General features: G+C 43.4%; 2 protein-coding genes across 3 annotated transcripts; one reads left to right on the top strand and one right to left on the bottom strand.

Moving 5' to 3' along the window:
- Window positions 1–23,207: 23,207 nt before the first annotated feature.
- SLC2A12 (solute carrier family 2 member 12) lies at window positions 23,208–51,832 on the top strand. Of its 2 annotated transcripts, XM_075145853.1 has the most exons (5): window positions 23,208–23,495; window positions 31,265–32,587; window positions 46,793–46,915; window positions 49,083–49,215; window positions 51,549–51,832. In XM_075145853.1, exons 1-5 carry the CDS (start codon window positions 23,363–23,365, stop codon window positions 51,643–51,645), a joined length of 1,809 nt encoding a protein of 602 aa, XP_075001954.1. In that variant the 5' UTR covers window positions 23,208–23,362; the 3' UTR covers window positions 51,646–51,832. The 2 variants fall into 2 exon arrangements, with proteins under 2 accessions (XP_075001954.1, XP_075001953.1); XM_075145852.1 differs by lacking the exons at window positions 23,208–23,495; window positions 49,083–49,215; window positions 51,549–51,832 and adding an exon at window positions 48,491–48,612 and having other exon boundaries at window positions 30,942–32,587.
- Window positions 51,833–57,842: 6,010 nt separating this feature from the next.
- On the bottom strand, window positions 57,843–70,691 carry TBPL1 (TATA-box binding protein like 1). The gene is made up of 7 exons (XM_075145854.1): window positions 70,490–70,691; window positions 65,263–65,449; window positions 64,556–64,638; window positions 63,579–63,642; window positions 61,734–61,837; window positions 61,538–61,632; window positions 57,843–59,091 (listed from the first exon to the last, which is right to left on the bottom strand). Exons 2-7 carry the CDS (start codon window positions 65,395–65,397, stop codon window positions 59,021–59,023), a joined length of 552 nt encoding a protein of 183 aa, XP_075001955.1. The 5' UTR covers window positions 65,398–65,449; window positions 70,490–70,691; the 3' UTR covers window positions 57,843–59,020.
- Between the last annotated feature and the right edge of the window lie 748 nt (window positions 70,692–71,439).

The raw sequence follows: 71,439 nt of genomic DNA, 5'->3' as shown, positions 1-71,439 counted from the left end.
GAGAGTTATACTAAATCACGTAAACCTGTAAACCATTTTTTCCTACAACATGAGAGTATCATTAGTGAAGCCATTCCGCTAGCATGAATCAAACCAAACATTTGATGAGGGCCTATTACCATATGGGTCAAAAATAATTCACCAACTGTTCATGCTAAAATACCGTGGTTAGTCGCTCTGAGTCAGATTATAGAGCCTTCCAACACACAACACGCACAATGTATTCACTCCAGTTCTCCCTTTGGTTTCAGTGGGACTATTTACATGAATAAAAATTAACGCCGGTGAGTATTTACTCTGCCACTGCATGTACTCTAGCTCTTGCTGATGCATTGAGATGGACGTTTTTTCATGTGATTTTCCTTTACTCCACTCCAACTATGCAACTTTTGTTGCAACAGATAGGCCAGATGTACAATGTCTGTTGGTTTCTACGTGACCTTGCTTGGAGCAGCCTGGTAAGGACCGGTGATGACAGAGCTTGTGAGTAACCTCGCTTTAATCAACCCTTGCCCATCAGCTGAGGTGCCTACTGTCCTTGCTAGAGGCTGCAAAGTAAAACTTACAGGGTTAAGCTACCTAAGGACTGTTTTACTCTGCAGCTGGGTCAGTCCAATAGTGCTGATGTGTTTTCACAGACAACTGAGCCAAAATAGCACTTCACTTAACCAAAATGGGAGGGTCCCATAACTCCGCTCCCTTCTGTCCTACTCTGCAGTTGGCACAGTATAAGGGTCCAGCGCAGAGGTGAGGACCAGAAGCTGTGAGGGGGAGCAGGACCCCACCACTCTGGCAAAAGTGAGACTTTAATTTGGCTCAGTACTCTCATGGTCGTGTCAGAGCCACTTGATGGTCAGTCAGCCAGGCTATGGAAAATTGGTCCCTTGGAGTCGTGCGATTGTGACTGGAGCTTATAGGTGGTGACTGGAGGCTGCAGGTGGGTTGTTAGCTGTGGGCAACAGGACTTTCGTTGTTGTTTTGCCTGTGTATAACCCCACGTATCAGGGCCCAGGGCTATGGACCACAACAGCAATGTTCCAGCACGCACTTGCAATGTTCATGAACTGTGCAACATTTTTAAAAGGTTCCTATGTTTCAACTATAGTGTTCACACGAAGGCTCTGAGAGAAGCAGTGTCATCTTCCAGATAAGCATAAACTGAATCTTCTTTTACGTATGTTCACGCATCTGGGTCTTTCTTCTTCCAGTTACGTACCCAGGTCTCCTGGATTTTCCTTGGAAATCCAGGAATGCTCAACTTAAGTGTCTGAATGCAGTTCATGCATTTTAACTTGATAAATTTGATAAATATAATTTGCTAAAATTATTTTGGAAAGATCACTGATTGTGAAGTAAGAAAAAACAGAGTGAGCTTGATTCTCACCTCTCTCTCAGTTTGATTCTGGCACAGCAAGGTTGACTCTGCTGAAATTAGTTTGACCTTCTGCTGTGCAATTGAAGAAAAATTAGTCCCACAACTGTTTTAAAATTACAAGCAGGTTTTTATAGTGAGAATAATTTTTGACAATATGGATATATTGTCAAAAATTACCTTTTTCTGCTGGGGACTGTTTTATATGACACTTCTAAATGAGACAAATCGCAAATATCTACAAAGTGTGAGGAATTGCAAACAGGTTATTTGCATCTATCCTCTGGCATTTTATGGGTGCACATGAACCAAGCAGTGGATATTTTTCCCACTTGTAGCCAAGTATATGGTCTCTATTCAGTGCTTCCATTTCAGCTAAGCTCTTTCATCTGTTGCAGCAAATACACCTTTATATTATCACGTCATCCTGTTAAGTCCTCTTCAAGTAAAAAAATAAAAACATTGCACGGGTCCCAGAATTGCCTTTTTGAAGAGACCATTTAAAAATAGAAATCAATACTCTTCCCTGGACAAGAATTCAAGAATTCAATTTTCAATGCTCTTGTACTCCTGGCACGGTTCTCATACACTTAGGTATACTGTATTAGTCATACAGACACATGCAGTATACAAGCCCATTACACGTGGAGATAAAATACACATTGCTTATAGTTTAAAATCCAGCAGCTATCTATCTAACGACCTATTAAAAATAGGATCTATTATACCTCTCTATTTGTTCATCACTGAGTAGCAAATTGTAATTGCAATTTGGTTTCACAAAGATGACAGCTGAAAACCCATCGTCCCAGTTGCCCATGACCCTCTCTATTTGTCGGCCCTTTGTCACACCCCTGTCTGTGTGTCGCTGTCAGATTCAGACAAGGGTATTTTCTCTGTGACCAGGAAATCTCACATCTTCTCTTTTCCAACCATAAACGGTGCCTTACTTTCCTATATGAGGCACGGAAGTGCACCTTTGACAGATTTCTTTCAGAGTCTTTTGATTCATGTATGAATCTGATCATGGCATAGCAAGCCCAAAACAGTTAACCCAACTTTTTTTTTAAATTGTAGACAACATCTCTAACAATATGCTATCATCAGATCTGAAAAATAGGGACTCACACATCTCCATGGTCATACCAGATTTTCCTGCACCGATCATCCACTTGTTATTTACAGGAAAGCTTTCATCCAACATGAGATTTTGAATTCATAGACTCACAAGATACGTGTTGCAGAATCATTAGGTTCCACATTAGTCCTGGAGGCTCTAAATCCAAACAGGAATTTGTTCCTATTTGAAAGACTGCAAACTTTGTCTCAATTGTTTTTAAACTGGCCAGTTTTCAAAAAGGGTAAAACTTAAAAATAATTAAAAAAAAAATCTGGGGAAAAATCTGCTGTTATTTATGTCAGCATAAATTACAGTAAGGCCAAAGAGTCGTATGGGTTTTCATCGTTAAAACTGAAAGTAAAATTTGGCCATCGTGGTTATTACTACTAAATAGGTGAGTCCTACTAAAGAACCAAATAGCCTGGCAGTAATCTGTTCCCACGATGCTATCCGTTTTCCTTTTTAGCTCTAAGTACGATGCTTTCCATTACCCTTCCTAAATTTAGACTGTGTGTCTTTACAGGTTTAGATTCTCCTCTTACGTTCACCATAAATAGGGAGTCTTTTGCAACAGCCCTAAATAAGGTGAGGCACTAATGCTAAATTACTTGCTAGCTAAGGACAAAAATACACTGATTACACCATCAGGTTAAAAAAAGGGTGTTAAGAAGCTTGTGAGTTCAAATGTGGTATTTCCAGGAAGCTTAGTTCTCTATAATGTGCCTTTTTTTTTCACTTACTATTGAAATCTGCACTCTGAAAAGGCAGCTGGAAAAGTGCCGTTACTAAAATGAAGAGTCACTTCAGAAGCTAGCTGATTACATCAAACGCAAAACCTACTCCCCTTCCTTCCTTTGAATATAGTATCAGCTTGCCAATATATTCCAGAGCTAGGATTATAGATCTTTCATGCTATAAATTCTTCATCAGAAAAGCATTATAATTCCATTTGTTTTAAATATTCCGTACTGATTTTCCAAAATAAGATAATTAATGACATCTCCTTAATGACTTGAATGACAAGTTAATTTACACTCTGAATATAACAAAAGGGACTTTGTAGACACACAAACCCAAACACTGATAGCAGGTGCATCTTGAAATTAGCAGAGGTATACCCTGATACTTTCTCACTCTACATATACTACTTCTATCATCTTCAGTCTTTTTACCTCAACAGCCTCGAGAGCACAATAGGTAGGTTTTCTACCCTCCGGGTAAGTGATTTAAGAAGCTCTTCCCTTTTGGATTAATCCAAAACCACATGATAAAAGTACCAGTTTGCCACGCTTACCAGTTTAGGAGGAGGCTTGGTATTGCATCTCAGAAGTAAGTAATCCCATTTCCGTAGCTCGAACCTGCCCCTGGGAGGATGCACACCCTGCAACCAGAGTGTGCCTGCATGAATCCACAGGCTTTCTTGAACTAGATTTAAGGCACCCGTAGGCTGCTCTCCCAAAGGAGCTGATGTGAACATCCCCAGCCCTATGCGGGGGGCTGCTAGCAGGGAACTTGACTGGTCAAATACATATTGTGCTTCTTAGCTGGGTTTGACAATCTGCACTCAATTCTGCCGCAGGAACATCGTTAGCTTGATCGATGCTTACCCTAGTTAACTCTTACAGCAACAGCAAGCAAGACATGACAGCTGGGCTTTCAGTCTAGGCTAAGCAGACCCATAGGGGACATACGTTGCTCACTTCAGCCCTGAGCCTTTGCAGAAAAACCACACGTGTGATGTTCTTCACTACCGCTTGTATTCAAGCTCACCAGATTAAGTTTCAACCGAGTGCATTCCCTGTCCTATCATCACACCTTCTGGTGGCAACAGACTTGCCACCTTTCCTGATATGCAAGAGAAAAGTGTCAGGTCATATGCCAAAGGTCATGTCTTGCCTGTCAGTTCTTGCTGTGGGAGGAGAGCCGTGGTGCTCGACTATTGCCACGGACTATCTCTTCTCCCAGATCTCTCTTCTATCTCTCTTCTCCTTGATGACCTAGAATTATTGTATTAAGGGGATGGTGAATGATTAATCCCTGTTCACCCTCTCTGTGCCATTTGTGATTTATAAGACATTCAGCTAGAGGAGAGCAAAAGCAATTACCAAGAGGGTGAACATCCACAATTTAGTGAAAGGCCAACTTTGTTCCATCCCAGAGTCTTACTTAAGCTATGCACGTTGTTTTTTGATCCTGAACAAGAAGGCGCAAAAGTGATGTTGGCAAGGACCAAGAGGAGAACTGGAGGAGCTTTATGCTCTTCCTAAACTACACAGACTTTGTTGCAGTGATAATGCTGCTGAGAGGCGCTAGCTGCCATGGGTTAAAGGCAACTGATGCTTGTCCAGTGCCGTGAGGAATAAAATTGTTCACATATACAGTGGCTTAACTGTTCCTTCCAAAATCGTGGTGCATAGTGAAGCACTGGAAAGAGTCTGCTTCAGTTCCTGCTCCAGCCATCCCAAATGTGAGTGGCCCAGCTAAGCCACCCCCCACTAAAGTGGGGGTTTTGCTGTCTCTGATACCTCTGATGGGGACTACGGTGGCTCCAAGTTTCATGCAGGCGGATGGCCCCTTGTCTCCTGACCTCCTTTGGTAGAGCACAGCGAAAGCGATGCCCATAGAAGGGGTGAGGTTAGGAAGGTGGGTAGACCCAACAGTGGACTGAAGAACAAGGAGATAACTGGGGTAAGGCTTTGCAAAGAGTTGGGGGCAGAACATGGAAGAGGAAAATATCTGCAAAGGTGCATATGAACTCATTAAATGGTTTACGTAAGCCATCACTCATGGAGCTGCACAATGTTTGGCAGCTGCATTTGCCATTGATATCAGCTGATTAATAAGCAATGCACGACTTTCTGGGAAGAGACTCGTTTTGTTTCCCGTTGCCTGGCCCCTGACCCGGTCCGTCAGCAAAGGTGAAGTTCTCCATGGTGTGCTAGGGGCTGTGCACCATGGCTCCAGGCTATTGTCTACCCTTATCTCCTGGAGCAGCAGGATGTGTGATGGCCCTACTGCCCTCTGGAAAAGCACACCGAGGCCTGCAATTTCATTATTCATGGAAAAATATAACCTTCCAGCAGCTGAGCCAATATACATAGCCTGTGGCTCTGCTATACGACCCGATCCTTTCGTAGGATGAGGGGTCAAGGCAAGGCCATGTTAAGACCTCGGGATAATGGGTTAAGTAAGGCTTCAACCTGACACTGCTGCAACAGGATGGAGCTCCCTTTGGGATACTCCTGTCATTAGATGTGTCAGAGACATGGGGCCAATATAACAACTGCTGCTGCCACCCCTGGCTCTGATTATCTATATGTTGCATAGCGTATCACAACAAATTTGATATTAGTCATACCACTCGCAATCAAGAGATGACAACCATTAGCTGAGTACAGCCTCCAAGCCCCATGGAAAATGCCGGGTAACTGCCAGCATGGCACTACAGCAAAAGCGGTGCCTGACTGTTTCCCTAACAAGTTAAGTTGTTGCTGCAATCACAGACTAGATCCCCACACGTCTGCAGTGAGGATGGCAGCAGAAGTGCCACGGGTAGGAGTATCTGCCAGCATACTGCAAAGTGTTACAGACTTTGGAGTAGCCATAGGGCTAGTCCCAGGTCTGGTTTAATGTATCTTGCCACAAAACCTCCTTACTGGCCACAGGAAAGAAGGAGCACAGAATCTAATTTCAAATCCTTATTTTAATTTGCTGTTGTATTAGTGAATATTCCACTTTTTAATTGTGGCCTAACTACTTCAAGATAACTGCTCAGTGTATTTATTTTGGTATGATCTAACTTTTCTAAGCTATCCTTTATGGCATGAACACTCTAGTTCAGAATTAAAATGATTTCTTTTTCAGAAAAACGCTCAGCTCCCAAAGCAGAAGTCTGTGTGAGAAGTAGTTGGGTATGAACAGTTATTCCAGAATGAGTAGCTTGCCAAATTAATCACATAGTTAAGTCCCAAGTGAATTTCTTGAACTGAAATTATCCTGCTCTTTCCCATAGTCGTCTTTGTAAAAATATTGTGCTGGTGACCTCTAGTGGAATAAAGATAGACATCTTTTATTCTTTTCAGACAGCTCAAAAAACCCCTGTTCAAAGCAGTGGATTTTTTTTTTTCCCAAACTGTATTAATCTGAACCTCCTAAAATGGGAGCTTATTTTGCTTGTCTATGCTCAGAAACCCAAATCAACAATACGAAACCTGCTTCTGTGAGCCCATAATTCCCATGCTTTTATGTTATGGTGAAGATCATGATATCTTTATTAACATAAAGGAGGTAGGTGACATCGATGTACCACATTTAACCATGGAGTCCAAGCAAAGAGGAAGAGCCCATAATGGGTAATTCCCTCCACGCCTCTCCTGAATCCCACCCGGGGTCTGGTGTTGTTCATCCCTATCACCAGAGGGTGGAGAACGTGAGGGCAGTTGGTCTCTCAAAGGCAGACCCTCAACGGACACCCAGTAAGTGGCACTAGGTATTCATAAAGTTGCCCACTGCTTTGTGCTAGGTACTTTGTTTCGGGGTGCTTGTCATCTTACTAAACTTCAACTGCTTTGGTTGAAATTAAGGAGGAAAAAAGTAAAAGCTGTAAAAAGTAAGAGCTGTCCTGAGGTGAATGTCAATAGTTGCTGCGAGTATCCACGCTGCAGCTGGCAACAGGCAGGGCTCCTTTTGACTAAATACATACTAACCTGGTTAATATATTTAACTGAAGAGTTAGGGATTGCCTTTTTCCCCTCCATTCATATGAAGCAATCTCAGTAGTTGCCCGTGGCTAAGCTAAAGAATGCTGCTTGGCTGTAACTATACAACTGCGCCTTGCTTTTTTGAGGTACTTTGAGCACTAACTAATTCCTGCCATCTTTCCTTCTAGCTGAGCATCCTGTCCTGGGCTCTCTGGTTGCCTTCCCAGGGCTTTTTCATGTTTCCTGGACAGAATGGCAGCCTAGTACAACACCCGACTTGTCCAGTCCCTGAGCTCCCTTTGCCCTGGCTCTGAAAACCTCGCCCCAGCCACAGCTGTTGTGATCAGCAGGTCCATTGCATTTAAGATCTGCTTGCAGCAAAGCTCAGTGCAAACAGTCTTCTTTCCACGAACAATGCTAGGAGAAAATTGTGCTTTTTGCCAGTGCTCAAAAATATATTTACTTTCAAAAACTTTACCATTGTAATTACTCCCACATTCTGCCTCGTACCAATCGCTTGAAATTTAGCAAGGGTAACCTTTGTGCCAAGAATGTATGCTTTCTTCTTCCTGCAAAAACCTGTCTAGGTTTGGTTAAATCAAACCTAGTTAGGACATGTACAGGCATGCTAGAGCTTAACAGCTGAAGTCTCTAAAGGTGCTATCCTCAGTGAGCGTGTCCTTCCTTCCCAGCTCTTGGTGCCCAAGAGGCTGCACCTTGCCCTTCTCCAGCAGAGCCGCCCCATCCAGCCACCCTAGGCAGCTCTGAGCTGAACAAGGCCCAAAAATGTGCCCCATCCTGGAGGTAGATGAAAGTTGAGCTCCAACCCCAGCCTGTGACACGGAGTTGGTACCTGATGCTGGGGAAGTCACTTACACCAGACTTTCCACGGTAGTTTGTTCATTTGTAGCTGTCTTGTTTCTGAAATGCATGGAAAACAATTACAGTAGGAACTCTACTTTTATTAATTAAGAATTATTAACAAATAATTGTCAAGTTGGAAGAAAATCTGCTGTCACTTCCACAGTGGTCTGAACTGGGTCTGCTTCTCATTTGTGCTTTCTGCTCTATCACTCATGTCATTAGGAGATGTGTGTATTAAATTTGTGTGGGAGACCACAAACAACACCCAGCTGGGAGGGGAGCTGCAGGCGCACGGGAGGGCAGAAGACTAACAAATCAGTGTAGTGACTTGAAAAAATGTGGGAAATAATTCAGTTAGGAAGACCACAAAGGTCTACATTTAAGTAAGGGTAGTTGATTACAAAGTTACGAAATGGTACCAGCAGGATGGATAATAGTTCTGCAGAAAAGGAACTGGGGTTGTAGCGTACCCCAAATTATTCATGAGCAATAACACTGACACTGTTGTGAAGAAATGCGAGGATCACATCTGGGACATAGAAGCAGAAAAAGTAACACATAAGAGGCATGAAGAAATTTTTCTGCCTTACTCAGCACCCCTGAGGCCTCTGCTGGTGTTTCATGTCCCATTCCAAGCAGGGTTCCCCAAAGAGAGGTGTGAGCCAGCGAGGACTCCAGGGGCCAGCAGCAGATATCCAATGTCTTCAAAGAGCAGAGGAATAAACAGTTCTTCGTGTCCCCTGTGGACAAAGCAAGGGAAGATGGACTAGTTGTGGTACAGAGGGTTTAGTCTAAACACCGGTCTAACAACAAGCATAATTAGGCACTGGAAGAGAGCTGCCTCAGAAGACAGTGAAATCTCCGTTTTTAGGGATTTTTAGGAACAGGTTAGACAGGAACAATTTAGCAATAGAGATACCCAGAGAAGACTGATATATCTGACCTTTTCTTAGGGCAGGAAAATGGACTAGATGGCCCACAGAGGATGCTGTCAGACTTATTTTTTCTCTTTGCATGATCTGAGATCCTGAAGCTTTATTTTCAGATGTGTTCAAGGCTCCCAAGTGTGAACAAAGTCAATGGTAACTGCCTTTATATGTATTAAGACTTCTTTAATACTAAATGATAAGGACAGATTCTAGATTTCTCAGACTGGGTATCTGAATTTAAGGGATGTTTTTGGACTTAAAATGATACATCCTAGTTCCTCAACCCCAATGCAGAGATAATACTACCCCCTCATCTTCTTAGCATGTTGTGAAGGTGGATTAATTCAGGCTTATGAAATTTTTATATATTACAGTACCATCTAGCATTTTATAGGGAAGCTGTTAACCATATCTCCATGAGGGATTATCTCAATTTCCAAGGTTAGGACTGTAGGCTGGAACAAACCAAACAAAATCAAAATACTGACCAGCACTGTAGGTTATAAGGGCAGCAGCAATGGCTCTGGTTGTGCAGTCTGAGCTCTGTTGTAACACAGACCTCACAATGATTATTAACTAAACATTATCTGCTCTGTGTACTGAAGAAGGTGAGGGCGTGCGAAAGAAACTGTATGCAATAAAGATATTAAACAATGTATTGTGCATATGCACAAAAGAGCTGAGTTACAGAGGCATGAATACTTTCTACTTCTGGGATTTCCCAACTTCCACGTAACTGCCTTTTGTAATAGTGTTTCTAGGTGCCCTTGTGCATGCAATAAACCTATGCGATACTCAATCATGAAGAACATATATATAAAATTCATCCAGATGAACCTGTCTTATCATCAGGAGACAGGAGAATCTGTTTGCGTCCTTTCCCTGCTCTGTTAAGGGGCCACAACACAAACTGTTGCTGAGACAGCTGTGAGTTGCTCCCCACCTTCCTCTTTCCCAGAGCGGTGCAGCCCAGGCAGGAACCATGTCTGCAGGGAGCCAGGGCGGCCCCTGGCCCAGCGGGCTGCCCAGAGGCCTCTCCTCTCTGAACAAATGGCAACCTACAGCGATCGAATCTCAGTTTGATCCGCCAGGCACTTGGAAACGAAACCGGAGGGATGGAATGATGCGGGAAGTCTCTGAAAGCAGCCACACCAAACCTAAGAGTAAATCGCTGCTGTACTGCTGCGATTGCACCTGTGCAGCTCCAGCAGGCTGCAGAGCCCATGCGTTGGGTACAAGCCCGTGCATTGCACCGGGCCAGCTGCAGTTGCCATGCAGAGCAACGCAGTACAATGTAGCTCCACTACTTTTTCTCCAAGAAGCTCCCTCCAAATCCCACTTGCCCCTCGTCACTCGTTATCTGCGAGGAAGCAGGATCTGACAAAGAAGAGGCTGAGACTGTGATGAGGAAGGTGGCTCTGCTCTTGCCCCAAGCTCCCAGCGCCTCCAAATTGACACAGGCAGGAGATCAGCTCAGGGGGACACCGCTGCAGCTGTGTCCCCCAGCCCTCTCGGCTCTGCTTGCCACCGGCACAGGTGTTACTTGGCAGAGAGGATTTCAGACGAACGAAGCGGTTTCAGGATGTGCTCAGGCCCTCCCTTCTCTCCGGTAAATTGAAAACTGGACTGTCAGAGGAGTGTTGCAAAGGCGCTGCACGTCTGGGCACTGTCCCTGGGGTGTGTGCCCACCGCTGCCCCGTCCGTGTCAATGGTGCAAGGGCTGGACTGTTCCAACTATCCTGTGGTCATAATCCTGAAGGATTTTATCCATAAAATTGCTTCTCCTCCTCAATTTTAATGTCATGTATGTTCAAGATGAAATGTTAAACGCTTCATATGCCTTTTGGAAAATCAAAATCAAAAGACTGGCTTAGAAAACATGGCTTTTAAAAATAAAAAATGCTGAGTTACTTACATCATATTCTCATTCTTGAGTTTCTATGAATGAGGTTCAACTAACTCAGGCTTTCAAGTTTTTACAACTGAGAGGGTGGGTTGTGTAGACTCCAGGAATTAGGCACTTCAGTGTGTTGCCTCTGATTTCAGAGGCACGTGTCCAAGAGTTTGAGAGCTGGCCCAAGTGCTTTTAGAATTTGCAAGGGAGCCAAACCCTACAATGATACATATGGATACACATGTCTAAATATGTTGTTAGTCACAAAAAACTCTAAACCACAGGGAGAGCTGTTTAAAAGTCAGATGTCTTGCAGAGGACTGGGACTTTCTTCAGAAGGGAACAGAAGGTCTGAGTTTCCCTCCTCGCTGCTGTAGCTGCTCTGCTCCTTGGGTGGGCTGAGGGAGAAGACACCGTCAGAGAGCCGGGACTAAGAAAGCATGAGTGTGTATGTGTGTGGTGTGAAGGCGTGTTCACCGAGTGCAAGTGAAATTTCAGAGCTGTCCATCAGGAGAGGGCAGATACCAACTGGAGAGTCACAGACAGGGAAGAAGAGACTTTTCCTTGGGTGGTGGAGTGTGTATTGGTCACTGCCTAGGAAAGGGTAAGATTTGGAGAAGAAGGTGGAGCATGAGGGAAATGTTCGAAGTTCCCTGTCTAGAGGGGGAGAAGTTGAAGGCAGTGCTCCTCACCAGCTTCCCCGAAAGTCAGCGAGATTGGTGTGATCTCTCTCTGATGAGGATGGAGAAGGAAAACGGGTCTTTCACTTTCCCAGAGAAGCCAGGAAGAGACTAGCAAGTTCCCTCACTCTCATAAAAGTAGCTGCAACTAAGCAGCAGTGCTGCTCTGGAGTATTTTGTGGTGTGAAAATAACCTTCAGCCGAGTCAGTAACTCCTGCCTATTGACTCCATATGCGCAAAAAGCTTTCTTGTGCGCTATGTCCACAGTAGGAAAGTCCATACCAAGAGCTAAACTTTATGACACCTAACTGCAAAACTGTGCTTTGCCCACATTTCTTTGACAAGACTTGCTGAAGTTAGAAGCTGTGTTGGAAGGCCAGTCACAATGGAGTGCTTTTGCCACTCATTCCCAGTTAGACTCGCTTTGGCCTCCAATACAGTTAGCTCTTGGGCTCTCCCTGTCACTCCAGAAATACAGATGGTTTCTGCCCCTGTATAGCTTGATGGCATCAGGGTACACTGTGCCTACTAGAGCCTTATACTCCTGTGGGTCTGATGTGCCAGGCCATCGAATCCACACAGTCCAGTAAACCCAGTTGCCCCTTTCCTGCCCTGGCTGGAGGCAGAGCCCCTCTAGTCCTGGTCATAGCATTCATTACTCACTTCTTGTAGATATGAGTCAGAAGTCCCTTCATTAAGATCAGAAGTAAGATCAGCCCTTCTACTCTGTCTGGGGAACTGTCCACTGGAGACTGCAGCAGCAGTTTTCCTGGAAGAACTCCCTTTTGTGATTGTTTTTGCTTGCAACTCAGGTACCCGTGCCTCTAGGGTCAAGGTGGATTTTCCATCCCACTTCCTCATGTCCTCTCCGTGGTCACACAGGTAAAACCACAGGGTGGCCCTGTGTGTACCCACCATATCCTCTCTCTTGAGCAGAGGAACATTTACTCCTAATAGCTGAGATACTGGTTCGTACAGGTGGGGAGCGGGACATATCCTCTTTGAGTTGCTGGAACTCCCGGGACAGTTTCTCGTCTAGCATGTCCGGCAATTTCTCCATATCTGAGATGCAGGCCCATAGAGAGGAGGAGAGACTTTCTTCGTATTGCTGGAGTTGGCCAGTCAATTCATTTACCGTTTGTCCCGCTCCGTCTTCCCAGGTCATTACTGCCAATGAGTTGGTGTACGATGATAGTGTGCTCCGTACAAACTTCCGCCACATGGGCCACATGCACGTGACTTCACCTGAATCTTTGGATAAGTACATGTTGTCCAGCTCATCATAAATCACCTCCAGCATGGCTAATTCCCTGAGGTACTGGATACCTCTCCCCTTCATGCCTCTCATACTTCACGCCTGACAGGAGTCACCTCCAAGGGCTGAGGTCTTGTGCCATTTTTCCAATTGCTCTGTCAATGCCCCCTTCCCTAGAAAGGGATCCCAGCTGCTTGGCTTCCCTACCCTCTAATTCCAGGCTACTGGTCCCGCTATCCCAGCAACGGAGCAGCCAGGTGACAATGTGCTCGCCTGGATGACGGCTGAAATACTTTCGCATATCTCGCAGCTTACTCAGGGATAGAGATCGGATGGTTTCTGTCTCATTTATGAGTTCTTCCTCTTCCTCCAAGGAAGAGGAGGAACCTCCCACCAAATTCTTCCTCAGGGAGAAGCGGGGAATTCTTTCTCTTCTTCCTCCTGTTCTCGTGATGGCCCTGCTTTAGAGTAGTCTGCCTCCTCGCTGGTGGGGTAGTGTGCTTCTTCCTCCTGCTCCCTCTTAGGAGAAGCTTCTTCATCCCTTACTAAATGAGCTGACTTTCGTTTCCAAGATTTCTTCTTGTGTATGAGGGGTGACTGATACCGGCACAGGTTGGTTCTTTGGTTCAGCTGCAGTGCCTGTCGCTGGGGTTTGAGTAGCCGCAGTGCCTGTCACGGGGGTTGGAGTAGCCACAGTATTCTTAAATAGTTATAGATCATAGAATCATAGAATCATTAAGGTTGGAAAAGACCTCTAAGATCATCGAGTCCAACCATCAACCCCACACCACCATGCCCACGAAACCATGTCCCTAAGCACGACCTGACACACATTCAGGAGACATAGCAATAGGAACATGCTGGTTTGAACATCCCAAGGATATTCAAAATCCTCAAGAACTGTTGTAATTAGCCTGGAGGAGAGGGGGAAGATGGAGGAAGGTGTCTCCCCTATAGGCTGGCTCTCTGAAAAGAAAAAGTAAAAAGTGTAATTATTAATAATTTCCAATAGATAGCTCCCAAAGTACAGGGGTGACAGCAATGCTGAGTACAAATACCAGATTGATCTCACAACCAATAATTTTATTATACCATAAACCAGCGTTACACAGTAGAGCAAAGCAATAATCTTAATCCACCTTCCAGAGGTGATAAACAGCACATAAATACTCATAAACAGTATATATGGCAAGTAAGGTGTTACATAACACAACTCTGAGAACAAATACAACAACTTTGAGAGCAAATAAATCAATATTGTGACCAGCGACTACTGAACTAATATAATGAATATTTATAACAAATTTGTTCTAACATGCTCTGGTCAGATCTGTTGTTATCTCAACCCTTCATGCCCCACGTTAGCACCAAAAAGGACTGTCATGGTTTAGCTCCAGTTGACAACTAAGTACCACACAGCCGCTCGCTCACCCTCCCCGGCCCCCGCAGTGGAATGGGGGAGACAACTGGAAAAAAAACCATAAAACCCGTGGGTTGAGATAAAGACAATTTAATAGGACAGCAAAGGAAGAGAAAATAATAATAATAATAATAATAATAATAATAATAATAATAATAATAATAATAATAATAATAAAAGAATATACAAAGCAAGTGATGCATGATGCAATTGCTCACCACCCACTGACCAATGCCCAGCCCGTCCCTGAGCAGCGATCGCTGCCCCCCGGCCAACTCTGCCCAGTTTGTATACTGAGCATGACACCATATGGTATGGAATACTGCATTGGCCAGTTGGGTCAGCTGTCCTGGCTGTGCCCTCTCCCAGCTTCTTGTGCACCCGGCAGAGCATGGGAAGCTGAAAAGTCCTTGACTATGTAAGCACTACTTAGCAACAACTAAAACATCAGTGTGTTATCAACATTATTCTCATACTAAATCCAGAACACAGCACTATACCAGCTACTAGGAAGAAAATTAACTCTATCCCAGCCGAAACCAGGACAGAAGGCTAAAGCGCTGTGTGCACCCTGTTTGCTGTGAACCCAATCTCAGGCATCCCTTCCTCGGGGGCATTCCTGCTCAGAGGCAGCACGGCGGCTCTTCAGGGCACTATGCATCTCCCGCACAGCACACGCTGTACCACTGACAGCCCCTTGGCCTTTGCCAATGCTTATTTCATCAGTGTGAATTTAAACAGCTAATGCTTCAGTGATTAGTCTGAAACAGAGAGGTTTAAGCCAAACTGAGCAGCAGAGTCTGAATCTGAATGAGAAGTGAGGGAGAAGGGTGTCTGCTGAATGGAGCTGCTCATAGGCTGGCAGCCCACGCCATGGAGAAGCCAAATGACTGCACCAGGACTTTTGTAATCTTTGGAGAGGTCGAAGTCCTGATGTTAATGTCTCTTCTTTCACAGAAGTAACTCAGACAAGCAGCCAGGCTGGGATCTTGGTGACAGGCGGCAGCTGCCTTCTTGCAAGGCTGTGGCTGCCTGTGCCAGCGGCCGGGAGGGAGGCGGCGTCAGCCCCCAGGCTGCAGTCCTCAGCCGCTCAGGGAAGTCCTTTGTAAAAATCACGCTGGTAAACTACACAGAAAATTACAGGAGAGGGTTTGCTGGAGATCACTAATTCAGCTTTGCCAGAGGTGATATGTACCTTGGGCTTTTAAAAAAGCAAATAAAAATGCAAACAACTGAACAGCAAATGCCAGCCCCTGAACTGTAGCAGGCTGCAACCAGCACCAAGTGCTTTTGGAGGGTGCGTGTTGGGGATCTGCTCTGAGGCCACGGCCCCACCGAGGGTTTCCTCCCCAATGAGGGCCCCGGGGGGCCCACAGGCGCACACCCAACCAATCCGTGTCGGATAACAAAGCGGCTACTTTTGTTATCTGACAGGCACAACCTGCCTTCGGGAGATACGTCAGACAGTGCGAGGGGTCAGAGAGCTGGTGGCCAAATGGTCTTTGCTCCCTCCTCATAGTGACTGGGAGAAAACCTCTTTTTTTTTAAAGTGGGAAGCGAACAAACAGTTTCCTTGCTGGTCTCTGCCAGCAAAGTGCATACCTGGCCCACGGGGCTGGCGCAGTGAGGAAAGGAAACCTTGCTGGCACCTCCCTGTCGGAGCGCTGCCAGCGTAGGTTTTGGTGAGTCCTAGGCAGGGAAGGATTCTGGGGAAGAAACCTTCTGTTTCTTCCAAATGGCCTCTTGTGTATTGTCCTGGGTGATACTAGACCCATCACTCCATCTGCTGAGCTTTCAGTGTCTCCTGCTGCGAAGGGGAACGATGGTCTCAAACCAAATTTCCCCTGGACACCTCCAGACGTATACTGTTCATTGAAGACTGTCTTTGCTACCTGTTAACAAATCAAAGTGAGGAGCGTTCTGGCAAATGGATGACTTAAAGCTTTCATCACATCGCAGGACTGTACGCTGCTTATTTCTTTGCGCCCACTGGGTGAACACAAAATGACCGGTGCACTGGGAGCTGGTTTTGTTTCCTACTTGCCTGCAAGTATTTGAAAATTTTGATGGACTTTGGAAAGCTTTACCCAGACATTTGGAATTAATGAATGCATGTAAAACTCCTTTCAGGTTGCCAACTGTGGTCAAAAACCAGCAAGAAGTCGAAGCACAGCATTAATGACATTTAGTTGTTTATTTTTGCAACAACAAGTTTTTCAGGAGAAAACAAAACACTTTCTCAGTGGAAATAATTAAAACCATGAAAATGACTGCATTTCCTGTGTGACTGACATGTTCCATGCAGGAGAAAATGTTTCCCAGCAACAAAAAAAAAACATTTCAGCAGCTCCCATTTTTCTTAGCAATGTACATCGCTTTCCTTAATTGGAACAGGCAAAGGGAATTTCAGCTTACACATTTTTAACAATTCATCACATGAGGAAAGATCAAAACCCTTTTTCCACCGCGCGGTGACCTAAAGGGCTTCCATTTTTGGTACCTTGTTTGGAAATTACTAAAAACCGCCTGATTTTGGGCGGTGGGTGACATGACTAATTGGCCTCAGGCCCAGCCCTTGCCCTGGGGCTGCGCACCGGCAGGCGCTGCACCACATAGGTGACAGCGCACTTATGGTGGAAGCAAAGCAAGAAATCAGGGCCACGCGCTCGCTGTTCCTCCCCCGCCATCTTTCTGAGACGCTTCCTCCAAGTTTTGGCTCTAGTTTAGCCTCTGCCAGTGAAGTAGCTGGTTGAAATTACTCCTATCACACAAAGCAGTGTATTGACGTTTGAAAGACATTTGAAATGTAGCTCTGGTACACCTCTTACTGGTTCATACTGGTTTTTCTTCACTGATTCCAGAAAATTATATCAAAAGCAGGTAAGAAAGAAATCAAGCCCATAAAAATTTCAGTCTCAGTAGAGAAACTTTGTCATTTCCCACAAGATAACGAACTGGATAAAACTTGTACAGGCATTTTTACTAAATTTTCTGGCTTTCATTTATCACTGCCTCCTGATTTTATTTCAGATGGACAACTTACTTTCAAATGTATGGGTCTGCTGTTTCTATGGTTTGGTAAAAAAAGGTACCTGTGAAATATCTGAAGCAAACAGGAAAGAACAGTGTGCGATGGCAAAACACAGACATGTTATTCAGTAACTATTACAAGTGATCCTTCAGGTACCCAGAAGCTAGAAGACCTTTCCTTTTATTTGACGGAAACGCTACACTGCCATGAAAGTAAAAATCTGAAGTAAAATTCAGTTTTTATTGCGTTTTCTGAGCTCAATTCTTTTTGTATTGTACTTTCCAACCTCTCATTCTTAACTTCAGTTTGATTTTAAGTTTTTGCCAAAACATAATGCTTAAAGTTGCTGACCCTGGCCACATCGGCCTTTTAAAGGGTACTTTTAAAGAAGATGCTAACAGAAAAGCAGCAGGAACAAATAGTTGTGCAGTGAATCAGCAGGTGTTTTTCAGGCCCTGGAAGGAATTGTGAAGTGCAATGAGCTCTGGATTGTATCTATTATTTGTTCTATCAAAAGAAGTCAAGACCTTTCCTAAAAGAGTTTTTTAAAGTCAGATAAAAACACATTAGTATAAATCAGTGCCTCTCAAAGAGTAAGAACAAGCGCAAAGGGAATGACTTAGTAAGTAAACCGCAGGACTCAGAATGAAGAAACTTGTGTTCTCAGTTCTGTCATGTACTTGCTGTATGACATCAGACTATATTATTTATTTACTTACTTAGTCTTATCCGTTTATTGATATATTTAGAGCTCATTCATTTGCAAAATGAGGCAAATAGCATAGCCTAAATATTGCATTTATGAAATTTATCTTACATTTATAAAAAGCTTCTTTGCAAAGCTGACTCCTGAATTGCAATTCATTTGCTGCACAACAGTAGTAACAATTATCTTCTCTATATTCGCAGTTTCTCAAGGATGGATCATTTCACTTTCTTGAGATAGCGTGCTCTGTCTTTTTCATCTAGTTTTCATTTCTCTGTGACTGGAATTTTGGCACATTTTCCCCCTTGTGTGTGGGTGTCAATGTGTCAACACTAATGGGAAAGGCTACTTGTGCTTTTTTAGATTGGTAATTTTTTTCTGGAATAAATGGTACATTTTTCTCAGGGTTTTTGCACAGTTTCTTTCTTTTCTTTCCATGTATTTTTCCTTCTCTCGTCGTCCAGCCTCCCTCACATTGTCCCGTGCTGGCTATCTTATGAACCTCTTTTGCAAACAGTGAACAGAGCAAAGCTCAGCAATCACAGATGTAGGCAACATAACTTCAGCTGATGTATCAAGAAAATCCTCTCCATAGTTTTGCTGAAAAGCTTTATTTCTGTATTTTAGAATAAACAGTTCAGTTCCACTGTCTTCTTTCTGAGAGTCATAAAATCTACAGGGAAATAAGATGACCTTCTTTACTCCAACACTGATAAAAATGGCCAAAGAAAATTGATTCAGAAAGCCCTTCAGCTCTTGATTCATTCCTATGGGCTTAACGCCAACTTTCCTGTCCCTCCACAGTCCCAAATTTGAGTTTTTAGATTGCTGGAAATGCAAATACAAATCATGACCAGAGATTTTAGAAGAAATGCCCACCTCAGCCTCACAGACTTTCCAGGCAGATTATTCAGCAATTTAGTGTGAATATCTTTTCTTATCTTCTTTTTCTAGCCTAATCATGCCTCTAATTATAAACTGTTTGGTCAATTGTGAAAGCAAGGAATTGAGAAAAGATGATTTCTTGCCAACTGCACATGGACAAAACCAACAGGGGAATCTCATGACAGTGTCACACTCATACCCCTGGCTTGTCTCCTGACCCTCTTCTGCTTTTGGCTTCTTTATCTTTTCCACTCTTCTTTCTCCTGAAGCGCGTGGCCTTCTGCCCAGCTTCAGACGGCACAGTTGTGGAGCTGGGGCTTGTACTCTTCGGAGCATCATTATGCTGTTTGCCTATCCTGGTGTTTGGGACTTTTTTGGTTCTGGAACCCCTCTCCCCACCCCCCGGTTTCAGCAGGACTCCCTTCCCAGGCGGCAGAGAGGAGCAGAGCAATCCTTTCCCACCCTGCCTGCCCCTGTTCTGACTGGCACCTCTCGCTCTCGGGCACACGGTTATTTTAATAGCATACACAGGCAAGGCAGTAACAGGAAAAGAATCGAGAATTCAGAAGTAGGCAAGCACATTCCTTTTTTCCCCTCCTTATCCCATTCACGTCTGTTGTACTGGAGTTTTGCTTGTTTGCTTGCCTGTTTATTTCTGCTGGGAAACAGATATAGGACTCTGGGACCAGGACCCTGTGGCCACTAGCAAGTGTTTCACAGTCGCTGCGTTTCACGATGTCCCTTTGCGATTGCCTTGGCTGGAGAACCAGCACAGGCTGTTTGCTTTCCCTCCCTCTGTTTGCTTTCGTTGGCTGGAACTGGCCTTTTTCCAGTTCCTTCATTTTCTGGGATGCCAGTTAATGCCAGTTAACACCAATAACATCGATGCCTCAGCTTTTCAGCCACAATTGTGAAAACAGGTTCTCACACCTGCTGAGCTGTGGCTTTTCACTATCAGCTGGCTACCGATGCCGCCGCAAAATATGCCTCGTACCAATGCCATGCCAAGCAGCAGATCTCAGGATAAAATATTTCACATTTTTACTTATGGGGAAATTTTTCCCCGAGACCTTATGTAAAGAAATATTTATCACCCTGATAATACAGTGTTTTTGGCATGGAGTGTAACTTAGGGAGCAGGTCGAAGCCCAGGAAGCTCCCTGGTACCGCTGCAGACTCGCAGCTCAGCGTGGCGAGGGTGCACCGCCCTCTGGGTAGCCCAAACGCAAGCGCCCAGAATAACAACTCCTTCCTTTATTTTTTTGTCTGGCCATTGTGGTTTGTGCTGTGTACTGGCTGCTTTACCATGCATGAAAGCTAGGTACCTCCTCAGGTTACCACAGCGGGCAAAGTTAAGCCATTGCTGTGTTGCAGCAGGCACAAATACCGTGAAATAAAGGCAGAACTAGGAAGGAAAAATGGGTTATTTGGCCTTTATTTCCAAAGCAGATTAGTCTGCTGGATTTCTGTAAACAAGGAGGTAAACATTTAAAAATCAGGTTGGGCTCTGGCTTCTGGGGGGAATGTAGGTAGCACTAAACTCCAGGTTTAAACACAGTTAAAAGAAATCCCACTGTTTGTCTAAAATATCTTTTTTTTCTATTAAAAAAGAAGAATGGAATTCACTGGTGTATGCTGTTAACATTCATCACTTAAAATCTGTTCATTACAAGATTTGTGAACATGGTGAAAAGCGGCCTTTACTTTTTATCACTTACTCCTGGGGGTAGTATGCTTCTTGTTCAGGGGAAGGGTGCAGTTCCTGACAAGCTTTTAAGTTCTCCCAAAGTATATAGGTGCCAGCAGCTATACATAATTAGTATATTTAGTTGAAGGACTATATTTAGAGGGAAGGTTTTGAACAGAAAGTGCTGACGTTGCATTACACCTCTCACTTCTGTCAAAATTAGTAATACCCTATAGCTGATGAGTCCGATTCAGCTCACAGCTGGAGAAGGACACTCTACAAGTGTGACGGGAGTGGAGATGCCTGCCCAGGCTGTCTTCATAGAGATTTGCAGAATCAGTTTTGGGTGGAACTGGGAAAATGAGGGGACAAAGACAGGCTGCAGAAGTTCTTCACAAATGCAGGAAGGAGTGATGGATACTTCCAGTCCCACCAATGCTGTGCTGCAAGCTTGTCTCGATAATTTCATGCAGCAGTACCTGTTTCAGCAAAGCAGCCTTCCATCAGCTAGATTGCAAAAGCTAATAGTAAAATTAAGTAGTCAATTCTTGCATACCTGATTACCTAAGGATGGGACAGATTTTCTCCGTGAAACCTTCCGTAACTCCACGTGTACAAAGTTAAAAATTGAGAATATCTGAATAACCCTGGTGCAAAGAGAGCATGGGATGGGGGAAGCCCATCATCTGTTCAGGCTGTTCAGGGTGCCTCACTTCCCACTGGGCATTTCCCCTTAAAAACATCGCCCCTTTCTGCCAGACCTTGCCAGGAGCCCAGAGAGCCTCTCATCAATTCTCTGTGAAGCTGAACCTGCCCTTCAACTGAACGCTGAACTGAACTCTCTTTTCCTCCTGGCTCCTCAGCAGGCAGTGGGGATCGCTGCCTCGGGGCCAGCCCTCCCCAGGCAGCAGCTCTGGACAGGAGGAGTCAACCCCAGAGCATCCTCCAGGGCCACACGTCAGGGAAGATGGCTTTGCTCCCCAGCGAGCTGCTCCGGGTGTCTCGGCCGTTGTCTGACTTCTCCAGGACTATTACAACTAAAGGCATTTGGGAGGTGGGAACAAGTGTGTAGCTACGGAGTTAGCTGAGTTTCCAGAGAGAAGGTGCCTGAGCAGAGCTGTGGGTTATATGAGGTGTGGGCTGTTAAAGGAGGTCGGTTACACACCACTTTATAACAGAGGAATCTTGTCACGGCTGGGCTTAATCTTTGAAAAGATTTCCTCTCCTTCCCCAGCCTAAACAGCCTCTCGTTTTTTCCCAAAACATCAGAATGATATCTTTAAAAGTTGACGTTACTTTTTGCACATACCCTGTGAGGAAACACCACCTCTCTGGATGTGGCAAGAAATTGTTAACAGCCCTGACAGCATCCCATACTGCCTGACAGGTGGACATTTTACATGGAAAATATGTTACACATGAGAGCAGAGCTAGGCTGACTCATTTAACTCCACGCCAAAGGCACTGCCAAAACCAAGCTTCCTGCTGGAACCGGTGCCCCCGTGGCATCCCCGACGCTCCAGCTTCTGAAGCTGACAGTGATGCAGCTGTCAGACAGGGCAGTTACAGTGTCTTTTGTCAAATTTTCTTGTTAAGCAAACACCGATAAAGGGTGTATCATGCCTGCTCTACTTAAGGAAAAAATGTTTAGGAATTCTCCGTCCTGGAAATATTGCAAAAGTGACCAGCTTTCCACCTCTGCCTTCCCTCCCACGCTATCTGCAGGCATTAGTGTATTAAAACAGAAACAACTGAGACAAAACAGCAAGTAATGAAAGAGAAAAAGAGCACAAACAAGAAGCCTGCAGCACTGCCAAATTATACAACAGCAATTCCCACTGGGGATAGCTTGGACAACTTGCCTCACTGAGGCCAGCGGGTCTGCTGACAGCACTTGGAGGCTCTCACACCAGGACCAGGACCAGGACCAGGACCAGGACCAGGACCAGGACTAGGACCAAAACCAGGACCAGGACCAGGACCAGGATGGGGCTAGCAGCCCCTGTAGGCAGCTTGCCTGCACCCACTGTAGCCTTCCCTGCCACTGCGGTCCAGCCTCTGGCCACTGCTTCCACTGAAGCTAGTAGAGCTGGAGTGACTCCTAGCAGCTCTCAAAATCAAACCTTTGACTCAATATAACTGAGACGGTCTCAGTTTTCCCACAAATAATTGTCACAGCAGAGAGGGTGGCTTCCCTTTCATTTGCTTGTAAAATAGCACGTGCATCTATGCCGTGAAAAATCCTGATTCCTGCTGTCACAGACTGCAAAAGGCTGCCATGGCTTTTTTTCCTCTCTGCTACTTCTCACCACAACTTGCTCACAATTTACAAGAACGAAGCAGTGCCGCGTGTGTGTGCTCGGTGCCCTAACTTTAGCTGACTCAGCAAACACTTCAAATCCTCCCCTTCCGTGCGCCTTCTCTGTTAAAAACCTGTGCGTATGAACACGAGAGAGCGGAGGGAAAGAGAGAGAGAGACCCTTTAAGCTAATGGGTAAGGAATGTGCATTGAGCTGTGCGTGGACGTCTGATGTCTCCAACTATTTGTTAAAAGGCAAAAGCAATACTTCCGACAGACGGCCCTCCCCTCGCCTGCAATAGGCTCCCAAGAATAGCAACAGCCTGTGTCACTGCAAAGGGCAAAGCCTTCTGAAATAGCAACAAAGTTGTTCACAAACCACTTTGTGGTTTGCATTTGGTTTCAGCCAGCTTCAGCAACTTGTTGCCATGAGGAAAATAACCTGCGCTTTCCTCGGCGGCCGGGGAAGGACCGCTGCCCTGTGAAGTGCTCCTGCCCCAAGGTGCAAAGAGGGTGGCAATGGTACCTGGGCAGAGCACGGAGGACCTCGGCCAGCAGAGCCAGACGATGAGAGCAGGGGAGGATGAGGAGAGCAGCCGGGGCAGCCGCCACAGCAGCCACCGCCACCTCCGCAAGCTCCCGGCGGCAGCAGGTAAAGCGGCAGGAGCTGAGTGCCAGCTGTTAGCCAGCAGCAGCGTGCCCGCGGAGCTAATGCTCGGGGCTGGGGGAAAACAGCCCCGCAAAGCCAAGGGGCTCTCGGGGCACGCTGTCTCGATCTCTAAAAGTGCAAGAGGGGAAATGTGAGTAAGGAAGGGAAATGCCGGCTTGAATTTTGAATGAAGGTTTATGTGATACTTTTTCCAAAAGGCCTCGGTCCTACTGTTCGTGCATGTGCTGTCTGTTGTGTAAATCCCTTTCCGTTATGAAGATCAGTCACCTGAAAAATCGGAGAACGCATTGACGTCTAAGACAACAACGGTGCTCCAGTCCTTGCATGCTCGGGAGCAGTTCAGCCCTTTTCACTGAAGTGGAGGGAGGCCAGGCAAGCATTGCACCTGCTCGTGCAGGGGAAAGTACAGTGTGGGGGGACGGGGACTCCCTCTTGTCTTTTCTCCCCTAGCGTTTCATGAAGAAACAGGGTTTCTGTGCTGACACCCTGAAAAATCAACTATATAATTTCTTATGCAAAAATATTTGAGTGCTGAAGCTGAATTTCATAGCTCTTCACCTTTGCTGTCCTACCCAGCCAGTTTTTCTAAGTTACAGCATGGTTTTGCATTTTGAGTCTCTTTTCACTGATGATAAGATCACGGGGAAAATGACCTACGATCGTGACATTTCTCACCCACAAGACCTTTTTACCCAAACGGGAAAGCACAATTGTAAGCCAGAAATTACTATGTCCTGAGCAGGTTTTGTTCACTTAAAAATGAATGAACTGACTAACCCATGTATGTTCAGATACCACGGGCATAAATGCTTTGGTGGAGTGTAATAGTGATCAGTCCAGCAACATCAACTGATACCTGGAAGCAGAGGAAGCAGAGGTTAATCAAGAACAGAAAGCCAGTTGGTGTGCAGACATATTTAACATGACCTTAGGGTATGGGGGGAGCAATGCAGATGGTCATAGGATAGCATTATCAAAGGGAAGCACAGCAGTTACAATAAACAGACAGCAAAGTTGCTGCGGCACAAAGGCTATGGTTAGAAGAGTACGTGCAAATTATACACTTGGCCTTACCCTCAGAAATTAAAGCAGTAACCTGAGGAATTTATAATTACCTAGTTAGAATTAAAAAGAACTTGCTGATTCTTACTGAAAAATAACAAAACAAAACCCAAATCACATTTAATGTAATGAAGGGCCAGGCTGCCTGTTGACATAATGAAAATACATGGCAGAGCACTAAGAGAGATGGAGAGATGGCCAGGGTGGGTCTGCCCAGGATCTGCGTTCCCATCTTTCCATCAGTGCCAGGGCGCTTTTGTTCATGAAATTCGAATATTACTCACACAATACATTCATTGGGCTGCGCTGTACAAAGTATACAATGCTTCCCACCATTTCAGGAATTTAGATGTGTGAAAATGTGTGATACATTAGCTTCCTTCTGCCTTCTTTTTTAGTTCAATTTACAAAATATTTCGTTTGGTTTTGCCTTTCACACTTGGGTGGGAGGAGTCACATTTGTCAAATGGTCATGATCCCACATGGCCCTGACACTATTTTTGAGTAAATTTAATATTTTTCTGAGTTTTTCCAGCTCTGCTTGCAACATAACTTTGTCCCAAAGCCACCATTTGTTTCATCAAGTAGGGTCTTGTTGAGTAACTGGTTTAGATCCCATGCCAGGCTTCTAGATGGACAGTTAGATCAGATGTATCCTTGCTAATAGGAGACCTGCACGTATTGAGCAGCTACTGGATCTAAAGAAACCTCGGGCATTAGAATAGATTAACAGAGTAACATATATCTCTTTACACCAGACAACTGCATGAGACAGAGAAGGTGACTGTGACAGTGCAGCAAAGATCATGATGGCATAAAAATGGGATAATCACCTTTTACGAGAAGCAAAACCATGATTTAATTATGCAGCAATTCCCAACACATGCCATCAAATATTTATCCTACAAAACCATGTGATCCACATGCTATACACTTCAGCAAAATGCTCCTCTAAAGACAATTTGGGGAACTTTAAACACTATTTCCCTGTAAAGGCAAACTTTTTATATGTCAGACAGCACCCAGATGGAGAAGAAATGTATTGTTAAAGATAGCTTAAAATTGTCAGATACAGATGCTGTAGTTTTAAGATTTATCATGGATAAAAGTAGATGCTTTGTTCTATTGAAAGAGAGAGATTCCATGTTGTGGATTCATATCTAGGCAATGCACTCAATTTGTCATGATTTTCTAACCTGTGCTTATTAACCAAGGGTTGACAGAGCTTGATTTCACCTTCCAAATGTCTAAATAGATCAGAGAATCCCCAAGGATTTAAAGAACATATATTTGACCTTCCAGTAAAATACTTTCCTTCCCTCCCAAATTGAGACATTTCTCACCTCAGATTAAATCAAAGTCAACAGAAGAAAGTACCATGTTGGAAGAGACTGTCAAGTCCCCTCCTATCAAAATAGATGTGTTTGCACAGGTCACGTGAAGAAGTAATCTCCCCCCACACTCCATCCCACTAGTTTTCTGTACACACACCGCATGTTCTCTTGGGAGAAAGGAAAGAAAAACTACATCACAAAAATCTCAGTATCTGGACTAATGTGGAGCTGCCAAGGTGAGCTGGGAAGGGCTCCCAGGCACCTCTCCCATAGCTCTCCTGCACATGAAGCGGAGGAGGAGTGGTGTTTCCCAGCTCAGCCTGCTTGCAGATCTTCCCGGGCACAGATCCTTTATCCGTAATGCCCATAAAATGCATGCACAGACCAAATATTTTGCCTTTGGAAGGACTGTATTTTCCCAAATATGTGCTTGAAATTAAGGAAAGGGGCACACCCTTACTACTTGGCCCCATCCCGTCTCATCAGCAGTACACTGTGCTATACTACAACTGCGCCTGGTCTCCTTTTCAGGAACCAAGCATAAACATTTCCAGCAAATGTTCTTAAAGATAGGTTTGTTTGCCAAGCAGTGCTGCTTTTGACCTGAGGAACAGTTGTGAGAAACCATTTTGTTTACATGGGGAAACTAGAGAATAGACTTTCCAATCACTTGTCACATACCAGCCACACACCCGTTAGCCATGGTGTTTGTTGCAGCCAGAGGAAATTTCTCTGGAAGCCATCATTTAAAATATTTTATTCCCCTGGGCTGCACACTGCCATGTATTTTGCAGGCATCTCATAAAAATAAGAGGAACATACATTTTAAGAAGCTTTTTTTTAAAAAAGGAATGCCTAAGAACTGCCAGCAACATCATTAAAAGTGACACTTGAAAGGATTGTGAGTACAACTACTGCAACATGCTTTATCTGGAAATGTTAAAGCAAAACATATGCTGAAGTCAGAGACAATTTTGTCTGGAGGAAGACCATGAAGGAAAACTGAGCCGAGATTTCAGGTTTTAACTCAGCAGGCAGTTCTGAGCAGGCAAGTCTTAGGTACTCCAGTAACAACAAAACCTCATAGTGATATAGGATGTTTTTCAGCAGAATAGTGCCTGTGAGGCACAAGAGACACCGAGTTAACTACTGAGTTTGCTCCTGCTCATGCAGAAAGACAATGTGTCTCCCGCTGCATCACATCAGAATCTGCTTTTCATTGAGGGGTCTGCCTTCGTTACAGCCCTCCGCTATTTCTATATGACATGGGCGTGTGTCACGGGACACATGAACAAGGATTTCAGCTGACCCAGTAAAAACAAACCAAAGAAACATTAAGACACTGATCAAGCTGCTGTACTTGGAGAAGCAAGAAATATATGGGCTTGAGTGCTTCTCCAACAACTTCCCAGGTGTCCAAGCTCCACACCCAGCTTGTACAGCCCCTCAGATTAAAAATAAATAATCACCTCTGTTGCTCTGATCTGCGGACCACAGGCTGAGGAGAGCACAGTCTGGATTGCAAAGAACAGTGCCGACTGTGGACTATGTCAAGATATTTGACTTGGCACTGTCATTTTGAATCAGAAACTGGAACCATACAAAACTGACAGTCGCATATTTAAAGAATTAAAAGCTGTGCAGGACACAGACCTCAAAGTATCAATAGGAGACACTGCCCACGCTGCTGAGTTTCTGCTGGAGAGCCTTAAACACAGTTTTTGTCCCTCTGTTACTTAGCATTTTTTCTCAATTGCCTGGAAAAAGATAACAGCGAATTATTTGTGGGTGATCGAGGTGACGGGTGCTTAATACATGGGATATGTCACTGGCTGAATGCAATTTGGAAGGCTTGGCCTGCTGACTGCGAGTGAATGTGCTGTCTGGGCTTCCTCTCTGCTAACTTTAGACATCTGCATCTGAGCAAGCCGCACAGATTCCTTTTATAGGCAATGGGGAGAAATAGGCATCTGACCTACTTCAGACATCTAGAAGTGCCTATTTTTCACAAGTGGTTACAGAAGAAATCTAGAGATGCTGTAGGTCTCTCACAGTTAGGTAAGTTGAACCCATTCTATGTGTTTTAATACAGACAAACGTAAAGTGATTTGCATTCCTAGCTAGGATGCAAGAAGGCAGGCCATATTTAAAGGAAAGGCAGTGCCTTGGACAGAACCCAGTCAGAAAAGAAGTTGGTTGTCCTGGAGGATAACCAGCAGAAGATGAGCTCCTGTACATGGCTTTGACAATCCTTAGATGAGTAGAGGGGGAAATGTCCACCAGGAGCAGGACAATCATGTCAAGTTCCTAGGTGGCACTGTGCAACCTCTGCAGGAGCACTGGGTCCAACTCACAATTTATTGAAGAAGTTGATAATCTGGATAGAGTTCAGAGAACAGGCCTCGGAATGCTTAAGGGACTGGTAAACTTGTAAAGCCTCACAGGCTAAGTAGCTTATCAAGGTCTGTGAGATGACTCAATGACAATCTATAATTTTGTACTTAGTGAACACAGCTAAGTGCAGGCAAATGGAGAATGGGATCTGATGACTGGAAGCTGAAGTTGCGGAAATTAAGTCTAGAAATAATTTACAGATAATTTACAGTGAAAGCAATTAACCATTGGGACAACTTATGACTTAAAGTCATTGGCTTTCAACCACTAGCAATTTTTAAATCAAAGCTGAGTATTTTAAATGGCCTACTTCAAATAAAATGTAATTTAAATATGTTTGAAGGGTTATGTTGTGCTGTTCATGAGTGTCAGACTGGATGACCACAATGGTCTCTTTTGGCTTCATAATATATAAATTAAAGCAAAATCTTAGGTTACATCTACATGGCTCAATGACGTAAAATACAGAGATATCCAAGAACGCACAAATATCAGCACTAAGCAGCAGTTTGGGCAGAGCACTGTGATCAAATTAGCAGTGTAGCTTCTGATACCCAAGCTCATTCATTCAGTACAACACTGTGTTGTTACCAGTTACCCTGATTTCCAGCCAGGATTCATTGGAAGGGTATATTTTCTACATCTAGTAATATATAGCAAGCAGGCAAGTCAAAAGTATAAAGTGCAGGGGAAAATTAGGTTTTGCAACAATAAAACATATATTGCATGCATGCATTGGAGGATGGAGCACAAGTAGCACAAAGCAGCTTAACTGGAGTCGGTAGTACTTCCACTGAAGTGCTGTTCAGTGTGTGAAGGAAGCACAGCAGGACCTTGCCCTAACCCATGCACTAACCTCTATTTAAAATAAGTGCAATGATCTCAGATACTGCAGACATAAAGGAAGAAAAATCTTTAGACAGAATACAGACATGGGCAACAACAATATAAAGAAAGATTGTGCCATCACCAGAGCATTTTGCAAATCTGTTTCTGACGTTTTCTTCAAGCTGTCCCACCTCCATCACTATAAATCTACCATCCACCCCCACCTTCTGAAAGACTTCTCACAACACTCCCATCTCCCCCATGCCCTCACGGCCCATCGTAACAAAACCATGTGTTTTTCTCGCGTCTCCTGTCTATCTCTGGCTTGCCAGCCACCCGAGCCCGGAGGCAGAGCGGGCTGAGGCGTGCTGGGTGCGCTCAATAGCTCGGGGCTGCTGCCGCTTCCCTTCCGCTTGGCTCAAAGGGAGCGAACCGAGAGCCAGGTAGGAGAGCTAATAGGCGATACTTATCTTAATAGACTTAATGGGCTTACGCATCTCCCCCGATCCTGGAGGCACAGCTTATATTCACACAGCTATTCTCTGCCACCCTCCGCAATAACCCGGCCTCCTGTGGAGCGGCTGCAGGGCGTGATGGCGGGCTGACACCGAGAGCCAAACTGCCTCCCGGGATTGTTAGGAGGGCGTGAGGTGGCTTGGGGCACAGCCATGACAGGGACCATGCCAGCAATTTAGTAGGATGCATGGCCACGTGCCAGGGTCCGGGCCTGGGCTCTGGCGCTGTTTATTTTAGTAGTGCAGACGTACTGCTAGGGCTGCCCTCCTCCTATCTTTTCACGATTGGTTTTGGAAATGTAATATCCTCTGTCAAATGGGACTGATCCTCGCCAGTGTGCTCAAAAGTTATTGGCAAGGAACTCCAGGCAGTCAGTGTGATCAAAGAGCCTTAATGCCTTAGAAAAATAAGCTAAAAATAAACAAAGTCTATGTATCATTTTCAATTAGACCATATACCACTTTCCAGCCAAGCTGGAAAGTACTTGTTCCAGGAGAATTAACTGAAATACAGACTTTGTTATGCTGCAAAAGCTACCTCTCCTCAGACATGTCCTATCTCTCCAACTAACCGGAAAATCAGAAGTCAATTTACTCTTTTCCTAGTTGTGTGGCAGCCAACATCACGATGAGAGGAAAATCATGCTGGGAGAAAGAAAAAGACCAACAATAACAAACTGATATATTCCTCAAGGTTTAGGGTGCAAAAGGCTTCACAGTTAGTAGAATACGATCAGTCAAGTCTATCTTGTAACAATAAACAATGAATCGCAGTTGTATAAAATGAGTTTGTTTTAAAGTGGACATTCAAAGGCATAAAATCTCCATTTGCTTTATGTTTTCACCATCTGTTTTTTATTCCTGACATTGTGGCTGTCATAAACTATGCGAAATATTTGATCCTGATATTCCAAAGAATCTGAGATTAGTGATGAGCAAAGCCCAGAAAGTTCATGAATTCGTACCTCAAAGATTGGTTTCCCTAGAATAACCCAGCTATCTGAATCAGCCTGGTGCTCAGTGGATAAGTTTCCATTTGACAAAATAAAAACACTGGTACCAGCAGCCTTCATGGCATCCTCAGGTGAAGCAAAGGAATTAGTAAGTGGTGAGGGAAAACTTAACTTGTTACTTATTCAAGTCAAGGTTGAAGCAATTTGGCTGGGAAATTACTGCTTTCCTTGCCCATGGTACACTAGTTGGGTGGACAAGACTTCCTCAATTCAGTACAGGAAAAACACTGAGAACGTCTCAAGGCAAAAATTGCTTTCTTACTAAAGGGTTGTATTGCCAGTGTTGCCTTTTGCAATGATATTCTGAGGCAGAAGGTTTAATTATTTAGGGCCTGATCAAAACCTTATTGACTTCTGATCAGGAAGATAAGGAACCCAAAAGCATTAAAATTAAAGAAGGTTTTATAGGAACTGAATTTTTTTTTTCCTTTTCAAAAATCGCCTTTTATGTCACCACTGCTGCTGGGTTTGTATGCATCTAACTGCTTTGCCTAAAAGTTACAGAAAGATTTTTTGGACTGGTATATCAAATAAAGTTATTATTAGTTGTCAGAATGTTGCAGAAGTCACACTTTCAAGTTTTTGGTTTTTTTCTCTTATTTCAGGCTGTGGAACATTTACTTTTCTATCTTCTGCCGTTGCTGCCGTAAGTGGACTTCTGATGGGTTATGAGCTGGGCCTTATCTCTGGAGCTCTTCTTCAGATGAGCAACATATTAGCACTCTCTTGCAAAGAGCAGGAAATCGTTGTAGGTTCCCTGCTTTTTGGGGCCTTATTTGCATCCCTTACTGGTGGATTCCTGATAGACCGATTTGGAAGGAGACTTGCTATTATTATTGCATCTTCTTTACTTGTGTTGGGGAGTCTGATTTTACTGCCCTATGAATCATATGGGATACTTATTGTGGGACGGATTGCCATAGGTATTTCCATATCATTATCATCAATTGCAACATGTGTCTATATTGCTGAGATCGCCCCACAGCACAGAAGAGGCCTTCTTGTATCACTAAATGAACTCATGATTGTGATAGGCATTCTCTTTGCCTATATTTCAAATTATGCATTTGCCAGCGTATCTCATGGCTGGAAGTACATGTTTGGCCTTGTGATTCCATTAGGTGCTTTGCAGGCTATTGCCATGTATTTCCTTCCTCCAAGTCCTCGGTTTCTTGTCATGAAAAATAACGATGAAGCTGCAAGAAAAGTACTGGAGAGGCTACGGGAAACATCAGATGCCACTAAAGAACTTACTGTGATCAAGTCTTCCCTGAAAGATGAACATCAGTATAGTTTCCTGGACCTGTTTCGTTCAAAAAACAATATGAGAGCCCGAATGTTGGTAGGACTCACTCTAGTCTTTTTTGTACAAACAACTGGGCAACCCAACATTTTGTTTTACGCATCAACTGTTTTGAAGTCAGTTGGGTTCCAGAGCAATGAAGCTGCCAGCTTGGCTTCTACTGGAGTTGGAGTGGTTAAAGTGGTCAGCACAGTCCCAGCCATGGTTTTTGTGGATCAAGTTGGAAGTAAAACTTTTCTATGTATTGGCTCTTCTGTTATGGCAGTATCATTGGTCACTGTGGGCTTAGTGAACCGTAACATACATGTGAATTTCACCAACGTCTGTAGAAGCCAATCTCCAGAGGATTTCTTTCTCCAGAGACCGGGAAACCTCACTGGTGTCACCAATGAGAGTCTCAAGAATCTCTTTGCTAGCATGGCTTCACCAGAAAGATTGTCATTTGATGCACAGAGAAGCCCAGATGTTGCTAGGAGAGGAGAACTGAACAGGACTGCCCTGGCAGGAGGCAAAAGCACAACAGGGTCTCACATGGAAAGTGGGGAGGTTCCCGTTGTCCTGAAATGGCTCTCACTGGCCAGCCTGCTTGTTTATGTTGCTGCATTTTCCATAGGTCTTGGACCAAGTAAGTGTTTCATTTTTCTAATTCTTTGTAATGATTTACTTACGAGTGGATTAAGTGCTGGGATGACGTGCCCAGCTTGGCATCAGACAGTTCCCCAGTTGGGCAAAGCAGTGATTTCTGCTAATATGCTCTGGTATTGTCACAGGCTGTCCTGGTGGACCTGGGGTGTACTTTTTAGGAAGAGGTCCTGCCTGTTAAGGTCAATGGCCTAATCTCCCTTCAATTCAGTGAAATCAACTGCTCCTCGTCAATGAAGTTAAGAACAGCTGTGAGCTTTGTACAGCAAAATTATGGGGCCTCTGGCTATCTTTCTTCTTCCTAGTCTATTGTACTTTGGGAAGGTTAAGATGTAGGCATTTGCTGCTGCTAACTTATAAACCCAAGCTAATGATACCATACTCTGTATGGTATGACAGCATCAAATCCATGAAATGCCAGCATACCTGAGTCCTGCTGAGGATCTGGCTGCCTGACTATATAATAGTCTTCAGATATAGAAAAGACATTCAAGGTATCATAGTTCATGAACAAACTGTAGTTTCATCGCCACTACTTGTGCTGAACACCCCGAGTGGAAGAACACAAAGGCGCGTCACTGTACAACCAAGGTACTGCTGCAGCTGCCATCACACTTGCATGGTTCCCACTCTTTTCAGAGGAGAATATGTCTGCCATTCTCAGGACTAGCAATTATATCTCTCCATTTTGTTTTGTTTTGTTTCAATAGCACTTGCATATTATTATACTTTGAAGGGGTTGATTTTTTAAGCCACACTGCAAAACCCACATGCACAAAGTCCGTTATTTATCAACAGACTTTATGTGCCTTTGTGCCCTGGCTCAAACTTGCCTTGCAAACACACTGTACTCCTGCTGCACTATTATGATAAAAAGCTTGCCACAAGAATACAACCAACAATTGCACTAACGGCAACTCCCCTGCAGTATTTATTTATTTTAAGCATTACTCATTGGGAGAGCAGCGTGAGATAAGCATTCATTGCCAGGCTAGCGAGCTTGACTGTGTTATTGCAGCATTATTCCCTCCCTTGCAGACCATCTTGGGGCTGGATTCTGCTTTCGATGACATAGGTTCAAAACCAGGCGTGCAGCCCTGAAAAGAAAAAGTTACTTGAGCTTTTACTTGGGTGTTTCAGACACACCTTTAATGACCCTCAAGGCAGGGACACCCGCTCAGGCTTAGCCTCCTCTTGAAAGCTGCTTTCCTGTTGTCCCGCCTGTAAATGGGTTCCTGGTTATTTGAGTTGGCCTAATGCGAAGTTAATGATAACAACATCTACTTCCTTGAGGGCTACAGAAACTGAGGTGTGTTTGCCAGGCTAATCTGAGAAGTCTTTGAGACCCGTGCTTGTTTTCTGACCTCTTTCTTCACTAAGAGCACAAATGCTCTCAAACAGCAAATGGGAAAGAACAGGCACCGTCTCAGCTCCAGCATGTTGAAATCATGTATGATAAAGCCACAGTGAGGCAATTTAAACTGACAGATGCATTTGTGTAGCAAGTGAAGGCCAGGTCTAGGAGAGATATGGTATTTCAAATTGCAGGTAAGTACTTTCAACACATTTCCATGCCTTTAAAAGTATACTATTCAGTTAAAATTGACAATGTATAGAAAATGTAAGGCTCAGAGAACCAAGATTGTTGGAATCTCCAAAGGATCTATTGTGGTTAAATAACCTGGGTTGGGACACAAGGTTATGATTTGTGTCTCATTCACAGCCTTCAACATCTGCTGCTGGGAGTCCAAATCCTTGAATGCATTTTAAAAGCCTAGCTTTCTTATCCTCAGTGTTCCTTTCTTAGTGAAAAGGAAAAAAATGAGTGCCTCTGCTTATATAAAGTAAACAGTTTTTAAAAGTTTATATTGTTCATCTCTAAATCCGGTCTGTGGTCTGGACCAGACCGTTAGCCATTGTCTACTCTGCAACGGGAGGGAGGCATCGATGCTGCACTCGCTGACTGCTGTGGCCAGGCGATGCCCGGGCGCCTGGGGACAGAAGCACTGTAACCTCCACACCACTATATTTTCAATGCAAAATCTCATACTCCCCCCGATGTCTGCCCCTCCTGCTGGCTAAGGTGAAGGTGGTGCTGGGGATGTGTCTGTTTGCAACCTACAGATCAAATCAGCCTCTTTTGGATAAAGAGCAGAGAGGATCTTGCTCTTTTCCCTCCACCCCACAAGGCCATTTCTGGAACAAATTCACCCACTCTATTTTGAGTCCATGCTGCATTATGTTCTGTGGGGATAAAGGAGAGTCTATGTAGCGCCATTAGGAAAATGGCATACTATTCATAGGGTAGATCACGCAACCTGAGCTCTATCATCTTTTTTTTTAATTACTTTGTCCTTTTTTTTCCCCTTCCTTTTTTGGGATTCTGGTCAAAGAGCTAGTTACAGTCCAGATTTGCATAGCAGACATTTATAAATGTTGTATTTTTCCACGATTTCTCTTTTGTCTCCAAATTACATGAAGTAGATGGATGTTTTAATGAACTAAACATATGCTAAATATATTTATTGCCATTTATCAAAGCACCCAGGCAGCACAGTGATGAGCATTCAAAAATAGACAGTGAGAGATAAAAGCCATTTTTGCATTATAAAAGAATTCACAGACTAGCAAGCATCTGCTTAGTCACTTTTTTGATTCTGGGCTGCTCTGTATTTATATCATCAAACCTTAGGCAAGATAAAAAGAGTATTGCTGCTGCTGTGTTTTGGATTAATTATGTTTGATGAACTGTGGTTCAACTGCTTGTTCACACTCAATTTCACACAATTATGAGGACCTTTTTGTAGGTGCAACAAATCAGTGTTGTATCGCGTCGCAGAACAGCACATGCCGTCTCTTCAGGGATGTTTGCAGAGGCGTTTCAAGGCAGTCATTAGATAAGGGGACTTACTTGACACCCATCTTTGTCCCGAGTTGCCTTTGTCTGTATATACAGGGGTCGTATCTCTTATGATCCATATTGCATAGGACTGCTTTTTCTCTGCCCCAAAATGCTCTTGGACTTAATGTTGGCCACAAAATGCTCTACCAGAAACTGGAAAATCTTGTGGGAAAGAGAACTGTCAGTGTGGAAGTTCTGACCCTCCATGGATTTAGCTGGTTGTTTCTGAGTTTTGAAATATTGTAAGCTGTATGGCCTTGCACTAGCTTGGAAAACACTAGTAAAAGATAGGGGTGTCTAGAATTCACATCAGTATCTTTGACATTAGAGCAATATTTCAGGCTTTTACAAAACATGTGGTTGTTGTATTAATTTATACTGCACATGAATTTGATGTTAACAGGCATTCATGCTCAACATTGTCTTGTATGACATTTGTTTGCAATGTTTTATTTTTGAGCTTCTACATTTTGCAGAGCAGCTGTGGCCTGGCCTTAAATTTCACAGAAATGAGCAGCATCAATTTTACGTTGTTTTGTGGTTTACTCTGGGAAAGGAGATAGTGGTAGGGATTAAATCAAGTGCTCAAAAACAAGCAAGTGCTTAAATGCTTTGTTGGATCTGAACCAGGATAATAAACCTTGGAAATGTGTATGTTTCACCGAGGATCAGTACAGAAAGTCCTATTTTAGTTAATTAAAAACTGATCTTGGATTCTTTATTTTATGACAAGATTCCTAACACTGTTCATTTGTACTGAGTCATCTTTTAATGCATGCATCCATGTGGTTTGAATATGACACTCCTAGTATTTATCTAGTTCATTATTGCTGTGCTATTCAAATGGTGCCTCATGTGGCCTTTATTTCACACTGTGTCTGTGCTACCAAGCTGCAGTAGAAAGACAAGGCATGCCAAAATGAAAAATAAAGCAAGGATTGTGAATTGCCCGCTTCTCCCTATTTCCTTGGCCCAGACAAGGTTTATCTGAAGCCCCTTGTTAACACGTCAGCTAACCCAGGAATCGGTTTGCCTTTTCACAGGCTGATTGGTAGTAGTGAAGCGCACCCCAATTTATGATGTTTTTGGATAGTTGGATGCTGAATTACAGGATTTCAAATTGCAGGAGGTGCAGCCAAATAGGTTAATCTTATCTAACTTGATAGAACCTACAAGTTGGGGAGGCTTTTTTAGGTGTGAAAAAGGTCATAATAAGGAAAAAAAATGCTTTTGCAGTAATGAGACATGGCAATGTCAGTGGGAGCTTCTCCTTAATTATTTTAAGACTCCATTTTGCAAAGAGCAGAATAGCCTTGTTCAACCCCAAGACTGAACTTAAACTATATACTGAGGTGCACACCTGAAATCTGAGATGTCATTTTCACTGACATCTGTGTTCCTGCTCATAGATTTACTTTTAAGTATGTGAATGAGGGAAAGTCTTGGCAGATCAGGCCAAGGGCTTTGCCTTCTGAAAGATAGAGCCCTCGGTACTGTGGAAAAAGGGAGTGACCACACCATGCCCCAGCCAATATTCCTGTGTCTTTGCAACAAGATTTGGCCCTCCAACAACTACCTAGAAAAGGTAGGGGACTACCTGTGTTTTCGCGTACTATGCTCCACTTAAACAGCGATTTGAGTCAATATTCTGAGCTTGGTGCTCTGAATTGTATAAATATCTCTCTACTAATAGCTGTATGTTGATAAACCTATTGACACAAAGGCACTGCTTAAGAGGAATGGTTCCTGTGCTTAAAATTAGGCATAGTTTTAAAGTTCGACTCAGGTTAGTTAGTAGCTGCTGGCCAAAATGAAGCATTTACCTCCAGACCCACTAGATTTTATAAAAAAATCTAGAGAATGAATATTGCTGTGATTCTAGCTAGTGATTGGGCCTAACAATCCTCTTTTGTTCCACAGGGACATTATCTTCTGTAAAGCGGGGCACTGTCAAGTGAGTCTAGCATACCATCTTGTACAAGCTTTCATATGGTAATCAAGGCTGCCTATCATTAGCCAAATTTGCCCTTCTTACTTTGTAGGTCAAGTGTTCCATTTAAGCATTTCAGTAAATAATAGTGGCCTTTGATAATCATATCAAAGACAATGAAAGATTTTACATTTGTTTCCTTGACCATGTTCTGGGAGAGAAGATCACTGTGACACTGAAATCTGTGAAAAAGTTTATAGGGCATATGTCAAGCTTCACAAAATCCAGTTTCCTTTGGGAGAGAGGGCTGGGAGGAATTTTTTAGAGGCAAGCTGATCTTGGGCCAGCTTTGTGCAAAAACTAGAACTGTCAGTAGGACTTCAAGTGCAAAGACAGTATTTTATTTCACTGATAAAGATCATCAAACTAAACCAAGTATTATAAAGTATGAGAAAATAATTATGCCAGAAAGGTAAAAATGTGCAATCACGTAACATACTGGCGCTGCTGAGGAAGATGTAGACTGGCAGCCAAAGTGCAGAGAGCACGGCCCGATGGTAAGTCAGCGCATGAAGTCAGGAGACTGTTTCTCCCCATGGCATCTGAGTTTCTGTGTCACATTGAGCTCTGGGAAGCAAGCCAGGAAGATTTTCTCAAAGGGAAAGGGGACACAGAAGGGCACCCAGGTTCTGTTGCTTTTGAGAATCAACCCTAAGTGCAGAAAACTTTTATGAAAGAAGGAGAACTAAAAGACACTTTGTGGCGGGCAGACCCAGAGCCTTCACACCTTCCTCCTGGCTGCCTCCCTCCAGCAGCAACCAAAGCAAAGCATGAGCAGCAGTGACCAGTGAGGGACTTAAAAAAATGGATCACTGCAAGCCTCTCACTAAGTAAGTCCCTCTTGTAAAAGGTTGCTTAACTTTTCCACTGAGAGTTTTGTAAAGCGTACCCACAAATCTCTATTTTGCAAGAGCAAAGGCCCAATCCCGCTGTCCCAACAGCTCTTTTCTGTTGCGCACGCCCTCAAGGACCAATATTAGCCCTTAGATACTGGAAAAACAGGTTCATTTACCCCACCCAGCTGGGTAATTTCTCCTCTCCATACTTTTTAGAAGTGAAATATGTGATAATCTGAACTAATTCACACACAACTTCCTCGTGAATTAGAGCCTCTGGCTTCTGCAGTCATTCCTCTGCGAATGCCTCAGAGGATTATCCTGGATTCAATATTCTGAACAAATAAACACCTACAAACAGGAATACACATTTCAGGTTTTAATTAAAAGGCCTTTTTTTGGATGGCAGTATGTGATTTATTATAAGCACATTCTCCCTTGAAAGCTTATTTTAATTTTTTCTTTTTCTCTTTTTTTTCCTTTCTGCTTGCCCTGCAAGTTGTTCTGTCTTGATGGGACAGTTTGGGTGGCTACATAACAAAGGATGAGAGAGAGAGAGACAGTGGCTGTGAAATCCAGTTGCAAACAGAATCGTCATCTCATACATCAGTTCAAGTCAACTTCTATTAGGGGACCTGAAAAGAGGTACTCACTATTACATACCTGCCTACAGTACAGCTATGATGCATCCTACTGATATATTTGCTGCTGAGTACTGTTATTGGGCAAGATGGGCCACAAATCACATTAACTAAGACAGTTCTACCATTCCTAGATCCTTATGCATCTATCACTTCTTGCCCAGTAATCCTTCAGGTGGGAATCACTGTCTATAAGAAAGTTCTTGTTCATGACTATTCTTTCAAGCTGAAAATGGATGGTAGTTGAAGATCACTGAAAATAGATTTAAGAATATATTGAATAGCTTGCATGAACCAGGAAAACCCATACCAGGCATTACAATGTTTTCAAGTTCATGGAGATGAAAATTCCAACCGTAAACAAAAAAAAGAGCATTAAAGTTAGGCTCACAGTGGGGAGAAGGTTAGGGGAGGAAGGATGGCTGGGGAAAATCAGAGGTGAAGTACATCTCACTGCTCTCCTTCTCAAGTGGCCCAGAAAACAGGGGAAGGACGTAATGCATTGGTCTCACAGTCTCTTCCCCCAAAACCCTCCTGCTGCTCTAATGTAAACTGGAGGAGGCAGAAGTGAAGGGTGATTTCCGTGGTCTACTGCCAGGTTCCTTAAAAAAGCACGTGAGTGTTCAGCCTATTAGATAGTGATGCAAATAGTACAAACACTGGGCAACAATATTTATGTACTCTGATACAGCCTCAGAGATAAAAGGATTAAATCCCACTTGTCCTAACATATGTTACTTCAAGGAGTCAGCCTAAAGGATTAACCATTAGAAACAGAAATGTAGTGTACCAGAAGAAAAGAAAAAGAATTTAAGATTTGCCACACCACATCAGCTCATTTTGGATCATCAGTGGCATCGGGTATCTTGCAACCACTAGTCATAAAGCTGCTCGGAGAGAAGCGCCTCGGAAGCTATAGAATGAGGTACATATTGCCTTTGCCCGTAGAGATCAGGATGCAGCCAGAGGCATGAGATTAGCTGAGGCTTCTCCTGACTCCCCTATCTCAGATCAGCAATGGAGCAATTCCACTCCTTTTAATGTGCACACAGGGTTTGACTTGACCCTTGGCAGGTTGGCACTCTGCTGGCAGCTTACACGCTCTCCAAAGCAATATAGCCGCTCATTTGCTCCATATTTGCCAGTTATTAATTTTGACCAGCCACTTCAGTCTCATATTATGGGGCAGAGCCAGAGAGACAAATGGCTCTCGTTAAGCAGAGTCATTGATTTTTAACGCCAGTCACGATCCTCTGCTTTGACCTCTTGCATGGGCAAAGTTTCAGTCCACTTTTTGTGCGTCATATGTCTTTTACCCGCTTTGGAAAAGGACAGACTCCCTCTCACCCTCTCTTCTTTCCAGTCTAAGCATCCCTCATTTTTGCCAGCCCCCCAAATCTCCTTCACCGGAGCTGCTGTGAAAGCCTTTGCAGGGGCTGCATTGTGTGGGTGCCGGGAGCAGTGCCGGGACAGTGCTGGTGCGTTACAGCAGCAGGTCCCCGCCCCCCCCAAATCCCAGCTCTGCCCCAGTGCTGCGTGCCCTCAGGGACACACACTTCATCACCACGCACACCGCCAAGGCTTGTGCCATCCCCTGCAACGTGCCCTTTGAAATCAAGGCAAACCAGCGCTGAAGCTGGCCTTTTGTGAGAAGTAGTTGGCCACGTGGCTATTTGTGTTAATACCCAGCAGAGCCAGAAACCAGGTAAATGAAAATCCTGTGGGGTTTCATAAGCCTGGAAAAAAATCTGGTCTTGGCAAAGCCAGTCATTCGCCATGTCCTTTGACTTCCTTCCTCTCGTGGCAGCTTCCCAGTGGCTTGCTTGCATCCTTCCCCAACGCCGATCATTTGTTACACGTTCTTAGACGGTCTGCCTGCATTACTGGTGGGATAATCCCTTCCTTATCTTCCCTTGGACCTCGTGTTGCTAACAACCCAGTCCTCCCTTTCAAAGTCTTACATACTTCTGCCCACTTCCCTCCCAAGCTGTAAGTCCACTTAATCTCTTTCCAGAGTTTATACCTCAGAAACTTGAATTCTTTCAGGTATTGCAACGGCCGCTTTCTAAATTTCACCATAAAGAACTTATCTCACACAGTACAGGTATAGGAAAGGAAAAAATGCTAAGCAGCAAATGAATACTGAGGAAATCTAATATTTCATTAACGAGAGCTGCTGAGCAGCTTCCAATTTGCTTCTGCCTCCTGGCAGGAATAAGGTCAAATCAAGGACATTTTTCATTCACGTACCTCACTTGAATGTTGAGTATCCTCAAGCTCACAGTATTTCTTAGATATTCTCAGATTTTTCTGCTTCTCTAATGTAAGTCTGTTAATTTTTTTAAATTATTTTTTATTTTCTGCATAGCTGTAAAGTAAGGAAGCAAGGAAGAAATCACTTGAGGGTTTGAGACGTCTCTTTGCTTATGGCCCAAATAAAAAGCTTATTAAGTTGGCCATTAAGTTGGCCACTCAATCAATCTGTTACCCTGCCTCCAACAATAGCCAGTAGCAGATGCTGAGGAAAAATACATAAGAAAAGGCCAATGCAGCACGCACAATGCGTCTTTCTGCCTAGCTGTAGTTTAGGGAACTTCAAGAAAAATGTTGGGGATTTATTTTTACTATTGTGAACAATAGTCTTTGATGGATCTTTTTCCACACATACAGAAAAATAATGTTTTAACACTCAGCATTTAATCATTTTAACCCACTAATATTTTTCACATCTGAAGCATCTTGTGAAAGTGAGTTCCATAGTTGAAACATGCATTGTCTGAAAAAGCACATCCTCCTGCCTCGCCTAACTGCTGTCCCTGGCAACTTCACTTGGATTCTCTTGGTTTGTGTCTTCAAAAATGTAGTGAAAACGTCTCCTGCGTTCATCTCCACTTCAACTCTGTTTCCCTCTGCTGTACGTTATTTAAGCTGAAGAAGCTGAAGCTCTTCTGTTTAATTGCTCTTTGCAGAGCCCATTACCACCTTTCTCCGTGGCTCATCTAGTTCTGAGTTGACCAAATCTGCATGCAACGTGACAATACAGAGGCACAACAGGCATGCTCAGTGGCACATTCAGTGTTCCCTTCCCAATCATTGCCAAGCCTCTGTTTGCCTCCATGACCTCTACCTCGCGGGAGCTGATGCTGTCCCTGAACTGCCCACGGAGGCTCCAGCACTTCTGCCTGGAGCAGTGCTGGCATGCTGGTGTGGATACTGGTGGCTGGTTTTCTCCCTACGTGTTACTTTGCATGTGTCGATAAGGAATTTTATGGGTCTTTTTTTCAAAGTACTCAATACCTCAAAATCCTTTTGCAATTCTTTATGATTCTTCTTCATTTTTATTACCCCAAATAATTTTGTACCATCAGTAAGTTTTGCACGTGCATTCACCTCCCTTTCCTGAGAGATCTGGAAATATACTGAGCAGATCTGGTAATCTCTTTCCACTGTGAAAACTGGCCTTGTCCTTTGTTTCCTATTATAAACAGTTATTGATCTATATGAATACCTTCTCTTCTATCCCATGACACTTCACCAAAGCTCTTTGAAAATGAAAAGCAAAGTGGCTCATTTGTTTCAATCCCCGTGTGCCTTAATTCTTTCAAAAAGATGTGGTGGTTTCCTCAGCAAAAACTAGATAACTCTTCCTCAATACACTCTACGTATCCTCCTTTCCTTCTTCCAGCTGAGATTACTTGGTTTTATTCTAGCTCCAGCCAGCAGCTTGGTACAGAAGTCTACCAGGGAGAACCCTTCCTGCATCTCCATAGAACATTTTCTTCAGTGCTGGCACGTGTCACCTCCTCTGTCCCTGGCCTCTCATCCTCTCAGCCAGCAGACTCTCAAAAGACTTGGCTGCCTGATGATGGCATTGCAAGTAACTTTACAGCAATTATACTGTGTTTTCTTTGTTTGGACACAGCACACACCTTTATGGAAGGCATATTTCTATTTCTAACAGCTTTCTTCATTCAGTTGTTTATCTGTGCTGAGCTATTTCTTTTTATTTTATTTGGTTGTATATGTATTTTAAGCCTCTAATCAGGTATTTTAAACATTCTCCTTTAACACCACTGAAGCATTTACCCTGATTGTCCTTTTAATTTCTTTATAGGAAGCAGGCTTATTTTAATATTGTTCTCCTTTTGAAACAAAATGTGGTAGGCTCTTGGCTCTTCCATTTCTGCAAGAATATTTAATTTGAAATGTTATAATCAATATAACAGAGCATCTTTGTGGCAGTTACCTCTTGAACTACCCCTGCTCAGCACTGAAGCAGGATACACTTTTTTTCCTCTCAGTAAGTATGAGGCAAACTGCTAAAAGAAACCATCATCTATGGTATCTAAAATGAAGCTCCATTATACGCTGTGCTCCATTATGCAATTTATTCAGTCTTAATGGGAGCAGCTGAAATCTTCCATTATTATTCTGTTTTCTGCCTTTACAGCCCCTGTGACTTTGTTTAGAGGTGAATGTCACCATCCTGGTCAAGGGGTTGTTTGTATACCTGAATCCTCTGCTCTTCGTACTTGGGCAAGGAATGTCAGGGCATTGAGTTTCTGTGACATTTAATGAAACAGTTAAGCTTTCTGGTCCAATGCAATATTTTCTTCTGTATTTGCAGTGGATGTTCTTTTTTCTAGATTGTACCATAATAAAAGACCATGCAACTGTACAATTTTTCTTAACTGCTGTCGACATACAACACACTGCAGGTCAGCAAAGGTGAGTTATTACCTGCAGCCACTGCATGAACAAATCCCACAGTTCTTGAATCTAGCACAGAGACTCATGCTGAGCCCTTAGCCTCATCTCTTACCCACATCTGACCTGGAGAGCAACGGCTCTTTTCCCATCCGTTCCATGAACGCCAGCCAAGGGTGGCCAAAGCAGACACTGAAAGCTATTGAGTGTGTGCAGTGTGGTTACTATCACAGCATCCTTTTGAAATAATGTTAGATGACACAGCAGATGGAGGGGTGGTGAGGGGTTATTTGGACCCTCTTTTCAAAGATAGGCTGATTTCCCCTATAAAATGCCACTGCTTAGGCTGGTGAAGGCAGAGCACATAATTGACTCTGCAGTGACTTTGGGAGCGTGCGGGTTAAATTTCTGCAGCGCTGCGTGCACACAGTGCACAAGATAGGAGCAGTCATTATGAATGGGAGCCCGAACCTAGTTACTGGCTCCCCAAGGGAAAGCCACATCCCCGCCGTACCTACAGCAGCTGCTGCTTTTTGGCAAAGGTACAAATAGTAAAAACAATCCCAGAGAGGTGCTAAAAGCAAGGGATCGATCGTTATCACTGCCTCAGCTTGGGGAAAGGGATAAACAGACTGTAATAAGTGTCAGATTTCTACAATTGCTCTTTCTCCATGGGGAATAAGCCTATCCACTCCTCGCCAGCTAAGCAGAGGTCAGGGCCATGCCAGAGGAAGTAGCTACCATTAGCAGACATGAAGAACAGACCTGGTGTGTCTGTGGGATCTGTCTAAACTAAATAACTGGTTGAAGTAAGAGCAGCTAACCACTATTGCAGCTGATGCAGATCCTCAAGTATTTTGGTTTTTTAACAGGAAAACAATATGTTTCAAACCTCCAGACAAATTGTAGTTAGCCTGAAAGGGCCAGTCTGTCCTTGGAAAAATGCATGGTATCGGAGCTGCCGCAGTGCCACGCATTTCAGCTGTGGCACGAGCCGTCCCCCAGTGCCCGTAACGCTGCCGAAGCTCATCCAGCTCAGGGCTCGCCCAGCATGGCGGGGCTGCCATGTCAGTGCACGGGACTTGAGCCTCCTCGCTCGGTGCCTCTCTGAGCAGCCACTGCAAGCTGTTTGAAAGCAAGAAGATTCTAGAAGAAGCAAATACAGACCAAAGTATCCACAGAAAAAGTTTATTCCTGGGGGTTGGTTTATGCCCAGCAGAAAGCGGGTTTGAATTCTTTCAAACTTTATTATAATCCTGTCTAACTTAATTATGAATATCTCCTTTGCCGGTCTTGGTGTATAAGCATTTTTCCAGCCCAGCTCAGTTGCTGGCTGCCAGACCATCCTGTGGAGACAAACTCCACAGGCTGTGCATGCACTGCTCAGAAGGGCTCCTTTGCCTCTTGCTTACTTGCTGCTTTGCATTTCGGCTAGCACTCCCTGTCGTGACATGTTGTATCGGCTGTGACTAACGATACTGGTTTCAACAGCCCTGATGCTGAGGAGGGGCAACATACAGTCATGAGATCCCCATGCATTGCCAGGGCCTGGTTTTGTGCGGGCACAGGGCTAGCTGTCCTGGCAGGGGAAAACACCTGCTTGGGAAGCCAGTTCTCTTCTTCTTTGCTCCCCCCTCGCATGTGAACACCCCACGGAACACGCCCAGGGCATTTCTTTAGAGCAACGTTTGTCTTGTCAGCAGCGAGTGTATTAAACTTTGCTGTGATCCAAGTCAGAAAAAAAAGAAAAAATGCCTCTCTAGGGCTGCTGTTGGACACGGCAGCTGTGTTATAACTGTGTGCCGCTTGACTATGTGTAACAGTGTTAGGTCATTACGCAGTGTGGTCTTGATTCTCTGGAATAAAGTCACCACTCTGCCAGGTCCGTCCCACTGTGGGAGTGAAGCTCTTTGTATTTTTCCTAAAAAAAAAAACCCCAAAGCCCCCCAAAAATCTGGGCCAGCTCCAGAAAACATTATTGAATTCAAATCTGTGGTACAAAGAAATCTAGAGTTTGCTCAAATCTACTGTGTTGACTCAAGGCTCAGGGGTTTTTTTCCCCCTTTCAGTTGGTCCTTTCTAGTTCCTTCCACAGCACTTTTTTCTTTTCTACCTTTACCAGTACTGTCACACAGGAATCCTACAAGCATCCGAAGGGATATTGCAGCGTGAGACACACTCGCACGAACAGGAGCCTATTTTTAAAATGTAACTTTAAGACTGCCCAGTGCAAGCGTCCTGAGGAAACTCCCATCTGTCATTTTGCAGAACCAACATTACAGAGGAGCGATTTATAATGGCTATGTCCAAGGGTCTGAAGACACAGTTCATCCACCTGTAGCTCTCTGCTCTTGTGCTGGTTGTCTGCTAACCCACAAGCTCTCCACGCAGCAACCTCTTGCTAATGCATCTGCTTATGAACAAAAGGAGGGTGGAGGGGTTTTTTTGTTTTTTTTTTTTTTTTTTTTAATAACCAGGAATGGTGCAGAAATGTGTCTCTTTTTTTCTTTTTTTTTTCTGTTGCTATCAAGGTGGTTACACAACCAGCTCTTTATGTCTGAACTTGTTTTTGTGGGCTAGCAATACCAGCATTTAGATCACCTGCGGTGTAGTGTGGTGTGATATGAAGGAACCAAAAATCAGGCTCGCTCTCTTCATTTATACTTCAGCAATGTCATTTATATGGAGTGGAGAGCTGGAATAGCAAACCTGCCTCAGTGTGGCGGGTTGATTTATAAGGTGGCATAAACACAGTGCTGCTCCAAGGCTGAAGATTACTTTGGTTTGCTGCCCCACTTCCATTAGCATTATGCCACTTGAGAGTTATTTAGTCAGAGCTCTCTTTCATACACAGATGTGCAGCCAGAGCTCACTTCCCTGGTTCCCGTCGGTGCCACCCGCCGCTGGCTCGCAGGGCGCCGAGCGGGGATGATGCCCGGGGTGATGCTGACTGCTGCGCACGCTGCTTGGGCCCACACAAACCTAACGTCCCTGACAATCACCTTGTTCTTTCAGGTGCCTCACCTGAATTCATGGACTACCTAAACTTACAGCAAGGAAAGCCGTGCTTTCAAAGACAGCATCTTTTTTTTTTTTTTTTTTTCTATTTCAGTGTCCTGGCTGGTCCTGAGCGAAATTTTCCCTGGTGGGATCAGAGGACGGGCCATGGCTTTGACATCTAGCATGAACTGGGGTATAAATCTCCTCATCTCCTTGACATTTTTGACTGTAACTGGTAAGATTTCTCTGTGTCCTTCCAAGTTGATATTCTCCTAGTGGGCAAAATGAATCTTTCTTACACAAACAGCATTGCTAAAATTGCAGCTGTGGTGCCCCAGGAGCCAAATTCAGATCTCCGTTTAGGTGCTGTTTGTTAGTGCAACTTTACCGTTTCCACCACATCTTTCTAAGTTTGTGCTAGTAATTACAGCCTCCCGGTGTGGCTATCAGAGCACCCTGCACATCAACTCCATAGGCTGTGAACCCCAGCTCTTAAAAACACCATTGCTTACTAGGTTGAAAATACATAATATTTAGGATTTAGTCCTGCATCTTCTGAAGTCAATGGAAGTTCTGCTCTAGGTCAGACCGCAGCTTTTCTGATCAAACATTTTTAAAGACAATCCCACTGAAATCATTCCTTTTCACAGGAATGTCCTGGCTTCGAGAAAATTTCCTTTAGAAAAAGGTGTCTTTGTAAGGTAAAAATGTTTCATGTTTTAATGCGAGAATGTAGACTACCATATAGTAACTTATAATGCGATGATAAACAAGGGAAAAGGTTAAATGCTGATGCTGAAATTTGTTGATTGGCAAATAATTTTTTCTAATTTTATTTTATAAGAAGTTTTGCAAATTTGAGTTTTCAGTCTTATTCTGAGGAAAATATGTGCTGAAAATCAAAATATATAAGGGAACAGAAATTCCAGATTTCCTTTAACTCTACATTACTCTCCACCGGAGGCAGGCAATCAACCCACAAAAAGTTGAGGTGGTTTTCATCCTGTTACATGAAATTTTTGAGACAGATTTGAAAATGAGTGTGATCTGTGACTAAAATGGGTTTCACATTGGTGTTTTCTTTTCTTTAAAAAAAATAGAGAAAAACCCCTGAGTACTATCTTGATTAAAACTAGGAAAAATATGCCAGGCCAAACTCATTGTGTCCACACTAGCATTTTAGTTAGATCAAGGGTCCTCTTTAGAAGCAAATCATCCAGTTGCCTCCACTCACAGCACTTTGGTTTGCATTACAGGGCAGTCCTGAACTGCACAAGCTTTTGGACAAAACCAAACCAGAAAATGCACAGTGAATGCCCTCCAGCTGTCAACACTTGCTCAGTCCTTGAACCAGACTAGAGCTATTCCTACGGAAATGTCACCGAAAACAGATAGGTGCAGACCTCAGGTCCTCAGCATCAACTGTTTCACCTGAAGGCCCCCTCCTATTGCATTACTTGTTAATGCACACCTAGCTGTTATTCCGGTCTCAGTTTCAATGAGTGCAAAGCCATAATAACTCTTTTGGCTTAGCTGGGTCTAATCTGGATTTATCAAAGTATAACTACAAGCAAATATGCATTCCTAGTCTACGGCAGAAAATGAATACGTGCGGAGGTCACGGTGGCCAGCAGCACCTGCGCTTAGGCATCTGGTGCAGAAGGTACCGCCTGGATTAGCAGCTTCAGCTGCAATTTTTAGCTCATAACACAACTGACAAACGTCTCAGCTATCTGGCTTAGTTTTAGCAGGGAAAAGGGCTAAGGGGGCTGCAGCAGCCTGTTGGGATTGTATATGCTTTACTTTCCAGGGGCTGCGGAGTGCGTCACTCAGCCTGAGGACCTACCTGTCCCTGCACTCTAGGCTCAGAAAATCACTAGCTCTTGGCTGGCCGCATTAGGAATTCACTCTTGGATCCCTTTCTGGCACAGGACCCATGATTTTCAGTGGAAATGCTGGGAGCTGACAGGCGAGGAGGATTAGCTGGAGACAACTGCAACAGTGTGAAAAATGCTTGGTTTTGCTCCATGAAAGAATGTGCAACAAAATCGGATACGGGTGGAAATTCGAGATGCTTGTGACCCCCGGTGCCTTTGCACAAACCAGTAACAATGGCTACTCACTGTTTTCATCCAGAGTGACCACAAGCAAAATAAATCAATAGGTTCATGCTAAATGGGTCAATATGGGCTCACCAATTTTCCTTCATAAGGAGTATTAGAAAAAGCAAAACCACTCTTCTTTTTCAAATTATGGCCAGGCACAAATAAGTGAGCCAAGAATAACAGCCTAGCTTCTTTCTAACTTCTCCTGTGCATTAGGGGCTGTATCCTATAAAAATATGGCAACAGAAAATCTCTAATATTTGAAAATTAAAAAAGACATGTTTTCTTCCTTTGTAGAGCTCATTGGCTTGTCCTGGGTGTGCTTCATTTACACAATAATGAGCCTAGCATCCCTGGCTTTTGTTATTGTGTTTATACCAGAGACGAAAGGATGCTCTTTGGAGCAAATATCCATGGAACTAGCTAAACAGTAAGTACCGAGCGTGTGACCGCATCCCCCGGGTGCCAGAGGGACAAAGTCTTTCAATGCCGCATGCTAAAAAAAAAAGGAAACGGCGTTGTTTTTTTTCTGGAAAAATCAGATTCTCTCAAGGCTTGAGCTTGTACATGTTGATCTCAGTGGCCAAGCAAACATTTCGTTGGTGCTGAAGGACTGGCCCTAAAGGGATGGTGGTTTCCAGCACGCCTGTGAGGAACACCTGCAGCCAGACCTGGCTCCCCAGCACTTTTGCTGACTGGCGTTCTCGGAGAGGAGGGCAGCTGTGTTCTCACATTTAGGGCTGTGTGTCTTGGCTTGCATGTAGAAAAAGAGAAGAAGAGAGGCCCTATCTCACATACTTCAAGGCTCCATGTGAGTTTTGCTAGCTCTTCCAGATGGGCATTTTTTTGTGCATTTACTGAGTCCTGTGGCTCTGTAGACTCTATGAGCTCATACCCAAAAAAGGTTCTTCCAGCATGAGTTTTGTCTCCCCACCTCATCTCATAAAAAGGGTAGAAGAGCAGTGAGAGGGAGACAGAGTGCTGGTGACGTGAATGCCATGTGCCTGCTCCTTTAATATAATCCATTCTGACTATTTTTGTGTCTTTTGACCCTACCTGTCTTTTCTCATCTCTTAGAAGTAGAGTGGCCCTTGGAATTACGTAAGTTCAAGAAAAGTATCACATCAATTTGGAGAACAGAATTAAATGGTCTGCTGATACACATGCTGTTTACTTACAATCTCCAAATGCAGGTGTCATTGACCATAAATTAACTGGCAATTTTTACTATCAATTTGCTACTGCCCCCATTCTTTTCAGTTGTTTTTGGCCATAAAAAATTATAGAAAAAACTAAGCAGCCCTGGTTTTTAAAATGCAGCACTCTCCTGATCTGTTCAAAGAGCTGCTCTACAGCAGCTACTTGCCTTTTTGGACTCATCTCAGAAGTTATCAGCATAATGAATAAAAGGATAAAGAAATGATAGGGAAAACAATTTAGTGGACAAAATTTTTGCAGGGCTGATGGCTTGGGGTGAGCGTCAGGCCTCACCACAGCCGGTGGCATGCTGCTACAGGCGAGGCAGCATCCACCAGTTCATCCGCACACCCAGACAGGTCAAGGGAGGCGATTCTCCCCCTCTACTCCGCTCTCGTGAGACCCTACCTAGAGTACTGCGTTCAGCTCTGGGGCCCCCAACATAAGAAGGGCATGAACTTGTTGGAGCGAGTCCAGACAAGGGCCACGAAGATGATCAGAGGGCTGGAGCACCTCTCCTATGAAGACAGGCTGAGACAGTTGGGGTTGTTCAGCCTGGAGCAGAGAAGGCTCTGGGGAGACCTTAGAGCAGCCTTCCAGTACCTGAAGAGGGCCTACAAGAAAGATGGAGAGGGACTTTTTACAGGGACATGTAGTGATAGGACAAGGGTAATGGCTTTAAACTGAAAGAGGGTAGATTTAGATCAGTTATAAGGAAGAAATTCTTCACTACGAGGGTGGTGAGGCACTGGAACAGGTTGCCCACAGAAGTTGTGGATGCCCCATTCCTGGAAGTGCTCAAGGCCAGGTTGGATGGGGCTTTGAGCAACCTGGTCTAATGGAAGGTGTCCCTGACCATGGCAGGGGGTTTGGAACTGGATGGTCTTTAAGGTCCCTTCCAACCCAAACCATTCTATGATTCTATAATTAATGTGTTAAGAGCCTAGTGCGATGGGTAATCCTGTATTTGTTTTTTATAGATTACCAGAGAATATTTTTTTCTAAAGGGTACGCTGCAAGTCAGCCAGGCTTGAAGGAGTTCCTTTATGGGCTAGGAAAGAGCAATTATCCCAGTGCAGAAATCCCGGAGCAAATTGTGCTGCCGGAGCCCCCGGGCCCTTCCTCGCAGCAATGACTGCTTCATGGACTGAGAAATTGGCGTTTCTGGCCCGGCCTGCGCTGCGTCTCCCTCCTCTTTAAAGAAAGACATAAAACCACGCCCGAGCCGGAGCCGGAGCTGGAGGGGAGGAGCCGGCGGGGGGGAGCCGGAGCCGGAGCTGGGGAGCCGACGGGGGGGAGCCGGAGCCGGAGCCGGAGCGGGGAAGCCGGCAGGGGGGAGCCGGAGCCGGCGCAGCCGGCCCGGGAGGAGCGCGCGGCGGGGCCGCCCCCGCGCGGGCGGGCGGGGGAGCGCCGGGGGCGCCCGAGCATCCCCGGGACCGGGGTGTTCTGGTGGTCTGCCGAAGTGCCGGACACCTGTGCCCTTCGTAGCAGGAGTATGTAGCAAGGAGAGCACTCTGCCAGCTGTATTCAGTGGCAAACCTTTGTGGGTTTTTTTTGCTTCTCCAGGAAATACGTGAAGACCCCCTTGTGCTGGATGAGCCAGCGCAAAGAGAAACTGGTGCCGATGGAACTTGCCAAGAGAGAGAAAGAGCAGCTCTACTAGACCCGGGGCACTCAAAGCAGCCTTCACCAAAAGACTGATAAAAAAAAAAGTTCAGCGATGCTTGCACTCTGATGGGACGCATGGTATCTTTATTACACACAAGATATTCTCTCTTTCATTTCTTAGTAGAGCTTCTTTCAGTGGCAGTTTACAGCCAACATTAAAGATTGTTGTAGTTTATAACTTACTTACTGGAAATCTAGGCTCTGTCTGTTTCAAACCACCATCCCTCACCTCCCCTGAGGTTACTCACCTCTTACATACAGGAGGTGAATGGAAATTGAAATATTGTGCACAATTCTAGTTATCCATATTCAACAAGAGTTCAGCCTGGAAGAAGTGCAAAAAATGACTGGGGTGCCAAGGAGAAGGAAGAGTCTCCCAGGAGGAGCCCACCAAAGACAGGTCTGTTTAGCCTAGCAAAAAAGGGGCTGAAAAGGGTTAACAACTCTCTGTCAGTACCTTAGGGAAGACAACACTATGGAGCAAAAATGGACAACTATGGAGTGAAAAGGATGATGTTAGTGCAGAACAACTGGGTATGAACTGTTTACGGATTAATTTAGGCTTCAGCTAAACAAGACTTGAAAAAGAATCTTGTTCATCAGAACTTAATTACTTATTACACAGAGCATGCTCAGCCTATAAGAGGAATTTTACATACAGTTTCCTGGGAGGGCCAGGATTCAGTGACCTAGGAAATACCCCTCAGAAAACATAGTCAAATTGTTTAATGGGGGGACATTTGCATAATCAATTACTCTAGATTGAGGATGGCCTTACAGAAGAGGAGATAGGATTTCTTTGGCTTCCCAGTCCCAGGAAAGTTGGAAGCTGGAGGTGCCAGAGTTGATGCCAAAATCATTTTATTTCTCAACACAGGGCACACTAGACTTTGACCTTTTGGATTCAGAAAGCGAGAATTGTGTGGTACAGGGCAGCACAAAGGGAGTTCAGAAACCGTAATCACTGCAAATCATAAATTATATCAAATTCTTGCTTAGCAAGTGTATCCTGAAGTACTCAACAGGCCTCTGCAAAGGGTTATCTGTATGGCTCCCATAAAAGGATGTAGGCCTTTTTTTCTTAGAAGGTTAATAGATTTTGTTAGAATGATTAGTAGATAAATATTTATTAGCAGATAAATAAATGGTCTTTGTTTAAAGAAAAAAGCATGCTTTAAAAGCATGCTGGCTGTCTCAGCAGCCACACAGTGGCATTTCTTCCAGCATTTAATTGAGGAAGCAAGACTGACACTGTCAGCTGGAGTGCAGATACTACTTCAAACTAAGCACATGATCCCACTTTATTTGCTGTCTCATAGCACTAAAACCACCTGACTGTGTCCAGCACTGAAGGAACAGTAACTTACTGATCTAGGTAAAGTTTTACTTCTAAGCAGAGCGGATCAGTTCCGATCAGATTCTCACATGGTCACACTTCTAGATACTGACATAGTAAATTTATAGGAGCACATCTATTCAAACAGTGAACATGTGTTCAAAACCTGAAAAGAAGCTATTGAAGCCAAGGACATGATTTGCCAGAAGTCGCTGGAAATTTAGCTACCTCAGGATGGGAACCTCCTGGCCAAATCTGTACCACAACTTTCCTGCATTGTAAGCTTTAAGGGAACCAGTATCAAAACCCTGTTGGACTTTTGGTACAAAGGTCAGGTAAGTAGTTATCACAATGCAGGATTTTTAACTATGCAGATCCCATGTCATCTAAAACAAGCGAAACTCTGAATTGCTAAGCCACTGGCCAGCTGGTCAGCTTATGGCTGCCTTATTTTTTCTGTTCTGATCCTAGAGCAGCAGTCCTCACAATAACCTCATGGGCACTATGAGGCTGGGCTGCTTTCAGGGATGCTTATGATAGTATGCGTAAGACTCAGCAAGAGGCGGTTTTTGGCACACACAACGTACCAAAGATGAAGTAAAATCTTCTCATAAGGGTCCATGTGAGCTCTTTTGACATAATCTATAAGCAACGAGAGATCAAGCACACCCAGGACACATGAACAGATAGTGGGGCTGCGGACCTGAGATGTAGGTAACTCAGACCGACTCAGACCCGTCAGAAGCAGTAAGCTTGAAAGCCTTTTGCTCTCATTCCCTACGGGGAATCAGCAGGTTCCCATCCCAAGCTAAAATTCCACCCTGGATCTCAGGTGCTTCCACCTTTTCCACAGACATAGAAAACTTTGGTTTCTATTACTTTGAATTTTCCAATAAAAATTGAAGACCTGCTTAGAATGTTGTTTGAGGTCTGCAGTTCCAGTATCGACCACAAGAGGCTAGGAGAAGAGGTCCCTTTGCCCCTGCATGGGAGAGAGCCCATCGCAAAGAGTCTCCTTGCGCTTCCCTGACCTCAGCAGTAACAGTTTACTCTGCGCTGCAGCAGCAGGAATTGGCAAAGGTAAGAGTATTCCTGTAACTTCTACAGGAATAACTTTTTCTTCAGAAAAAGGATGCAAAATGCATTAGAGCTCAGCCACGTAAAAGTTTCATAGCAGTGTGAAACGGGGAGAGCTGGAGAGCTGGGTTTGGAGCAGTGGGAGAGAAGCCATGGATGAGGAGGGCATACGAAATGCAAGGGGAGGTGAAGTCAGAGATTGACTCTGGCGGTGGGGGGAAAGGGGCAGTGAAGTTTTTAAGCGTAGATGTTCCATGCATAGAAGGTTGAAATTTTTACCTTAAATTTTAACTTGGAGGTGTGAGGAATTCAAGAAGCAGAACATGGCCAAAACCTACAAGATTTGGTGGGGTTTTTGGTTTGTTTGGTTGGTTTGGTTTTTTAAATTCTTTTTTTTGAATGCTCAGTTAAGTAGCCTGATTTTTCCACTTTTGGGATCAGCTCACATTGTGATACGCAGCCTGAATTTAATTTTTTTTTAACCATAGTATGCTCAAGCAAAGAATAGTTTTGAAAAATATCAAAGCTAGAGAAAACAACGCATTCTATTACTGCAATGGAAAGAATAATAAAATATGGGATACATGGTCGGTGCCATGTGTTGCCTAATGAGTATGTGTCAAGCCTGGAAGCCTGGCAAGCATTTGTTGAAGAAAAGCAAAAGATCTAGAAGAACTTCTCAAGTGCCAGCAAAGGGCTGCAGGTGCAGCTAATACTGTATAGCTTTTTTCTTAGATCAACAGTGATATCTTCTTTTTATGAAACCTACAAATTCCACTATCAGTTCTGGACACTTGTAAAATGATCTTGTCAATCACCCACCACTTTCTGGGTTTCTGCATGTTAGTACCTTCCTCAGTTTTTTAGCATTGATGTCTCCTGAAATCTCTCCACCTGCTTCAGGTTTAGGCTGGAGGACAGTTATCAGTCTCATGCGTTCTACTAAATCGGCTTCAGAATAAGAAATATTAAGGTGACTCTGGGCAGTCTTCCAAACGTGCTGTTAGTTTATCAACATCATTCTTATACTAACAAGTGTCTGAGATTAAATCAAGTAATATAATGTATTTTTAGTAAGACTATATTGCAGGAAATTCATCCATTTCCTCATCTGTGACTTTACCAGGTAGTGGATTACGCGCATTTCCAACGGCATCCCCATTTGCTGTGGTTGGTACTGTTTTCTGATAGTTGCCTCTGGATAGCAGACCTTTGCACACGCAATCCAAGCCCATACCGGCTTACAATTTCTATTACATCATATTTAGTGAAAGGGCCTTCTGCAAAATCTTTCTCAGCATTGCAGCTTCCCAAACCAACCCCTGCTGTAATAAATTTTGTGAGTGTTCTTACAAAAATAAATTTAACTTAGAAAATACCATAGAAATTGTCTTCCCACCTTACAGGTTTTGGGTTCATCGCAAGCTCTTCTAAACTTTCCCCATGCACACCTATGGAGTGCAGAAACAAATGAGTAAAAATACCATCTTTCTGAAGGCGGCATAGTTCCAACACTGGTTTAACTGCAGAGACCCCAATAGCTTCAGATACTTCCAAAAGGTGATGATGCTGTAGTCAAGGGCTTTTTAAATCATTATAGCTATAGTCTTAATTGTAGTCCTTCAGACTTAGCCCTATATAGCCCTATAAATGTAGACCTAATTGTACCGGTCTTTTATAACAAAGCCTGCACATCTAATGACACAGAACTGGCAGTCACAACCTCATCAACTATGAAAATACAAGGGAAAAGAGGGACACATCTTACAAATCACATCCCTGGATCTCTGAAGCACTCCGCAAAAAAATTTGTCCCAGATCTAAAATTATTCAGTATCTCCATTAATGGACTGGATTACAGAACAGAATATGCTTATTAAATTTGCAGGCTGGGAGAGACTGGGTTGGGATTCAGAGCTTCGCAAATCCGTGAGAAGGGTCTGAAAAAAGCAGGATACTATTCTGAAAGTGTAAGTGCAAATTTCTCTGCTAACACTAATTGCAAGTCAGAGAATGATAAAATGGAGCTAGAAACTGCAGGGAAAGATCTAGTGGCTATGACAACTCACAAGCTAGCAATGAGTCAGAGTTATCATTCTACTGCAAAAAGGAGCCCTTAGTTGGTTGTATAAATAGAACCAACCTTTCTACGGAATGTGAAATAAACTTTTCACATTTCTAGTGCCACAGCTGAGCACTGTGCAGAGTTTTGCATGGGATCCACCTGGAGAATCCAGGGACAGAGCAGCAGTGCTCTAGAAAACATGGCCATTGAGGAAGAGCTGACTGACAGGTAAGTTTAATCCAAAGCACCGCTCCTCATGCTGGAGGTGAGAGCTAGCACGCTGGGGCACGCTGCCTGGCCTAGGGTCCACATCACGACTGCAGAAGTCGATAGCGGGAGCCTAGCTGGAGGCAGCCCAACACGGCAAAGGAAACAAAGCCTAACTCCCCCTGAGGTGGGGAAGGGGGGGTGTGTATCGTGCATGTAGAAACAAGCAGCAGCAGCAGCAAGGCTTATTCCAGACCGAGGCGGGGACCTACTGATTTAGAGCAGTGACAGGAAAGAGAGTGCTGTCCCCGAGTACAAGCGTACACTGCCAAATGCCCTTCATCATCAGAGGTTTTAAAGCGTATTTGTCACAGTTCGAGGCTCCCTTGGAGCTAGAAGGATAGGTGAGCACACATTTCAAGGAATCTTTTATTTGCTATTAATCTCTTTCTCAATACTACCCTGCAAGTTTAGTAGTATGCTTTTCAGCTCCCTTACGGATTTCTACAGAGGCCTCAAACTGCTAGCATGGATCTAAGCAGCACTTCAAAAGAAACAGTTCCCATTTTAATACATCGCACCTTATAATTACCTTTCTTTTTTGTTCTAACAGGCAGATTTCATACTAAGTGACAGTGCTAACAAAAAAGCAAAACGTTCTTCTTCCTTCATAGTTAAATTTAGGAGACACATATGCTTGATAAAAGCTCCAGAATTTCACTGGTAGCACTCAAGTGCTTTGTAATTTGATCCAAACGACAAAGAGGCAAGCCTAATCTAAGACAGCTCTTGTAGACAGAATGGCCAAATCCTCATTCATCAGTTTAGGACTACACTTTGTTCCTGGAAAACCCATTACAATTTTGTTCATTGTTCAAATACCTTCTGCTTTTTCCTTTTTAAATTGTAATAATAATAATACACTAGTGTTCCCGAACAGTGGTTTGTCCATTGCTCTCTCTGACTCTTCACAAAATCCTCACTAGTGTCAGGAGTGCTGAGGTCCACATTATCTTCTATACGAACTGGAAAGCTTGCATATAGCAAGCATCCCTTTCCCTGCTCTTTATCATGCATTCTGTGATTGTTGAACTCAACCTAGTAATTTCATGGTTCTAAGTCTTCTCTTTCCTACCTACACTGAGCTTAAAAGGGCTTTTATGAATATAACACTTAAGGCTTGTGGCAAATGGTTGCTTCTTTCTTTTTGTTCCAAAGGGTTTGGTTGAGCATTTCCCATACTATTCCTTCCTTTCCATAATTTCTGCATGAAGTCACTATGGACAGCCCCAACTTCCATACCATCCCCTCAGACAGATTAAATACATTATGCTAGGCATTTGCTTCTTCAGAAGGTTCTTCCACCTTTCTTTCGCAACTGTGACTTCTGGTATAGTAACAACTCATGGTTTACTATTTTCAGCACCCACTAAGACTGTGTATTACCTGCAGCACATGATACTAGTGTTACATTTCTCTTCAGTGAGATAGGGAAAAAAGACATACATACATTTATACATATTTATTGTATCTTTTTAAAAGTAGCATTTGCAGTTACTTTTAAGCATTCACCTCTCTTCTGCTTCAAATGTGCACTTATTGAGAAAAACATCTACTGGCTTCCAAGTCCAAGATTAATACTAATAATAATACATGCCAGAATCAAGCTTCATTGCTTGTTGGCAGCTCCTGTCATGAAAATACTATACAGTAAGAAGAGTGTAGAAAAGGTCTGTGTTAATCATTCAGCAATAAGCTGGGGATGGATTAGCGTGACCATACTGTCTTCTCGAGTTGAAGCACAACACTTTCCTGAAAACCGAAGCTCACATAGTAACTTTTTTGCTTTTCATCCAGTAGGTGGACAAGGCAGATGGTTTTTCTACAGTAGCTTCTTTAGTTGGTAAGATTTCCTCACCATCTATAGGAAAACACTTGTGGTAGACCTTTGTATTTAGAAATGTCTTCTCTTCATGTAACAGCAAGAAAATACTTGAAGTCTGGCATGTAGTTAAGAGAACTAGGAACAAACCAAATTTCATCCTTGGATAAACATACGTAACTACTATAGATTTCAATCTAACCCACGCACAACGTTTTACACATACTACAAATAGAAACAGAAGATATCAGCAAAAGACTATTCTTACATTGTTTCAAATTAATTTGTAACTATACAATTTTAACTGTAATAGAAAAAGGGAAAGGAATATAACAGAACAGGTATGAAGAGAAATATTTTCCAAACTTTTATTTGTGCACATTCATAAGGTGAAAAAGATAACTTTTACAGCTTCTTTGGTGCCCAATATTCAGCATACAAAAATGTAAAAGACTATTCACAAATAAAACACAAGCTCAAACTAAAAAAAAAAAGTTTTAAAGGTAGTGCACATCGTGACAGCTTTGCTTATGAATACACAGAAATTACTGCAAAAATAAATAGAATGTCTTTTTAAAAGCAGCAATTTCATATCTTGTAAACTTCCATTTTTACAATACAGCACTGTTAAGAGTAAAATCCAAAAGAACTGGAGTTTATACTGTGGCCATGAGCAAGTAAAAGAGTCTGTATTCCTCTGCTATGGTTGGTCCAGTTTTCCTTTTTGCTTTTAGTCCAATGTGCAGCAGTCTTTAAAGGTGCTTGGTTAGGGAACCTAACCATCAAGTGGTGAATTATAAAATTTATTTCCTGCTTTCAAACACGAATGGGTAAATCTGTTCCACAGCACTGGCAACAGCCTTTACGTTTGGCCCTGAGATATATTAAAAAAAAAAAAAAGCAGTAGGAAGAGAAAAATCAGGGAATCAGAAATTAAAACATTAGTATCTTTAAAATAACCTTAATGTTTTTAGCTACCACAACTTTATACTGTAGACAAAAATGATTTATCCCCCATTTCTCCCAACTTAAGAAGGTATTCCTCTGATCACTTTTACTTACAAGAAAAGACTCTCGCATCAAATCTGCAAGATGTTCTACACTGGCCAATGGCTAGAATACAAATAAATAATACTGCCATTTAATTTCGTAACAACTTGGATGCTTTTCGATTTACTGGCTTAAACAGTCAGTCCAGAGAAGAAGGCAGAGGCTGAGTGGCAGAGGTAAAGAAATACTTTTACTTATGCTAATCTTCTAGGAATTTGTATTACTCAAAGCCTAGCCACTTTTATCTGTTCTTTTAAAAACTTACCAGTAAATACTGCTAAATAATGCTGGATTTAACCCAAGTATGTTTCAAGCAAGATTACTTTATGTTTGAAAATTACAGACTGTTACTTTCTAGTTTGGATTTTGCAAATAGCTCCACCACTGATCTCAGGACAACACCTACAAGCCAGGGAATGGTTATTGTGTCAGGATGAAGCATCTGAAGGTTATCTAACATGATCTATGAGCATTTGGGGAAAGAAAAGGAAGAATGAACTAGCGATGCTTTCTAATGGTACTAGACCATCTTATGCAATGAACAATTAAGATCACAAATAAGCGAGTAGTAACACGCCAGAAGAAATTCATCCTGGCTAGAAGTTTGGTAATGCAGATAAATAAGAATAGCAATTTCTCACGTGCTTTGATGCCTGTGAACTCAGGGTTTTTTTACCTCTCTTTAGACTTCAAAAGTTTCTTCCTAGTATAGAGAACTGTTCAAAATGGTTCTCAAAAATCATAAATAACTTATTTAAGTTATAAATTACTTATTTAAGTAATTCTGGAAATATTGTTTTAATTTACATGCTCAGTCAGAAAAAGAGCGGAATGGAACAGGATCCTTCCTGTATTTTCAAACTTGTCAAGTTGAGTTAAGCACTCACCTAAAACAAGCCTGGTGAAAGATACCTGCCTTCTGGACAGATACTGCACCTTCCTTAAATTTGTCTGCTATTATAGAAATGCAAGTTCTAGAGAAAGCCTTCAGAAAGCAAGAGTGTGAGTAGCCAAATAATTCTTGTAAAAATTGCCACTCCCTGTAGGGTTGAAGAGGTGTAAAAACTGGATCATCATTGTTGGGAGTATGAGGGAAGAAAACAAAACAAAAAAACCCAAAACAAACCCCTCATCACTCTTTCTGGAGGAAGAAAAATCTATACTTCTTCCTATTACGTATCAGTTCTTTTTGTTTTCTTTTCTCAAATGTAACTCCAAATCTTTTTATACTTGTCCCATTAAAAAAAAAAACCATCTTCCTGTTTTTTTCTTAACATTTCTAATTATGTATCTCAAAATTCTTTGAGTTAGTGGCATGACAGGTACTAGTGCTACAGAAACATGAATGGCCAAAAGGAACCTCATTTGAACACACTTGAGAGGAAGTACAGTAAGGTTGAAAAGTAATTTAAAATATGGTTCCCCATAAAGCCTAGGTATTTGTTAAGGAATTAAGATGTGAAAATAAAAATCCCTACCCAAGTTCTGATACCAGCAGCTGAGCTCTAACAACCGCAAGACAGAACTCCTGCTAAGATGATATCAAGTGATGCTTTTTGGTTCTGTACCATTTTAACAGGTATTCTCTAAAAAAAACCTGACTTCTCGTATCTGGAAACCTGTGGTGGACACCTCATAAGCAAACATAATAAAGAATGGAAAACGAAAATTAGGAAGAGAGAGGAAGAAACATGGCACGGCATCTCCAAGACCCAGGACAATCACGTCTCTGATCACATGGGAAAAAACCACTGATGCCTGTGATTCAGGTGGTGGTTCTCTCTCAGTTGAGCTTTAACAGACAGCACAAGTCTGAAGAACTGCAAATATTGGTCAACTTCAGTTATGACAAAATGCTATGCTATCCGTTTCCATAAATCTCCAGTTTGGAAACATGTATTTATGAAAGGGACATTAATGCTACATGCAGTGTAGTTTACAGCACTATGAAGACGAAAAAAAGGAAGAAAATTCAAGTATTTAAATAAACAATAAATACCTGCATTCTCAAGTCCTATCTCACTTTTGTTTTTATAAAAAACAGACTATGTACATTCAATCAAAGCAATTTTTGAGCCTACCAATAACAACACTTTCTCTACAATTCTTCTGGCACTTTCACTCAAAAACAAATTAGATGCTAGCACTGGGAAACAAAATCCCTTCAACGTATCTTTTGACTGCTTTAAATGTCTTCCTTTCCTAAACCTAGTGGTCCTAAAGTTAAATATTCCCAACAAGTTAAATATTTATTTTTGACATCAAAATACCTGTAACTGTGATACTGCCTGTGGAAAAAATCTGTAAGGTAGCTCTGAGAGTTTTTATTCTGTAACACACGGCAGGATGAAGTTCTGGTTCATAACTAGAAAACAAAATAAAAGGTAAAAAAAGATAGATCTAGAACTGAAAAAGAAAAGCTTAAGAAATATACCAAGACTGTAATTCTTTAAAATCCTACTGTACCTTGCATGAGGTCTGTTATTCTTCGTAAATTCTGGCAATCTGATCTCAAAGGGCATGTTGCACACTGCTAAAACATTCACAACTTTAAAATCTGTGAAAATTACCTTTTCAAAAGAGAGGGAAAAAAGACATTAGAAATTCAGTTTACAGCAAGGCAGATGTATGGGTTGGAAAAAAAGTTAGAAGAATACTAATTAGAATATTTTGATGAGATTTGAAAACTAAAACCTTGTGATTGATGTATTTCTAATAGGAATCTAAACAGTACTTAATGGACTTAAATCGCTTACTTTATCCTTCAATGGTACAGTAACCGTTGAACTAGATACTTCACAGCTGTATTATATGGTTATAGTACAGTTTAAGAATGAGACACAGAAACAACTCACATTGCTCTACTAAACAGCTCCAAATTGAAAATAAACTACATTAAATAGCTCATGGAACATCAAAATAAGCAGGGAAAAAGCTTAAATTTCATCATTACAAGAATCTTAATGCAATTTGAAAACTTCTTTAATGCCTTGTTGCTATGCACAACTTTTACTAAAGCTAAGAGTAAGAAAAAAGGTGAAAATTGTTTTGTTTCAAATCTCCAGTGGCCAGTACAGTAAGCTGTTTTTCTACTCCGTTACTTTCTGAAACCCAGCTCAAACTACTGGCTTTCTGTTATTCTTTACCACAGCCATTTTAGATGACAATAAAATAGCCAACAGACAATTCCTAAACAAACAAATGCACTGCTGAGAAGTCAGTGTTGGCAATATCACTGAAGAAACTTTAGTTCACTTTCTGAGATTGCCTAAACTTAAAATGACCATTCCTCAGTCAAAACTTTTTAGAAGTATACTACCAGTAGAAGCAACATATCCTTATAAAAGGTCAACTATCAATTTATTCTTCAAAATATATTCCACTTAAACTGCTCACTTTATAATAAAACTTGGTGCATCCATCCTGGAAGCACTGTTTACCTCACTGATTTAATGTTCCATTCCAACTTTCAGAGGCTGGGTCTAATGTATGCATTCGTAACAGTAAAAGTGTCTAACTTCTGTTTGGGTCTGATGCAGCATTACCAGGATAGCCTGTCACCACTGCCTTTATGTGCTACAATCAAAGGGAGTCTCTCCCTCCAAAGGACAGCCACTGAGTCTATTTAATTGCCTGTCCTTAAACTGAAACTGTGGGTAAACAGCACAACTGACTATCAGGAGGTTTGAGAGTATTAAAACGTGTCATTTTAAGTCATTTACATTGCTGTTTTTCAATCTTTACTATGAAATGCAAATGGTGGTTTTACTGGTAACGTTAACCCAAACCAAGAAAAAAGAGGGGTTTCATGTCCTAAGTATTTTATTTGGGTTATTTCCTGCTGTGCAACCTGACAGCGCAGAAGCACTTCCCCCCCCCGCCCTTACAGAGGCTCAGATTTGCTCTTAACAAGATAGACATGCATCTGCTATTCCATCAGAAACGAGGGAAAAATTATGTTCAAATGACAGTTAGGTTTATACTCTTCAGCACTTCTTCCAAATAAATCTTTCAAGATACTGAAAATTCCATCCAAGAAATATCTGTGGGTGGTTCATTTATTAAACAAATTTTGTTGTTCATTAGCCAGTGAAGAAGCACTACTCCGAGCTGCCAAATGAAACTCAAATCCACAAAATAAAACAGTTTCTCTTTAACCAGCATCTGGAAAATGTATGCTGACACAAAAGGGGCATCTGAGTGAAAACATGCTTACTGCTGAATTGTCATGCTCCCTCATTTTTATTTCTTTCTAAAAAATGGACTACCAGCATTGCTTGAATCATACAAGACCTTTTTCATTAGAATTACCTGAAAACCTAGTTTTTGTAGACTACGAGCTAATCGTCTGGCACCAAATTTAGCTTCTTCTTCACTACAAAGAAGAAAGAAAAGAATCTAGCATTAACAGAAAGAGTATATATTTGTGTGCACACATACCACAATAGCTACTCAGACTACAAAATGAACCATTAAATCATGCAACGCATGAACCATGATCACATGGACAGCCTTCATTTTATCCTACTGTACGTATTACATTTTAATTATCTAGATAATCAAATTGAGTTCTCTATGCCCTGTTTGAAAAATATCTTGGCACTCAGTTCCAGCTGAAGTTGGAGACGTATTTTGATCATACATGATACTAAATACTCTTAAGAGACAAATATGATCATGGGTAGTCTGGAGTTAACATCCTGAACAATTATCTTCCATTTTGAGACAGAGGTCATATACAGAAAGCATGCAAATTTACTATTGTACCTTATCCTTACTCCACAATGCAGACATACCTTAAAGGAATTCAGCTGTTAAGACTTCAGTGAGTCTCAGATGTACCTGAACTGAGAGTTTGCTTTTGCTTCTTTCTAGTCCCTCAACACTGTATAGCTTAATTAAATTCAAGTGGGTTTTCATGAAACAGTAAGAGATATCCCTCAAAAAAGGTCATCCCTTCCCAAGTTTCAAGTTCTGGCTAAAAACACAGAATTCTTAAAGAGTTCTCAGATGAAATGTCTAGGATTTTCTTCATAAAGTAGTTTTTCCTGCTGTTCTCCCAGAAGGCTGAACTGATGTTGCTTAAGATTTCAACTCAGTCTGAGGCAGACACTTCACATAGAAAACTTCCTCCCAAATACGTAACTTGGCAAGGATCTACATGTGATCCAGTGTGAGTGAATCTTAACAATGGCAAGTATTGCCTCTTGCCATCTTCTTCATTTACAACATTACATTTTAAAGTACACAAGAATTTACAGCTAGAGAGAGAATCTTCATGAACTCACCTTGTGGCTCCTGTGCAAATAACTTTTCCTGAGGACCAAATTGTGGCCGTAATCCTAGGTTTCCTAAGCTTCATTAATACTTTCTAAAAAGCAAAATAGAAGTGGAAGAATTGGGAATTAGTGGTAGCTCAATTTCATACTGAAAAAAAAATATAATCAACTGTTAGACAAATCAACTGTTACACGAATAATAATTCCTTTATTTTTGAAAGCCTTGAACTGTTCCTTCATCTTTTTCAGTAATTAAAAAAAGTCAGGTCCTAAGAAGAGCAAAATAAGCATGGAATATCTCAGCCAGTGATTCAGTGTTCACAAAACAGATTAAATGAAGGTATTTTCCTCTCAATAAAAAGCTGAAAGCCACAAGCATTGTGCTAATTTTTTTCTTATTACAGTGACTCCCACATTGCTGACTCCTTATCAGGATATATTTTCTTGACAAAACCATCAATGGTATTGCCGTGAGGTGTAAGAGGTCTCATCACATACCTTACACCCAATATTCACCTCACTAGTTGCAGTCTTCTGAGGCAATATTTACCCCCTCCCTTTACTGTACATTTAGTGTATGACAGACTAAATGCCTATCAAGACAGAAATAAAACTATGTTTTTCTCTATCCACCATACACAGATATCAGACACAAGAACGTTTAGCTTAAGGAACATTCGTAAAAACAGATAATTGAGGTATGTTGAATCTCTTACCCCAACATCACGCTTGTATATCACATTTGCTCCCTCTAACGCGATCTTTCTCAAGTTTAAATGACATCTTGTTCTAAAAACACACACTACATTTGTGATTAAAATGTCCAATGCAACATCACTGTCCGCATCCATTGGGGTGATTTACAACTCAGTTTTCCCACCAGCTCACCATGAAGATCACATCCTGAGAAAAGAAAATGATAAATTAAACATAGCAGTAGAAAATCGCCTATTAATGCCATTGTATACATCTGTCCCTTAAATGAGACAAGAAACAGAAGTGACTACACTCTGACTCATTTAAGTTAACTGTGTGTGGGGAGGGGGGTGTGTCTGCATCCTGTATGCTAGAAAATAGGAGGTTACTTGTTTGAAGCCATGTTGCCAGACTTAACAGAAGTGTGTGTGTATATATATATCTCTCTAAAATATTTAAACTTGTCAGTTAAATATGTTACAACTCTTACCAACTATGTTAGGACACAGTAAAGATTACTGAAACTTTTTCCATAGCTCCAGTGGATAATCTTTCCTCAGCTCATTTGAGGATGTCATTAGACACCTCAGGAAAATGCACTTCTCTGACTGCTGAAGTTGATAATTCTGAGCAGCTTGACGTTTGTGCTGGAATGGATGAGCCTGCTGAATAACTTTGAACTAACACGGGTTATACAAACTGCAGCCTGTAGACAGCCTGCTACCACAGCTTTCCCATCTCCATCCAGCACTCTTGGCCTATCCCTCCCAATATAATAGCATAATGCAAACTATACAAAATGTCCTGGTGGCAGCAACAGCCTGGGCTGAGCTGCAGTGGCCTCTCACTCCCTTCTGCACTGCCCACAGGAACTGCACAGAATGAACATATTGTACGGGCAGAGTAAAATCGAGCGTTTCTGAGGAAAAGCATGAATAACTGTGAAGGCACAGGATGGCCGCCCAGTGCACGCACAGCAAACCTAAGGCAGCCAGGAAGCATCCAGTCTGCCCGTGCACATTGAAGCTGACACTCCTAACACACATGTCAAGTGGGGGAGGAGATCGTAAGACCGGGAGTTGGGCTACCGCTCAGCCCAGCCTGAGACTGCCCGACATCTCTTCTCTAGGCATACCAAAGTCAAGACAGCAGGCATCTCAAATAAATCTCAGGTGAAGTATTTGGGGAAAGGAGAGGGGAAAAGAGCAAGAACATTGGTATATAGTGAAAAGGACTTATATCAAAATACTGTAGTTCATTAAGGAATTTGTCTTGGTAGAAGAATGTAAAATCTTAGTTTTACTCCAGGAGAAGTAGCTTAAGTAGAGCATAGCCTAAGAGATAGGAGCAATATTATCTTGATCTATTAATCTAAAATTTTAGTAGTATTTCATCCAAAACAAACACAACAGAAAGCAAAGAGCAAAATCAAAGAAAAACAGTCAGATATATGAAATGCTCTACATGGTCATTGCCATGGAAGAAGCAGGAGTCTATGTATCAAGAACAACAATATACGTAACAGACTAAAGCATTTCTATCACTTTAAATGTTTTGACCTTATGCTCTGTATCAGAAATATTCAAGATACAAAATTAACGTTATTATCAATATTTTCATTTATGACTTCCTAAACATCATGCCACAGTCTCCAATCAGGAATGCCCTCGAGGTGCATCTTTGACTACAACTCACTGACAATACAGAAGTAATAAACTACAAGGCAGATGTGCATAACGTACTGGGTCAACTGCTATGATGGTTGCTGCTTCTACTGTGCAGCTTGTTCCCGGCTGAAAGAATTATTCTGTAATTGTTGGCTTGTCCAATACACGAAAAGGCAAGACGGGTGATAACACAGAAAAGAGATGAAGAAACAGCAAGAGAAAACCAGAAAAACCAAAGGCTATGTGTGGGGGTGGGGGGGAAAGCAGGCAAAGAAGAAGAGAACAAACAGTAACTAATTAGTATTCCCGGATCCTTTTTTTTTTTTAAACCAAAAATTATATGAATCCTTGAAGTTAGAAATGACTTATCCCATCTGGTTTTGATGGACTACTACAGATTGGGTTAGCAATTTATGGCACCGGATCCAAAGATAGCACATGTGCAGATTTTGAACGGCATGCAGGCAGGGCCAGCACAGAGCAAGGAGCTGGAACCCGTGGCATCTTCAGAGAGGCATTTGTTTTCCACCCTGGCTTTTACAAAGACATTTTGAGATCAAGCAACAGCCTTACATATAAACCTGTTGCTATTCCATATTTATGCAGTTATACTTGCAGAACAGAGGGACTGAGTAGAAACCAAACATCTGGTTCTTTCCAGTTCTGGATTTGCAAATGCCTAAGTTGATTTTATTGAGCTCATCTTAGGTTTTGTTGATTAAATTTGCCCAAAGGTTCTCTCATCTGAACCTTAGAATTTTGGCAGCTTAAATCTAATTTCTAAAATTCTGTTTTGCCAGTTAATACTAATTTAATAATAGTCTAAAACTGGAAATAAAATCATTTATATGTGCAGCATTTCTTTTAAATGGTGTACTTCATTCCACTTTCTCCAGCGCAAGAAACTAGCCAACTTTTATTTCAGGTTCTCTTGCACCAGCGTAACACAATCTACCCCGACAGAGGGGAAAAAAGCTTAAATACATCTCTGCAAAAGTTTGTATTATTTTATCAAGGAAATTTTAAAAGTTTGTTCTTTCTTTTCAACATAGATTTCAGGGATACCTCTGGAAAATTACCGTAAGAAGAAAAAAAGAGGAAGGGGAAAAAAAAAACGTAGATAGGTAAAGCATGAAAATGAACATAAAAATAAAAACAACAAAAGCTAACTCAAGGATATTTGACACTGTAAAGTAATGTATTCTACAGTGAAACTAGAGAAACTTCCTAGAATAAGAAATACTTCAGAAGAAGGAATGAGCACTCAAGTTCTTAAACAAAGCATTACCCATACATCCCCCGTTAGGACCACGGCCATACTATTTTAGATACTATATAAACATACGTGAAGACAAACACCCTGCACTGAAATCTTACAATCTAAAAAAAGCCAGTGCTCTCTGTCTTCAAAAAGTTCCAAACCAAACCAACCACACCATCATCATCAAAGAGAGAGGAAAAGCACTTGGGATGGGGTATATAAACAAAGCATTATTTTAAGCTACCTTTGATCCGAGAAACTCAGAGCTGTAAAAGTAGATGGGGGGGTATCTAACAATGGTTACGTTAATGTCGGAACAGTTTAACAAACACCTTTTTCACCAGCAGTGTAAGTATAAGCAACTTCTACTGCTTATTTTTAACCTTGCTTTAATGCAGTTCACTGAGTGATGCCACAAGGAGTTCCAACAGCCCAGCTGAAGGGATAGCTGTCACTACTGCGCCAGTAGGCATTCATCAAACTATTGCTTGAAAACCATTTTTGAAGAAGTTAACAGGAATTTCCATATGAGGTTTTCATATGGGAACAGAGAACACACAAAATAAAGCCCACCAGGAACGAGGAGAGAGTCAATTACATCCTTCCACTGAAAGTGCATTTTTTAGGATTTGTGTTCAGCCCCTCAGGAAACAGGTCCATATGAAATGCTGGAGGTGACAGACTTCTGAAATCTGCTTGAATTCTTAGATATGATACAGTCCTGGTAGTAGGTGGATGACTCTCCAGAACCGAGAGCGACATAGCTACTACTGTCTGTATAGAAACTCCTCTGATCCAAACAGCTTTCTTAGTCACACTCATGGAGCTAGACAGGTGTGCTTTTATTTTCTGTTGCCTCCAGGGGCAAGTTAGGGCAATTGTCCCTAAAGCAAAAGGTCATCCTGAAGCTAATATTTCACCTTTTTGAGATTTGCACAGTCATGACTATTTCCTACAGAACTGAAACAAATATATTTTGGAGAAGATTTCCAAATATTCATAAAAGCAGTGTCAAAGTAGGGATTTGTCCAATTAGACTAATGAACAGAATGATGATACCAGCTATACCATAAGCAAGTAGGACACAAATGCCCAATCCTGCTGTCAAATCTCTTGGATAAGCCTACTGCTTCCCCATGGACCTGGGGTCTTTCAACACAAATCCAGCTGCAGGAATGAAGTCAAACAGCTTACAGAACAAGACCAGGAAGCGTATTCTTAAATAATTCATAACAGGCCATTTTCCTCAAATCTTTCCCATCAAAAAGAGCTGTTCAAACTCAAAGCGAGAATCACTTGCATCCAATTTTGTGCCATCTTTCCCTTATAAGATTCAGCAATAGTCGAACACCAAGCATTAAGAACAATCCTTTAGGTCTTTGTGATCTGTGGAAAATTGTCGTAAGTATGATAAAAATCTGAACCAACAGGTTAGGTGGCCATTCCAACTTGATAAAACATCGTAAGAAAAATCTGTTTTGCTGTTACAAAATATTTTAACACAACAGGTAAGCCTCTCAGCCCCCCTCCCAGCCAAACATTCACCATTTGCAAGTCTCGATTGGGGAAACAGAAGTACTCTTCCTATTCACACAGCTGGGAGTCTCACCGAAGCCCTACACGTACCAGTGTCACAACACTCAGGTTAACAAATAATTTTTTTTCCCCTCCTTCAACCCCAGCCTAAAACTTCTCCGGCAAGCCCAGCAGAAACAAAGCGCAGGCAGAAGGCGGCCTAGCCACGCCGGTCTCCGCCGCTCGGCAGCGCTGGGTTATGCCAGCCTTTCGTTACCTGGAGCGGCGCTGGCTGCCGCTGCAGGGGCCGCGGCTGTTACAAAGCCCCCGGGGCCGGGCACGCTCTTTCGGGGACTCGGGCGCGGGGCAGCCGGTGCCCCTTGGGGAAGCCTTCCCGGTTGCCGGGGAACGGGCCGTTTCCCCGGGAGGATGCTCCCTTCCCTTCCCTGACTCGGCGGCCCCAGCCACGCACCACCGCCCCCGGGGGGAACGGCACCGCGTCGGGAGGAGCGGCAGGGCCGCGGCAAGGAGCGGGGGGAGGCCCCACGCCGCCTCCCTCGCCTCAGCCGGGAAGGGACGGGGGGCGCGGGAGGGGGGAGCACGCGGGGGCCCAACAGCCGCCTCTGCGCGCGCGGGCGGCGGGGCCGCGGCCCCCCGGGCAGGGGCTGCGGGTCCCGCCGGGCCGGGCCCAGCCCGCCGAGCCGCGACCCCCCGAGGCGGCGGCGAGGAGGAGGAGGAGGAGGAGGAGAGGAGGAGGAGGAGGAGGAGGAGGAGCGCGGCCCGTCGGCGGGCGGCAGCCGTTACCGTGCGGGCGGCTGGGCGGTTGGCGGCGGTCGGGGCGGGGCGGAGCGGGGTGCCGGTTGCTAGGCGCCCCCCCGCTGGCGCCCGGCGGCGTTCCGGGTCGTGGGCCGACTCCCCGCGACAATAAACATCCCCCAGCCCCGCGGGCATAGACGCGGCACCGGCTAGAGCGGCCGCCGGAAGTCACGGCGGCGGGAGGGGAGGAAGGGGGCCGCGCTAGCAGCGCACTTCCGCTTTCGTCTGCCGCCCCCTGAGGCGCGGCGAGCTGAGGGCGGTGGCACCGCCTGGGGCGGGGACAGGCGGGCGGGCGGCTCCGGGCCGCCCCGCCGTGGCCTAATCGGGCAGTCACCGGGCCAGCCCTCGCTCCCCGGCGCTGGGGGCCGCTAGTGCCCGCTGCCTGTTGCGGTGTTGGCGCTGGCTCAGCGGCCACGGCGCGGGTCGTGAAACGCCCCTGAGCAGCCGCGTTGCTTCGCAGCTCCTTGGGGAGCTGCAGAGGCCGCGCAGCAGGCGGGGAGTTTTCCTGGTGAACTTTTTCCGGCTGTGCAGCGGGAGGGCTGGCTGTGGGCCACCCTGGAAGCCCCTGCCTGCACGCCTGGTGCCGGTGGGCCCGTGGTGCACGGCTTTTGGCCAGCTGGTACAGGCGTGACCCCAACCGCATCGTCTGAGGTCGCACCTTTGCCAGCTAACCGGCAGGAGGGCCGATTCAGTTTGCAGATGGGATGATGTGAACGCTCTCGGGACGCACCTGGCGTTTCTGTGAGACTGCTCGCCCTCAGACCTCTCTAGCTTGCTACACACGCCTTGGTCGCTGGCTTGGCTGCTCCCTGCGTGCTTTCTGACCGAACCGAGTGGTCAGCGCTGGTCTTGACCCAATCCCGCAATCATTAGTTAGGACTCACAGCAACAACATGCTGCCACTCCTGCTGCCGCAGATGTGCGTGTTGCACTGCAGC

Source organism: Calonectris borealis, chromosome 3, assembly GCF_964195595.1.
Source record: "Calonectris borealis chromosome 3, bCalBor7.hap1.2, whole genome shotgun sequence".
In the NCBI taxonomy this organism is placed as follows: Eukaryota; Metazoa; Chordata; class Aves; order Procellariiformes; family Procellariidae; genus Calonectris; species Calonectris borealis.
Note: the sequence above shows the minus strand (reverse complement) of the source record. Positions and strands in the feature narration are given on the sequence as shown.

What these genes read in the sequence shown, in the direction of transcription:
- SLC2A12 (XM_075145853.1), top strand. Translation starts at nt 23,363, where the DNA reads ATGGTACCTGGGCAGAGCACGGAGGACCTCGGCCAGCAGAGCCAGACG. An exon ending in GACATTTTTGACTGTAACTG is followed by an intron (nt 46,916 to 49,082) that starts GTAAGATTTCTC and finishes CTTCCTTTGTAG; the next exon opens with AGCTCATTGGCTTGTCCTGG. An exon ending in TCCATGGAACTAGCTAAACA is followed by an intron (nt 49,216 to 51,548) that starts GTAAGTACCGAG and finishes TTGCTTCTCCAG; the next exon opens with GAAATACGTGAAGACCCCCT.
- TBPL1 (XM_075145854.1), bottom strand. Translation starts at nt 65,397, where the DNA reads ATGGATGCGGACAGTGATGTTGCATTGGACATTTTAATCACAAATGTA. An exon ending in ATTTGCACAGGAGCCACAAG is followed by an intron (nt 63,643 to 64,555) that starts GTGAGTTCATGA and finishes TCTTCTTTGTAG; the next exon opens with TGAAGAAGAAGCTAAATTTG. An exon ending in TACAAAAACTAGGTTTTCAG is followed by an intron (nt 61,838 to 63,578) that starts GTAATTCTAATG and finishes TCTTTTGAAAAG; the next exon opens with GTAATTTTCACAGATTTTAA.